At 30.9% G+C, this 72,089-nt stretch overlaps 3 protein-coding genes across 3 annotated transcripts in view; all 3 read right to left on the bottom strand.

The window, feature by feature from the left end:
* The window catches only part of LOC124819570 (homeobox-leucine zipper protein HAT14-like), a 2,221-nt gene extending 464 nt beyond the window's left edge, over positions 1-1,757 (bottom strand). Inside the window, exons 1-4 of the mRNA XM_047291122.2 lie at positions 1,185-1,757; positions 517-803; positions 290-369; positions 1-188 (exon numbers count right to left, since the gene is read on the bottom strand). The exon at positions 1-188 is cut by the window's left edge and continues 464 nt beyond it. Coding sequence (XP_047147078.1) covers positions 1-188; positions 290-369; positions 517-803; positions 1,185-1,434 — 805 coding nt within the window. The 5' untranslated portion in view covers positions 1,435-1,757. The remainder of the gene's footprint in view (positions 189-289; positions 370-516; positions 804-1,184) is intronic.
* A 38,160-nt stretch (positions 1,758-39,917) lies between these two features.
* On the bottom strand, positions 39,918-42,421 carry LOC124846404 (peroxidase A2-like). Its single transcript, XM_047323651.2, has 4 exons — positions 42,158-42,421; positions 41,877-42,071; positions 41,505-41,670; positions 39,918-40,690 (listed from the first exon to the last, which is right to left on the bottom strand). Exons 1-4 carry the CDS (start codon positions 42,380-42,382, stop codon positions 40,272-40,274), a joined length of 1,005 nt encoding a protein of 334 aa, XP_047179607.1. The 5' UTR covers positions 42,383-42,421; the 3' UTR covers positions 39,918-40,271.
* Positions 42,422-54,423: 12,002 nt separating this feature from the next.
* LOC124846405 (peroxidase A2-like) lies at positions 54,424-56,175 on the bottom strand. Its single transcript, XM_047323652.2, has 4 exons — positions 55,904-56,175; positions 55,623-55,817; positions 55,241-55,406; positions 54,424-55,009 (listed from the first exon to the last, which is right to left on the bottom strand). Exons 1-4 carry the CDS (start codon positions 56,123-56,125, stop codon positions 54,591-54,593), a joined length of 1,002 nt encoding a protein of 333 aa, XP_047179608.1. The 5' UTR covers positions 56,126-56,175; the 3' UTR covers positions 54,424-54,590.
* Positions 56,176-72,089: the final 15,914 nt, after the last annotated feature.

Here is a 72,089-nt window from a genome sequence, read left to right as displayed (position 1 = left end):
TGGCAACCCTTTCACAAGAGGGACACATGGTGAGAGTGGTGGCTGGAAGCTGCATGTAGAAAGGTTGAGAAGTTTTCAAGGCTCTAAGTTCTTGAAGCTCCTTCTGTAACCTTCTATTCTCTTCTGTTAGAGTCTCACAGCATCTCTTCAAATACTCACAATCCACTTCTGTTTGCTTCAACTTTGTCCTGAAATCACATTCACAAATCAAACACAACACAACACAATGTTTAACATTAACTTGAACAAAATGTTAACGAAGGTTGTTGTTCGCTACAGATTCAGTTACCTTGCCCTTCTGTTCTGAAACCACACCTCCACTTGACGAGGAAGGAGATTCAACTGTTTAGCCAAAGCAAGTTTCTGCTTCTGCAAGTTATGGTCAAAATTAGAGATTAATAAATAACTTAACAAAATATTTAGGACCCATTTACAGAATTTAAAAGGTAGAACTAACAAACTAATCTAGTTTATCCAAAGAAGGAACAAAATGGTGTTGTTGTGTGTAGACTTTACCGGATTGAGAGTGGTGTGTTCTTTGAAGCTTTCTTCGAGAAAAGCTGATTGTTCTTTGGAGAGTCTGAGTTTCTTCCTGGTTGAGCCATTTTCTTCGTCATCACTGGCTCTGGTACCTTCACCCTCTTGTTGTTCCCTCTTGTTTCTTCCTCCAAACTCAGCATTACCGTTTCTCATGCTGAAATCCATCTGAAACGGCGACACCGCACTGCTCGGCGACGACAGCGACGTCCCGTCATCCCCGTCCTCCGGAAAAAGGTTCACGTCCAGCACCCTCGCCGCTCCACCTACAGTCAAGAACCACAACACACCAAACCTTAGCTACACATCACAACACAACACAGCTCTCATCATCATAACAAACAATAAGATAAAATAAAAGCAAGAAATTTTTCAGCGTCCATTCATCCTAAACAACAAAACATACATCTTTTTATACCTATTGATATACCAAACATAAAGAAAACATCAGTTTTACTATGGTCTAATCTCGTACAAAGAAACCCGACTCACAATTTCTAGTAAAATGTTCTCTTTTAACTGATACTCAAACGAGGTAAATTGTTAATGTAAACTAAAAATGCAACGATAAGATGTTGTTTGTGTGAAAAGGGATGAGATTGAATGAGTGAACCACTGAAAGAAACTTAAAAGGGAGAGAGCATTACATGGTTCAGTGAGCCAAGGGATTCGTAGCTGGGAAGGAGGTTGGGATCTGAGAACGGGAGTGAAAGGAAGAAGATCAAGCTGAACCGGTGGATCTGAAGAACCCCTTTTCTCAGCATCACTTCTTTTGTCATCAAACCCTTTCCCCGGTCCTATGCAGAACCCAGGAGGGTCCTTGGAGGGTAAATTAGCAGGCTTGTCGAGAAAAGTAAAGGGTTTGGAAGTGTCGCCTAAGCTCAAAGCCAGTTCCATGGTAAAGGGGTGGATAAAAGGTGTGTAATTTGAAGATACTGATGTTGTTGTTGTTATATATGTACCGACAGAGAGTAGTTGTAGTTTGTTGAATGGAGAAGAGGGTTAGAAAGGGCACATTGGGTTGGTTGGTTGGTTTTGTGTTGCAGAAAACCTCTTCTACTTCAACCTGTTCTTCTTCTTCTCCTCAGAAGCAACAAGAACAGCAACAACACTGCCTTTTTATGTTGGTTTCTTCCCTTGCCTTTGTGGGAATAAAGATTGACCGACAAACACAGGTTGACAAAGGCACGTGAATCTATTTAAATATTCAACCGTTGTCATGCCTTTCCCCACCACCACACTGCCATAAAATACACCACCACCATGTAGACAAAGATTTTATTTTATATATATGGTAGCTTTGTACACACTTCTCATGCATTAAGATAAGAGAGATAATGACTTATATATATTTGTTATATATATTAAAAAAATATCCTTTACCGAGTAGGAGTCACCACCAATATATTCATTTTAGCAAATTAAAATGAATTAGTAAATACTTTTAATCAATCCATTATATTCCGGTTCAAATTTTATAGATAGATAAAGATATTTAATGATACAAGTAAGTTGTAAAATAATTATTAGTGTAAGATTAAAATATAGTATTCATATGAGTAAAAAATAATTGTACAAAACCGAACATGTAATCAATTTTTTAAAAATTGGAAAAGTATTTGTACCGATTCAGCATTTATTTCAATAAACTAGGCTTAATGAAGCAAATGGAATTAAGAAATGATAGGATAAAGTTTGGAGAATCTAGAAGGAAGGAAAATTATAATTAGTGGTCAGAAAAGCCGCCTGAGATTCTATTAGTTATTTGCCAGTTTATACCGTTTTAAGTGAATCAAGTTAGCCCTATTTTGGTGTTTTAATTTCATGGGTAGGTGAAGCTAACTTGTGTAATAAATTTTAAGAACGAAGCACCACACCACACCATAACCCTCTTGGCATTTGTCATCTTTTTATTCCTCTTTTTTATCTATCTTCCAACAACAAGAGAATTTTTCTATGGTCTTTCTGTTAAGAGTTTTTGCTGGCAGAGTTGTCATGATCAAAAATTTAATAAGACGATATAAAATGCTTAAGCAAAAAGTGGTATAAAGAAAAGGGGTACAAAGAAATTCCATTTTAGTGTAATGTTGTGGTGCGTACTGAAGCAGGAAAAAGTGGTACAAAGAAAATGTGTAGTCAATTTTCAACTGAGTTTAAGCAAAGAGTAATTAAATGTAGTTTTCTTTTTACTGAACCAACCCCATTAAATGGAGTGAAATTTAAGAGGGTACACCAAACAAGCTAAAGAAAGAAGAAGAAGGAAAAAGAAAATAGCGTCATGATGACAAGAAGAAAATGATATATCATCTGAGAGACATGTCTGGGATTATAAACCTGCTCCTGTTGTCTTATTGATTAGCCAGTATATATGTTGGCCTTTCATCTATCGTCACCATCATGCTTATTCTCATTCTCATTATGCATGACAGTATGATAAGAATGATCATTTGTCTTTGGTACCCAATACAGAATCATGTGGGCTATGTCTATTAAGGCATGTATAAACAGTTCAACTGTACTCTTTCACCCTTTCATTTTCCTCAACCCTTTGCTAATTAATTAACCCTCCTATTACATTTCTGCACTTCCCCACTTAAATAATATTAACCAAACTTAAATTACCACATTTTTTACAACTCTTCCATTGAACTGAAATGACCTGCTTCTAGCTTCCAGGTTATCTATGAAATATGTTAGGGTTTGTTTCTATTGTCACTTTTTAATAAAAATATAATATTTTTTTTGTACCTACTTTAATTTTTTAACACAACGAATGTTTTTTATAATAAAAACAATTCCATCGTAATGAAATGTATTATAAAGGACAAAATTCAATTATTTGAGTCTTTACTTGATATTGGAATAATAAGAACTATAATTTCCCATGCATTTCTCTGCTGATTTATATTATAAAATATTGTCACGAGTTAATTAGAGTCTGAAAATTTATGATAAAATATTGTTCGTTTGCTGTTTTTTAGGTAAACATCTTTAATCTATTGTTACTTAAAAGACCAAACCTGTGAACTTATTTATTGGTTTATATTTTTTCAAAAAGAGCAAATCTTTATTATATAAAATAATAATATTTTTTGGTATTGTAAAGATGGACCACTTTAGGTTTTAAATTTGTAAACTTTTCACTTTTTTTTTAAATTGTTATATATGTATATATCTTGATGTTGTTTGTTCGTTAAGGTGTCTGTACGAATGAGCATCTAGTTGGCCGCAAAAGCACGTTTGAAATAAACAAATAAGGAATGATTTAATATAGTTTTATGTTATTGAACGAAAACCAGTTGATTTGTTTTGAGAAATAAGCGTGATGTGTGGGAAGAAAAACATTGGAAAAAAGGTGGATGAGATGATTAGCACGAGATTTGAATTTGACCTAATTGGGATTATTATAATGCATTGATTAGAGAGACAAACCGACCGGGTTTTACTATTCCAATAAAAGTTTTCTGCTTTCGATATTGGTTTATGTAAGCAAATGAGTTTGTGGTTCATGAAAAGGGGAAGCCAAGCTTCTTTAATAATCTCTACCATCTTTTCAACCATTACCATCTTCAAAATAGACATGCAAAAACCGATTGTTAAAAGTTTGTAAACAAAAAAGAACAAGATTGGTATCCAATGACAAGAATTCCTTAAAACGAGGGTCGGCCGAGATGTGTACAATCAATCAACCTTCTTTTCTTCTAAATTTCAAATATTCCTTTTATTACTAATAACATTATTAAAATAAGTTAATCTTTTATGTTTGAAAGTATATAAAGTATTAGAATATATATAATATGAATTTGTAAGATAAAAATATGAAGAGAAATAGATTAGTGAGAAAGAAAGGGTTTGGGTGGTGAGATGGAAAGAGAAAAGCGAGTGGTGGTCCCATGCGCGTGGGAGGGATAGGTTTGGAAAGAAGTGGTAATTAAAAATAGGCACACAGAGGAAATGAGAAGGGTAAGATATGTCATGCTTTTGGGATCATTGCAATAATTGAAGTGATGCAGGCTTTAATGATAAGCTGCAGAGAGAGATGCGTGAATTATTGGATGGGTCCCTCTTCTCTCTCTTAACCATCCATGCCATAAAGTCACACTCATCTAATAACCCTCCATTTCCATTTCCAAATAAATACCTTTTTTATATCTTCAAATTATTTCAAAAAACATTTATTTATTTATCCCATCTATCCTGCTAATTAATTTCTCAATCATGCAAAAAGATTACTCCTCCCTTCAAAAACACCATCATTGTTTCATGAAATTTTATTTACAGTTTGACTGCCAACAACATGGTCAAACAATGAAACAACCACCAAGGAATCAAACTGTCACGTTTCGTGAATCTTGGAGTATAATATTTCTTCAATGACTTCAAAATCACGCTGCATCACCCTATCTAGATTAGTGCCTTCATTATCCAAATCTCAACCTAAACACGTAATAACGCAATATTCAATGACTATATAAAATGAGATTCTTTTAATCATTTTAGGTCTAAGATTTGTGATTTGATCACACATCAGTTTAGGTTTTGAAGTGCAGACTATTTTGAATGTTTTTGTTCTAATCTTACCAAAACAAAAATTAACAAAATCCAATCTTATTATAATGTGAAAGAAAACTAAGCTACTTGTTGTTGGTGAATCAGTGAACATGCCATTTCAACATTAAATAAAGCCACCACCCACCATATTAACGTAACTATATCCTTTTTTTTTAAACAAGTTATCATTATAGGTCATATTCTTTTTCATTGACTTTGAAATGAAACTAGTATGGATAATTCAAAATAATGCTGCTGCATGAATACGTATGCTACCACATGAGACCAAGTTGCTGTTGTTTTTGTAACACAGTCCAACGTTGGGTTGATATAAACTAAAAATGTGAACTATAACATGACTTTAATCCATTGATTAGGTTATATAATGCAGTACAAATATATCACGGTCTAATATAGATTGATTCAACGCACAAAAATAGATTAGTACAGAAACTAAGCATTAGAAAATTTAGATTATTCTGTAAGTGGAAAGAATAGAAACACAGAGATATTTAAAGTCAAGTGGGCATTTGATTTTTTTTTAAAATAAATATAATTAAATATATCATAAATGAATTTTAAATTTATTTCTGTCTTATAAAATTAATAAGATTTATATTAATTTATATATTGTAAATTAGTTTTATAAAAAACTTTCATAAGTGGTTTAGTTATATATAAAAAATATATAATGATATTTAGACCAAACAATTAAGACAACAGTTTCCCAATCAAATTATAAAAAAGAAAAAAAAATCATCATGCACATAGCCATAGAGAAACAGTCATGCATAAGGTTTAAGAATGTTTTTTGTTCTTTTATGTAATGGTGAAAAAAAAAACCCTAGTTGAATACGTTATCATTATTTATAAATTTATTTTAACTGCAAGTTTTCAATTTGATCGATGAAGGTGTAATTTGGAGGGATGAAAGTGTAAAAGAAAAGAAAGAATATAAAAGGAATGAAAATTGAATGGGAGTCACAAGAGTGAGTGATTGAGAATGAATAATGGAATTTGAAGGCACGTGAGAAGGGGGAAGTAGTCACGTGAGAAGGGGGTGAGTGAGTAATGATGAGGTTTGGTGTCAGAAAGAGAGGAATGACGTGATAGAGGAGAGACAAGTCATGGAAAAACAATAATAATTATAGCTCACTGCACTTTCTCTCTCTTTTTCTCTCTCTCTCTCTCTCTGCTTCTGCATGCTTGTAGTTACCTCTACTGTACTCTCTCCACTGCTCCCCACTGACCACAACCATTAATCATCTCCACCTAATTAATCTTCTTTAATATTTCCTTTTCACTTTCCTTCTTTCCATTTATTTCACAGGATAATTTTGAAATAATTTTAAACCAGAATAATCACAAAATAATCACGTAATAATGATATTAAAATGTTATAAAAAAAATATTATCAAAAAATATTATCAAAAAATATTATTATCCTATTTCATATATCTCATCAAATTTTCAATTTCTTCGATACAATCATCAAACTTCAAATTCTTCACCTACATATATACTTATTTTCTCTTCACCCCTTTTCTTATTTTCTCTACCTGTTTTGCAAAAGAATAAATTTAGCTGATGTACAATTAATATTCGGAGATTTTTAGTAGTTGGATAAGATCTTTATTAAAAGACAAAAAAAAAACATAAGTATTCATGGATAGTACTATGAGTATTAAAGTGAATTAATACGACTCGTCAAGATTCAGTACCGTATAAACATAATTCAGCTTAATTTGAACTTTTTTTTATAAATAACCAATTTTTGTAATTTAGTTTAATTATAGGTAAAATGAGTTGATTCACTTCAAAATATTTTATTTTTTAATTTATTTTATATATTTATTTTATTATAATCAAAATAAATGAATTCATCGAAAGATAATAATTAAAAATTAGAGTGTTAACCAACATAATGATAAATAAATTAATTAAATATTTCAATTATTCATATATTATTAAATAACATTCACTTCAAGAATATGCTAGATTATAGTTGAAACAAAAATTCGTCAACCAGAAGTAATTTAACGATGAAAAAAACTTTCAATAAAAAGGATTTTATTGGTGAAAAGAAAAATCCATCAATCAAACAAACTTTAACAGCAAATTTTATCAAAGATTCATTATTAATAAATTTCTTTTGTTAGTAATAGATCTGTCTCCAAAATTCACCAACAATATGTGTTAATAAAATATAATTTTTAACCAATAGAAATATCCATTTCTAATAGATTTGTCATTAAAATTAATAAGTAAAAATTGTTGGTAATTTATAATATTTTTTATTCATGAATATTTTTATTGAAAAATTTTGTCCGAAATTTATAGTGTTGATTTTTTTATGGATATATTTGTTAATAAATTTTATTCGTAAAATAAGTATTAATATTTCTACTTTGAGCATTGTTCATGGTAAAATTTTATGCGAATAACTTAATTTATTAAAAAGAATTAGTAAATATGTTTGTAATTGTATTTCTTATAAATTCATTGATAAAATGAAAATTAATTTTCTCGCTAAATCTGAAAAAATATTTATTATAAAATAATTAGAGATTGGTGAGAAGTAGAAAAGAAGAAAAAGGAGGGGAGAAAGAGGAAGATATAATGGTGATGGCAAACACGACCAAAAGGAATAAGAAGAAAATAACTCAAACCACAATATTTGTTTATAGATAATTATTGACGATTAAAACTCATCAGTAATTATTGACAGATATTTACTCACAAAATTTGGTCATACGTAATTGTTGACATATTTTAAGTATTAATTATTACAAACTGACGATAGGTCATTAGTAATTTTGATTTACTAAAAGATTTTTATGATTATCAACGAATTTTATATATAAGAAAAATTGTATTCTCTAGTAATTCTAATATTAAAAATGACCCAATGAGCTTGTTTAAGCAACACTCAACTCATAGTGAGGATGATATTTGTATTTACATACGACAATGTTAATTATATAAATATATGTGTGTGTGATAAGTTATTTTTTTTTACAATGTTGATATTATGTATGCATTTGGTATAATATACACAATTTTGTATATTATATGTGTTATGTGTTTGATATGTTGTTTTTCAATTGGTATTATATTTGTGTGTTATCTTTTATTGGGTAGGGGAAACAATTGGCCTACCCCAGGCTACAATACAATTTTAGTCTGTTAACTAACGTCTGGTTGAGTTTATTGAGGAGGAGGTTCACTAGAGAGATAGAAATACCAATGAGATCTGAGCCCATCCATAAAAAGGAATTGACACAAATCTCTACCCAAAACCTTAAGGTAATGGGTTAATGGGTCTTTCACTTTTATATAGTGCTCTACTTTCTCATTTCTATCTAATGTGAGACTTGGACTCACACTTGGATTCCCAACAATCTCCACCTCAAGGGCGAGTCCTTTCCACATTGGTACACTCCCCCTCCAGCGAAAGCATTCCCAACCAACCATAACCACGAGTAGTCCTTCATACCTCCATTCATCTTAACGGGACAAGCTTACCTGGAACCCTTCGCCAAGAAGACTTTCAATATAGAGACCATTGTACTCGTTTGAGCCGGTCACCAAGACGACCTATTGGCTTTGATACCACTGTTGGGTCTATCGAGGAGGAGGTTCACTGGGGAGATACAAATACTAATGAGATTTAAGCTCAACCATACAAGGGATTGACACCACTTTATACCCAAAACCTTAAGGCAATGGGTTAATGAGTCTTTCACATTTATATAGTGTTTTACTTTCTCATTTCTATCAAATGTGGCACTTAGATCATACTTGGGTTTCCAACACATCTTAGGTCAAGGTAAAGTTCCTATACTAGGACCTCCTACTACTTTCACCACATGTCTCACCCCTCTCTATTTGAGAATGAATTACTATTAGAGTGTGAGGATGAATCCCAAGACTGGCTCCCTACATTCATACTTACAATTCCTGAAATCACCAATAAGAAGTTCCTCCTTGTAACTCTTTTTCACAATTTTTCACTCACATATAAAGCCTCCTATGAGCGTTGCAAACCATCACATGAAATCACTAAGTATCCATTAATAAACCATAATAATCCATCAAGAAATCATAGCACAACATAAAACACCTAAAACAAAAACCTAGAAGTTGGCGCTCGGGCGGGATTGGCGCTTAGCACCTTAGCTCTTGTTTTCTGGTGCTCAACGCCCAAAATGGGGCGATCAATGCTGGAGCCAGTGGAAACTGGCGCCCAAGCGCCTTGATAGAGGTGTTCGGCGCCATATCAGAATTTAATACACTTCTAGCCTAACCTTGGACATTTCTCACACATGTTAAACTGATTCTTAGGACCTTCTATGTACTATGAAACATTGGAAAACACATTTCTAACTTAAATTAACTATCATAAACCAACTTAACTACTCTAAAGCACCCAAACTTAATTATACACCTTTCAACACCAAATTCTGCAAAGTAAAGGTTTGAACAAGTCATAAATGACTCAACAATAGACCTCTAACAATCCTTTTTAGCACAAACCTTCTAATATAAAATCTCTCCATTCAAAACCCCTAAATTAAACCTTCTTAAACCACCATATTGACTAATACACATTTCCTTATCAGATTTTCATCAACTTAAGATGTTAACAAGTCTTAAATGACATATAACTAGACTTGAATCATCAAAACACTATCTCAAAAGCTTGCCTATTAGAACCTCAATTTTAACTACAAAATCCATAGTTTTGACAACTCAATACTCCATAAACCTTGCAATCAATTTTAAACATTAAAATAACTTTATAACATACATTTCATGATAGCAATAACTTCCTTCACATCATACATCGATGCTCAGATAACCAAACATATCCATTTAGATGAACTAACGCTAACACAAATATTGAATTTATAACTAAAACATTTTAACATACATACAAGCACCAAACTTACATAACAAACATAAATTAAAGTTAGACATCTAGCTTCCTTAACCTTACACCAAAGTTACAGAGTTCTAAGAACGCACACTCTTTGCTTTCCGTACAAGAAACTCTAGAAACACATACGAATCATCAAATTGTGATAGAAAAGAGTCCTTATGATCTTAAATTAAATAAGAATTAGGAAAATAGGTCATGAAACACATGCGATGAAGGATCACTACGCATAACCTTAAACTAAGAACAAAAGAGAAAAAGAAGTCGAAACTTACTTGCTCTATACCAGAAATGGATGGGTAGAAATAAAAATTATTTAGTCCTGATCTCCTATGAACTTCCTAATCGTCAAACAAATGATAAAGGTGTGAGATATCTTAGAGAGAAGTGAGAGAAAACTAAAAGGAAGAGTTTTAGAAAAATAATTTGTGTTTTAAGTAATAAAACAAGTTTAAAAATTTTATTTATATTATTGAATTATTTTAAATTTAAAATACTTGGTATCATTATTTTAAAACAACCTATCAACTCTAATATTCTATTTCCTAGATTCTTACACATTACAATTATTAAAATTAATATATATTAAATCATCTTAATCATTAATACAGTTTAAAAAAGTTGCAAAATTAAAATTATTGTGATAAAATTATAAACTTTTTATTCACTAAAACTGAAAAGTACTCATCTTATTGTTGTAAAAATATTATTGACTCTAAAACTATATATATATATATATATATATATATATATATATATAGTATAGTATTTTAAAAAGGTGAATATGTATTTAAAATAAGTTTGTATAACTTAAAAATATATATTGTATATACATTATTATTATTACTCTCATCTCTTAATTTATGAAATAGAAAAAGAAAATATATATAACATTAAATTTTACAAGACAATACTATTAGGATGCTGTAATATTTTTAATTTAAAATTTAACTAATATATATTATATTTAAAAATGTTCTTCTTAGTTAGCAAATAACATGTTATATGAATTAGTATTAGTTCCATCTCTTAAATTATACGAAACTTTTAGATAAATACAAAGGTGAAATAAAATATTTAGAGAATAGTATAAAAGATTTATAGTGAGTATGTTAAAAACATTTGTTGATAAATTAAAAGGAATATTAGAAAGAGGGGGAGAGAAGAGTGAGAAGAGAATGAAAAGAGTTAACAAGAATGATTGATGAGTGCATAAAATATTAGGGTTAGTGATTGGGACGTGCTGCAACGGCTCAAGGGGACAATCTATGGAGCAGCAATCATTTGTACGTCGGATCTTTTGTGCCCTTACCCTAAGCTATCACTCTATTCTTTTCCCTTCATTATTTTTTTTCCTTTCCTTTTATCATCAATCATATCATTATATTCCTACACTTGTTTCTTTTCTTCATTTTAAAATATATATAATAATATGTTTCACGCTTAAAGAAAAATTATTATTTAAATATAACTTCATTTTTATGATATAAAATTACATTTATTTATAGATTATATTATATTATATTTTTTAATTAATATAAGATCTTCAATGTAATTCTTTTACGGTAAGTCATATACTTATTAAATATGAAACTAAAATTAATTATGATTCGGTAATAATTTAAAAATAAATTAAATAATAGGTCAAGTAAATAATCATTTTTTATATCAGAATGCTAGAATAAATTTTAAAAAACAAATTTTACTCAGATAAATTTTAGTTCATGATTTTAATATTATATTAAAAAATACACTTTAAAGGTAAGTTAGAAAATTAATTTAAATTTTACACTCCATTTATAATTATATAAGATATCCAATTATAACTAATGGGGATTAAACTTTGTATTAGATTGGCTTTGGAAGTGTGGGGATATTAAGAAAACTTATGAATCTTTTAAACTCATTTAACATTTTTTTCATTTTGATCAATTTTCAATTTTAAAAAAAAGTTGATCTCTGATTTAAAAAGGTTTATAATTTGTAAAAGAAAAAGAAAATAAAAATGGTACTTGCAGGGGAGGGACCCATTGTCCTCACTGGACAATTATTGGAAGTTGATTGATTTAAAATTCATTGAATCGTCTGAAACTTGTACGTTAGTTTCTACTGTACTATGCCTTTTTCAAACTCACTTCAATTCCATTGGTGTAATTTTAGTCAAGCTTCATGCTTCATAATTAATATATATATATATATATATATATATATATATATATATATATATATATAAGAATCTTATTTTTAATAATCCGATTCTAAAATCTAGTTACGATTCACATTTGAAACTTTTTATTAACTATGAAGTGAAAAAACTAGTATAACTACTTAAAAAACATGTTTTAGAAAGTTAACAGGTGATATGTTCCTTTCTATAGATGGAAAATCTTCATGAACACCCAATGGTTATCTAAAAATCATCTTTGGGCAAGAAAAAATAAATAAAAAGTGGTAAGTTTATAGATATATGATATAAGGCGAGATATAGAAAAAAAAAAGTTATAAGAAACAGTTTTAGAAAAAAGTGAATGGTATGATTGTAACTATTATTTTCATGCATTTGATGTTATTTTAGATTTTTTTTTACCATGAATTAAGTTATGTTCTTTTTTTTTTGTGAATTTATGAAACAATTTGGGTAAATTTCTCTTGTAAAGTTTTGTTATAATGTTATATTTATTTTCTGATGGAAATTACATAAGAATTAGTTTATTCAATAGTCAAGACCCACATTATAGAAATGCAACGCCTTTTACATGAAAACAAAAATGAAGATGTTGTAATTGTTTAAGTAGAACATAATTCAAATCAATAATAATGATGTAATTTCCTAGTAAAAAAACGAATTGCTTTGAAAAATGTGAAGAATTTTACTAATTTTAAGTAAAAGAGAAGTTTCGTGAAGTAAAAAAAAGTAAAAATAATACTACTTTTAACAAACAAAATTGTTGTTATTGTTAAAATATTTCGAATGAGTTATTTAATCAAATGTTTTATATGATTTACTATATTATTGTTTGATATGTTCCAACCTTATATCTATTGAAATAATATAGTTATGATCAATCGATATATTTAAAATATTGTTTGTTTTAAAGTTTGATAAATATAAAAAGACGTTTTAATAGATAAAAATTGAAGATTATCAATGTAACATTCCAGATTATATAAAAGCATATAACATAGTAAGTTCACATTTAAGTAAAAGAGAACAGTTAGAGTAGACTGTAAACAAAGTAGTTAAGCTTACCGTCATCCCAGAATGAGGCATAATTTAAAACTTAAACGCAAGTAGAGTCTTTCAAAAGGATAGGGATCACCGGGAAATTCCTTAACAACTAAATAGTAATTCAAAATAAGAGAAATACTAAGAAAGTCCTAAGGAGACTAAGTCGTAGCATCGCCTTCCTCTAAAGCCTGCTCTAGAGGCACCTCATCCATCTCTGCTCACATCCAAGTGGATGATCATTGCAAAAGAAAGCATACCCAAGCAAACACAAACACACAAGCAAGGGTGAGCTAGATATAAAAATCATGTTATAACAGTCATAGGCAACATGCAAGTAAAGGCGAATATACTATACTATACAAACATGACTTGTTGCACTTAAACTTGACTCGTCCGGACTTAGAATGATTGCCGAGCTATGGCGGGTTATGCACTCGTGGTGGCTTCTACTGCTTTGCAAAGCCATTGTCAATGGGTTTCACCCTACCACACTCACGAGGTTAATCCGTTATCACTCACCTTGGGCCATACTGGAAGCACCCAAGACTAGGACCTCCTGCTACTCCTCACCACATGGTTCAATCCTCTCTACTTGAGAATGAAGGACCATTGGAGCGTCAGGAAAACCCCCAAGACTGAGCTACCATGCAAATCATTCTAAACACACTGAAAGGGCACCACCATGTATCCCCCTTGAGGATCATGGAATTACGTCCAATACTAATATTTTTCACTTTAACACCAACATGTTAACGCATACATAAACACTTAAAGCAACTAGAACAATTAAGTAACATGGCATACTGGGATAAATAGGAATATAGGCCAAACAGAAAACAGCAACCCATAATGGGCAAGATCGAACACCCTGTGAATGGTGGAGACCGAACGGTATCTCACTTCCCAGAGGACAGGATCGAACAGTCCATAAATGGTAAGACTGAGGAGTGACCGAACACTATTCAGGACCGCTCACTAAGAGAGACCGAACGCTACTTAAGAGACCATCCACTAAGACCGAACGCTACCAAGACCACCCACTAAGACCGTACGCTACTTAAGAGACCAAACTCTCTTTAAGAGACCGAACGCTACCTGAGACCAAACGCTACTTAAGAGACCATCCACTAAGACCGAACGCTACCAAGACCACCCACTAAGACCGTACGCTACTTAAGAGACCAAACTCTCTTTAAGAAACTGAACGCTACCTGAGACCATCCATTAATACCGAACGCTCAACAAGACAGAGCACTAAGGTCGAACTTCACTTAAGACCGAACGCTAAGACCGAACGCTCAACAAGGCAGATCACTAAGGCGAACTCCACTTAAGACCGAACGCTCAACAAGGCAGATCACTAAAGCCGAACTCCACCTCAGACCGAACGCTAAGATAGACGCTAAGGCCAAACTCTCAACAAGACGGAGTACTAAGACCGAACGCTATTTCAACCGAACGCTAATACCGAACGCTCAGCAAGACAGATCACTAAGGCCGAACTCCACCTCAGACTAAACGCTAAGAGATACGCTAAGACCAAACGCTCAGCAAGACATATCACTAAGGCCGAACTCCACCTCAGACCGAACGCTAAGACAGACGCTAAGACCGAACGCTCAACAAGACAGAGCACTAAGGCCGAACTCCTCCTCGGACCGAACGCTAAGACAGACGCTAAGAACGAACGCTCAGCAAGACAAATCACTAAGGCCGAACTCCACCTCAGACCAAACGCTAAGACAGACGCTAAGACCGAACACTCAACAAGACAGAGCGCTAAAGCCGAACTCCACCTCGGATCGAACGCAAAGACAGACGCTAAGACCAAACGCTCAACAAGACAGAGCACTAAGGCCGAACTCCACCTCGGACCGAACGCTCAGACCGAATGCTATTACGACCGAACACTAAGACTGAACGATTATCAATTGCGAAACTGCATAATTCTACAGGATTTCTTCAGAATTATGAACAGCACCTAACCCAATTTTTCCTAACCATTTTTACTAACTTCTAACACCCTTAATTCTTGTTTTATACTTGACTAAACTCATCTAAATGGTTATGAACATTCCTACTACCATTCTAAAGCGATTAAGATCAAGTTTTATCTTTTCAACATCAATTTCCACAACTTAAGGACCCAATTTCGATTTTTACCACTTCTAACATGTTCTAGTCCAGTTTTATGATCCTAACAGGTCACAAGTTTCCAGCATACAGTTCATACAGCAAATCTCAGAAACACAATTTCAACCCAAACAACATAATTGCACAGAGATAAGCACATTTGCACATTTCATAATAATAAACTTTAAGAAAACCTAGCTCCCCTTACCTTGAAATTTCTTTGCTTAGCTCTAAGACCCGCAGCTCCAATACCCCACACGCAAATAATCTAGACAGCACCCTACAACCCGCAATGCGGTGATCAAGAACAGCTCTTAGAGCTAGAATGAACGGAGGAAAACGTAAAGGGGGGTACACTAGGCACATGCAACTTGCCCTATGTCCCAAACAGCGGAGAACAGTGAAGAGCTACTTACCCACTAAAGACTGAAAAATCTATTCGGATGGTTACGAAGGCCTCTACGCCGCGGTCACTCCAGCACCACCTAAACCAACATACAGCCACTAAACGTGAGGGAAAGGTAGAGAGAAGGCAGAGAGAAATGGAGGAACAAGCTTTTTAGAGAGAGAATGGGAAGCTGAGATAATGAACTCATATCTGAAAAATCTCTCCTAAGGTCATAGTGCCCTTAGTGCTATGGGCCTGACTGCTTCAACATAAGGCCATGTGCCATATATTTTTAGGCCCTTACAATCAAAATATTCTTAGTAGTAAAAATAATATAAAATTATATTATTAATAATATATTTATTGGAAAAAAATTAAGTAATAAAAAATTAAAATTAATTAAAAATGGAATAAAATTTTATTTAAATAGTCAAATTAAAATTAAGCAAGAAAATGAAATAAAAATGGCCGTTGACCGATGGAGCCTGCAAAGTAGAAAAAAAAAACAATTAGACAACACAATCATTATTCTACAGCCAAAAGAAAACAAAATGTGTCAATCCTCTTCATGAAACTTGAATGAAATAATTTTATTAACTTGCCGGAATGTACATCTATTTCACTCACCTTTCTTCCGAAAACAATTTGATTAATGGAAGTTTAATGAATAAACCAGTCAAACAAGCAAATCAGTATGTACAAAGAAGTTAAAAAAAATGCATAACCAACGGCCAAAGAGAACAAAATTTATAAGATAATCATACAGTCTTGTTTATGTATTCAATGTTGAAATAATACGAAGTAAGTGAACTTGAATCTCGTGTATGATAGTAGAAATTGGGTTATCTGATAACGGCCGATAGCGGGTGAAATAAAAGAATAGAATACTCACTTATAACTCGGTAGGATAAGTTCTAACTATAGCTCTGATACCATATTAGTAGGTGTGTTTTAAGTCTAACTCAATCCCAGAAAACCGATTTATAGAAAGAAGTTTGCATCCATTTATAAACTATAAATTTGTCTTATCTCTAATTTACGTGGACTTCCAACAAACTAAACATCATTGTTAACATTCAACAACAAAAATAAAATTATTTGTTGTATAGCTTGTCTAAATTGATCATATATAAATGTGCCCGTGACACCAAAAGGGTTCATCATAGAACTTGATGGAGGTCAAAACACAACGCACATAATCGATTCCAAAGTCATGAAATCGGTTACAAAAAGCGTGAAATTTATTCTGAAATTTATGTACATCCTCTTTCTTAAATGATCTGCGTGGCCTGAATGCCCTAGGTAAGGTAAGTAAGGGTAGGTTTAGTGTCTCATTAATTATCCCAATTTGTAGGTGTTGTGTCCTTGCAATGTAAATAAATAAATAAAAAAAATAGATATAGTGTTAGGCATTAGGCTCAGATCTAGCTACTATACTGTATAGAATCTACATGCAGGGAACTCAATGAAGATATGGTCAATCTCTTATTTCTAATCTTTTTGTAATGATGACTACCCATGTTCCTGTCAATATGATCCAACCCATAATTTCCATATACGCCAACCCTAATAGACAAAACTGCTCAGAAATTCCACTGGACCCTACCATCATCACAAACCAAAATACTTTCTTCATTTCCTTTTCTCCACACAAATATCTTAAATTCTTTTTATAATTCATTTAATAAACTCAACATTTTGTATTAATTCGGATAATAATAAATAAATAAATAAAAATCTTAAAATGGATATTGATCAGATACAGATTTAAAAAAAAAAATCACCAAGATCTTACTCAGAAAGTAAAGTAAAAAAGTTAACTTTTAAACTAAATCTCAGTCGTGTTGATGCTCTTTCATTCTTCGAACAGTCAGCGATTTCTCTTCTTCACTTTTCAAACACAAAAAAAACCCTAGAACCGTTCTTCCATTTCACAAATTTCTCTGCTGTGAAGATTCTTGTTGTAAAATTGTTGGTTATGGTAATCACAGTAGATTTAATAAAATTGAAGTCTTGATCATTTTCAAGTTAGGCAAATGTTTATGTGATGGGTGTTGTAAATTTTTTTTCCAATTCTTTCACATTTTTATTACCACCATTGTTACCAATACACGTCTTATTTCCTCAATTAGACCATTTTATTGTAAATGCAGTTTATTATTGTTTTTGTTTGAAAAAATATAAAAAATTTATTTAAAATTATAGAAATATAGGAATTTTGTTTAAAAAAGGTTTTATTTAGAATAAAAAATATAAAAATACAAAATAAAAAATATAACCAAATATTAAATTTTTAATTGAAATTTATCAAATTTTTAAAATATAAAAAGTATTAAAATTTATTAAATACTTAGAAAATATATAAAAAAATTAAAAATATAGCAACATATAGAATTTTTAATTGAAATTCAAAAATTTTGAAAATAGAAAAAATATAGAAAATTATTTGAGAAATTTTATTTTAGAAGAAATATAAAATTATAAATTTAAAATATAGAAATTTAAGGTATTTAAAATAAATTTGATTATTTTTATTGTATTTATATATATAAATGTAAAGAAATATTTTTAAGAATTTAATGTTTTATATTTAATTATTTAAATGTGAAGATTCTTATTTTTTTAATTTTTTTTCTACAGATTTTTTAATATCTTTTGACATAAAATAGTTGGACTTTTTTTTTTAACATAGCGTATTGTGTACAATATTTAGTAAGATAACATAACTTTATTTTTACATCAGAGAAATCGGTCTTTCTTTCTAATTTTTTTTATTACGTTTAATGTGATCATTTTGTAAAGGAAAACTATTTTAAATTTAGTTCTATTTGAGATAACACGCCGTCCCTTTCTTTTAGCAATCAGAACATGAGGATTTTTAAAGTTAAAAAAAAAAACTCCACTTTAATGTTTTTTTTATGCTGTTTTATTTTATTTATTTTCATCGGAGTCTTTTGCGTTAAATATAAATAATTTTTATCAATTATACTGTTATTGGCATATTCTAGTTATTCTTGATAATTTTTTCAAGAAATATTATTATGTTAATAAAATAAATTTCTCAAATGGACTTTTACAAGCTGAATTCTCATAGGCTATTATGAAAAATAAACTTGCAATGAGTCAATTTGATTTTTTTAATTAAAATAGTATTATTGATGGACAAAATATTCTTATCATCATAAAAAAATTACAACTTAATTAAAAGATTATATTAGAAAATATAAAAAATAATTAAAAGAAATAAGTAGTAGATTATGCCACGGTTTAAATATTATTTTTTGTTATGCTGGAAATACTAAAGAAGTCTGTAAATCATAATATTGATATTGAAATTAACACGAATTAGTAAGATCAACTAAGATAAGGAAAACGTTATTTTTATTGATATTTTAAAAAGAAAATAATAAAATTAACATTTCTTGTTGTAAGAAAAATTTAAAGTCTACTATTTTATATTTATTATATTGATTTTATTTTATATGGATCTAGATGACAATGTTTAGTAGCACTAAATTCAGTTTCTTTGCTAATTGTGAATTTAATCATCATAAATAAGACAAAGATGGAATTCAAAATTATATATTTTTTTCTATTTTTAATGTCAAGGGTATTGTGTATTATAAAGGTTAAAGCTATATTTATATTGATCCGAAATTTAACCATAAATGATGATATTGAAACTTGAAACAAGTTTCTAAGATGGATTTGATTTTTCCAACCATATTGACAATAATGATACAATTTAAAATTTTTAAAGATTTTGAATTTCTCTAAACTTTTTAAGTTTAGGTAGGATTCTTATTTTATTTGAGTCCTTGGTTCAAGAAATACATGTTTAAGATAACTTACGTAATAATAAATTAGGAAAGTAACATATTGTAAATTATGAACATGATCATAAAATAGATTATAAATATTAAATTGTAGATAATATAAGAAAGAGTATTACAAAAGTTCGTAGCTCCCCCACAAGTAATTATGAGACATGTTTTTTTTTTCTTTAGTTAATTACGATGGTCATAATGATTTCCATCATAATCTTAAACTTCTCCAACCTGGGATGCTGCATGTTGTTGGCAAAGCATGGGACAACTTACCCTAAAATATTTGCACTTGCCTCTCTATTTCATCACATTCTTCATTATTATTCTTATTCCCTACTCTCACCAAATTAACCCTTTTCAAATCTTTACTTTCTCATCATACATAATTATTACTACAATTCAGAAGGTGGTGGCCCAACACTACTTCAATCAAACACAAATTATGTGGGAGTTTCGAGATTGCGATTTAGATTTGCACTTAATAATAATAATAATACTTCTTAATTAAAATATAGGGAGGATCTTCGTCCAAAGTTATTGGCTTGCAACTGTTCATCATTCAAAACCCAATTTAATTAAGGAAAAAAAAAGCTTTCAAAATCACATTAGCAATTTATTTTTTTCCATTTTTCAATTTTGATAACATTCTCTCTCTCTCTCTCTCTCTCTCTCTCTCTATATATATATATATATATATATATATATATATATATATATATATAGATATTATTTAAACCAAATAATCAGTTTTATTGTTGCCTGATTTTGGGGAATAAGAAAGTGAATAAATGAAATAGATGAAATTGAATTTGGTGGTTACTAATGAGAGGAAATTGGAGCATGCATGGGTGAGATTGAGAGGGATGAGTGTATAATTATTATAATAATTATGGAAGTTATGATAAAGAATAATGAAAGTTTGTCGAAAAGAGTAATGATTAGGGGAGAAAATGGAATATTGGGTTTCATGATGGAAGCATAAAAAGAAGGGTGAAGCTTGGAATGATGATGATGATGGTGCCAAGTTTTGTTGACCATAGACAACGGAAATAGGAGAGAAGATGCCTTCACATACACTCACTCGTGTGTCCAATCATGCCCTTTTCACACTTTCTCTTCTTTATTAAAATCCCCACTTCTATTCAAAATTTTAAAAAATTATTACTATGTCTTCGATATGCCTCGTCTATGTAAAGCTGCTCCTAAATTTGTAAATCTTTTTTCCAGTTTTTATTATATTTTTTTATGATTATAGAATATGAAAAATAATTATACTTTTTAATTGAATCACTCTCTCTTTACTAATATAATGGTTGATTAGATTATGTAAATGTTATTTTATTTCATCACTTCATTGTTACGTGTTGAAGCTCTAATGTATTCACATATATTTGGAAGAATATATTTGATTTGAACAAAATGTTTAAGTTGTGTAAAACTAAACTGAAACAAATTTCAAAATAAAAGAAAGTTGATTTTAATATGATAAAGACGTATTGATATTAGATTTCTCCTGTTTTTCTTCTCTTTTGTACTAATACAATTTTAATTAATTTAGATTTATTTTCACTTAATTCTTGATATCTAGAGCGTGTTCTTAAATGTAACTCAAAATCTATTCTTATATCTAAAACATAATATCATCAAATTTAACATGATTTCTTAGTGATTATTTAAATGAATAACTTGTTTTAAGTTCAAGACTTTTTATCAACTAGAAGTTTATAGATTTTTTTTAACATCTAAAAGTAAGAGAGGAATTAGTTGGACCACAACTTAAAATAGTTTTTACTTAATCCCAAACTAGTAAAATAAAAGAGTGATACTCTTTCAATAACAAGAATAAACTAATTCATAAATATGTAAATAAAAACATATTTACATAAGTAAAACAATACTAATACATGATCCAGTCAACATAACTCTTATGCTTTCTAAAGAGATACAAAGAAAGAACTTTACAAATCCCATAGGCTAGCCAAATTTTCTCTCTTAGAGTCTCTCTAAAAGGCTCCCTGAAATAAAGGTACAAATATGTTTTTATAAAATGTCTAAGATGGTGCTTCCAAAACCTTAGGCCACCATCTTCGCGCATCATCTTCCTTGCGCTTCCAAAACCTTAGGCCACCACCACCGCTGCGCAGCAAAGCCCATTTCAGGTCGTCACCGCCGTAAGAATCGTTCCACTCAACGCGAGAATTTGCAACCACCACATCTCCATCCGTGACGCCATCAAACCTGCACCAATCTATTCGCAAGTTTGGTACAACATTCATAGCCAACAGCAGAATCTCCATGACCATTGATACTACTACCACTCTCCCTTCTTCAATGCGCCGCTGCGGCACACACCTCCATCATCCTCGCCAACCCCAAACCTGCAAACCACAAGAACCATAAATCTGTAGGACCACGAGCTTAAATCGCAAATCCCTCTGGCGAACCGATCGGCTCCCGTGCTTCCACCGTTCGATAGCCTCACCCCTTCAGCCGTTCGGTTCCCTTCTTCTTCTCCCTCACTGCTTGGCCTCTTCCCGCCTTCCACCTCACTGTGCCTGAAGGGAATCCATGTGGATAGTTAAATGCCATCTCATTTGGATTTTGCACAGCTGAACAGTGCACCGTTAACGATTTAAATGTCGTCTGCAAAAAGGACTAAATTGAACATAAATTATATTCTTTAGGACAACATTGAACAAAAAAAATAGGACCATTTCGAATATTCCCAAATCAAAATTGGGACCAAAAAAGGTGTTAAACCTAAAATGAAGTTATCAAAAGTTTTAAGTTTTTGAGACCACAAAAAAGAAAAAGACAATAAATTGATAAAATTAAAAAGTTATAAAATAACATGTAACAATAACTTAAAAAATTATTATACAAGACCATAATAATTTAATAAAAATTCAATTGAAGTGTTTTTTTTTGAATTTATTAATATCTGAAAACTTAATAAACTTATTATAAGTTTTCAACATTCAATATCTTTTGGAAGATGTGAAGTCTTAGGAGAGTTAGTAAATTGGCATAATTTGCCACGTGTTTCAAATTCAATAAATTACTTAGATATAGATAGATAAAAGGTAGAATTGGAAAAATATATTATAGTGTTATCTTAGATATAAAGAAAATATAATTTTGAAATCAGACTAAATTTTTAAAACAACAATTCTTTTAAACCAATGGACTAACATTTTATTCATCAACAACATCTTTTCCGTTTTAAAAATTTTACTCAAATATGTGTATAACTCTTTGTTGATATTTGTCAATATTTTTACAATATTGAAACTAAAGTTAGATGTATCCTATATTAAGTGTTGTTTTCATGATTTCTCGTTTTATAGTAAAAAATAATACATAATACATATTTTATTAAGTTGAATTTATATTAATCTTAAAGAGGCTAGAGTACATATTTTTAAAAAAATGAAGTGACCAAATAAAGATTTATTTTAAATTTTAGACTAAACATTTATTTTAATATATTTAAAAAATAAGATGTGAATATTAATTAGGTTGCAATAAAAATCAATTAGTGAATCAATTGATATTTGATTGGATTTACAAACACCACTTTTTGTGTTGAAATATATACAAAATTACGTTGTTCATTTTGTATACGGGAAGAATGGGCCTATACTTGGTATGAGGCCCGCTAATCATTTGTTTGAAATAAAAAGACTAAACTGTGTAGTATTCGGCCTTTCGGGCTTGTCTATTCGGAACTTTTGATCTTTAAATGAGAAAATTGTAGCAACGGGCTTGATTTGTTCTCGACCATCGTGAGGAGCTCTCTACTTACACCTTTAATTTTAATTTTATTGTAATGTCAAATATGTCCCTTCCAATATATATATATATATATATATATATATATATATATATATATATATATATATATATATATATATATATATATATATATATATATATATATATATATATATATATATATAATATTAAATTAGTTATTGTTTATCAAACATATTTATTATAGAAAATGTTATATTTATTGAAGTGAGAAGATAGGGATTAATTTTGATAACTCTAAAATAATCCCTATAACTTTAATACCTTATATTTTAATAATCATGACAATAGAATCTATACATCAAAGTTATACTTTAAATTACATGAACCAATTCTTAAATTAATATAATTTAACATTCTCCCACTTGGTTCATGTGATGACTTGAAGATCTAAAACTAAACTTTAAGTGCGTACCATTCATTAGAATTATCAAGTCATCATCCTTATATAAATTGAAATGATTGGATCATGGCAGACAAAAGTCATGAATGACAATATTCCATGTATCATATAATCAAACCAACTCAACATAACTTTAATCAATCTTATAACTTTCATGTCTCTAAAAGAGATATAACATGTTACCACAATCAATAATACATATATATAACTTAATGTGGATAACAATAGAATAAAGAGAAACATAACTTTAATTGAATTCACAAGTGTCATGACAAAACAAGCATATAACTATACATATCCATATAGATAGATAACATCATCATGTTAATATTGACTTATCCATAATGCCTATACTTTCAATATGGCCAATAAAAGTTTTGGGTGGTAGTCCTTTAGTTAACGAATCTGCTATCATCAATCAATACCAATATGCTCAATCAACACTTTATGTTTCTGCACTTCTTCTTTGACCGACAAGTACTTAAAGTCCATGTGTTTAGCAACCTTTGAGTACTTGTCATTTTTAGAGAAGAAGATGGCTGCGGAATTATCACAATAAATCCTTATTGGCCTAACAATACTGTCAATAATACTAAGCCTCGATACAAAGTTCCGCAACCACAAAGCATGAACCGTGGCCTCAAAGCATGCCACGAATTCAGCCTCCATGGTGGAAGTAGCAATGACTGATTGTTTTGCACTTTTCCAAGAAATTGCTCCTCCAGCTAATAGATAAACATACCCAAATGTGGATTTTCTTGAATCCACACATCCAACTTAGTTTGAATCTGAGTAGCCAATCACCTCAAGATGATCTGACCTTCTGTAGGTGAGCATGTATTCTTTGGTACCTTGTAAGTACCTAAGAACTTTCTTTAAAGCTTTCCAATGATCTATTCCGGGATTACTTTGATATTAGCCCAACATTCCAACAACAAAACTGATATATGGCCGAGTACAAGTTTGAGCATACATCAAACTCCCAACGACTAATGCATAAGGAATGGACTCCATGGCCTTTCGTTCTAAATCATTCTTGGGACATTGGATTTGACTAAACTTGTCCCCCTTTTGAATTGAACTACTTCAGGAGAACATTTTTCCATTCTGAATCTCTCTAACACTTTGTTAATATAGCCTTTTCGAGACAAACTTAACAATCCTTGTGATTTATCACGAAATATTTCTATTCCTATCACATAAGATGCCTAATTCATATCTTTTAGAGAAACTTCTTTACATCATGTAACATACCAATATTATTAGCAACAAGAAAAATGTCGTCAACATATAGAACCAATATAAAAAACTTACTCCCACTGATCTTTATATATATATATACACCAGTCAACGGTGTTCTCTACAAAACCATATGAAATTATGGTATCATTAAATTTTAGATACCATTGTCAGGAAGCTTGTTTCAGTCCATATATTGATTTCTTCAATTTACACACCAAATTTTCTTTTCCTGTTATTGTGAAACCTTCTGGTTGGTCCATATAAACTTCCTCTTTTAAGTCACCATTCAGAAAAGCGGTTTTTACATCCATTTGGTGAAACTCTAAATCATAATGAGCCACCAAAGCCAAAACAATTCTCAAAGAGTCCTTCTTAGGAACAAGAGAGAATGTCTCTTTGTAGTCAATGTCATCCTTTTGAGTGAAACCTTTGACGACTAATCTAGCTTTATACCTTTCAATATTGCCTTTTGTGTAATGTTTATTCTTAAAGACCCATTTACAACCGACTCTTTTTGAACCCTTAGGCAATTCAACTAGATCCCATACTTTATTGTCATCCATTGATTTCAATTCTTCTTTCATATCATTCAACCAATTATCTGAATTATTACTTCCATGGCTTGTCTGAAAGAGATTGGATCCTCATCAATGCTTAAGTCACATTCATGTTCAACACAGTAAACCACATAATCATTCGAAATAGCAGGTCTTTTCTGCCTTACAGACCTTCTTAATGTTGCTTCTTGTGGTTCCTCTATCAATTGCTCATTTATTACTTGCTCATTTGTGACTTGCTCATTATCAATTGGCTCAACATTTATATGTTCATTTTGTGGGATTGGATCATTAACTTGTTGTCTCTGCTTGTTGTCAGACTGTGATACAACAAGAGGGATAACAACTTCAGAAGAGACATTAGGTGTAGAAACACTATCAATATGCTCTTGAATGTCCACTATTCGTGATTCCTCACTCCCACTAAATTGTCCATTTTCAATGAACCGAGCATTTCCAGACTCAACTATTCTTATATTGTGGTTAGGGCAATAAAATATGTATCCCTTTGATTTTTTAGAATAACCGATGAAGTAACCACTAATGGTTCTTGCATCAAGCTTCTTTTCATGTGGATTGTATAATCTTACCTATGTCAGACAACCTCAAACATGAAGATGTCTTAAACTAGGTTTCCTTGCATTCATAGTTCATAAGGAGTTTTAGAAACTACTTTGCTAGGAACCCTGTTAAACAGATATACAATAATATTTAATGAATACATCCACAAAGATAAAGGAATATTGTTTATGACTCAACATACTCCTAACCATATCCATAAGAGTACGATGCCGCCTTTCTACTACACCATTTTGTTGTGGTGTACTGGGAATTGTGTATTGTGCACATATACCCCGACTTTTAAGAAACTTTGCAAATGGACCTGGACATTGTCCACTCTCATCATTTTTACCATAATATTCACCACCTCTACCAGATCTCACCACTTTTACTTTTCTATCTAATTGTCTTTCCACCTTATTCATGAACACCTCAAGGACGTTCACTGATTGAGATTTTTCGTGTAATATATATATATATATATATATATATATATATATATATATATATATATATAACAATAATGTGAGAAGTCATCAATAAAGGAGATAAAATATTTTTCACCACTCCAAGATTTAATGTCAAAAGAACCACAAATATCAGTGTGTATAACTCAAGAAGTTGACTGCTTCTTGTGGCGAGATATTTTGATATGTGTTTTGTTTGTTTACCCTTAATACAATCAATACATACATCCCAGTCATCAAAATCCAATTGAGGTAAAATTTCATTTTTCACTAACCTCAATATCCTTTCTTTGGATATGTGACCCAATCTTTTATGCCATAAGAAAGCATAACATTCATTTCCTGCACTACATTTTCTATCAACAACATGTTCAACATTAAATAGGGATTTAGAAAAATTAGCATCAAGATTTAAACGATATAAACCATCCAACAATGTACCAGAACCATAATAGTACGAAAGTTTATACAAATCAAAAATACTATTTTCAATCCTAAAATTAAAACCTAAATAATCCAACTTTGCAACAAAAATTAAATTCCTAGCACAACCAGGAACATAAAGACACTTTTCAAGATTCAGACAAGAACCAATGTTTAGAATCAATTTGTAAGTCCCAATTGCTTCTATCTGTGCCTTTATTATGTTCCACATATATACATATTTTTCAGTTCCTTTTATGGGCTGGATTGAAAGGAATCCCTGCATAATATTAGAAACATGAGTGGTAGCTCCAAAATCCAACCACCAGGTATTATTAGGCACTTCAATTATATTTGCTTCAAAACTTATAGAAACATAAAATGTACCTTTCTTTTCGAACCAAGATTTTCTTTTCGGACAATCTTTCTTGAAGTGACCCACTTTCTTGCAAAAGAAACATTTCTGTTCCTTCTGGATGCTGCCCTTATTCACTTTCATTGGGGCTTTGTCCTTCTTGTTCTTCTTTCCTGATTTGGCTTTACTGAAGCTAGCACCTTCATGAGTTGTGAGATGGATAAAATGATCTTTCATTTTCTTCAATCTCCCTTCCTCTTGCACCAACATGACTTTGATTTCTTGAAAGTTCCATTTATCCTTAAGAGTGTTATAGTTCACTTGGAACTGGCTAAATTCAGGAGGAAGAGAGTTCATAATAAACTGTACTAGAAAAGACTCATTCACCTCCATTTCCATTGAGTTCAATCTTGCTGCTATATTAGCCATTCCAGTTACATGGTCATGTATGGGCTGTGACTAGTCAAACTTTTTGGTAGTCAGCTCACTCATAAGTGTTCCCACAATAGACTTGTCAGTTATGTCTAATTGTGAGTACTCCTTGATCATTTTCATGAATTCTTTTTCGTTTTCCGTTTTAGGCATATAAGGCTTTACATTCTCTGTCATAGACATGCGCATCAAGTTTAGTGAGAACCTGTTAGACCTATGCCAAGACTCATAAAGAGACTTCTCATCACTTGTTCTGGTCTCTGTAATGGTTGCGAGCATTTCATCCATCATAATTGCCATATCCAAGTCTAACACACCCAGTTGGAACTGAATTTGTTCTGACCAATCAACATAATTTAGCCCATTAAACTTGACCACATTGTTGCTCAAACCTAATAAACTCATGGAAACTGCAAATAATATACAAGTTCATACATTAATGCTTTGATAAAATTAATGGATTCAAACAGAATAATTACACTAGTCATGCATTTAAGTTCACCTTTGGATGACACTTAAACTAATAGGTAACCATATAAATCATTCATTTAAAGTTCACCTTTGGGTGATTCTTAAACTGACAAATTCCATACAATTAAGAAACTAAAATGAATATACTTTAATAAACAATTAATCATACTTAAGCTATATGTGCTATCTTTGGATATACAAACATATTTACTAAGTATATGAAATGTCTCACTTTAATGTCATGAATTATAAACAATGGTTCACCTTTGGATAATCCATAACATCCTTATAATAATGACTAATTACTATATATTCATAATTTAACATCCTTTATATTATGAATAATTTTCATAATACTTCTTCAGAAATTGACCACATAATGGTACACACGGTAAATACACACTCCAATAGAATTTCAAAATAATACATCTACATTCTCCTAACAGTGTTTTTGGATTCAAAACATCATAATATGAGCAATTTAAAAAAACAACGAAATTACTAAAACTTTTAATTTTGATTAGAATTATAACTCACCCGAAATTCAACTTAATTGAATTTCCTTTGTCCAAGTTTAATTAACAATTACATATAATTTATAAAACAAAATGTTATGTCATGCACATCAGTAGATGCACTTTTCAAATTAAAAGCATTTGTAACCTTGAAACTTTGAATTCACATTTGATTTCATTCAATGTAGTGACAGTAACCATGTGAATGATTGTAATATAAGCCGTAACATGCAGGATTTTAATTTTGGCATATTCACATTGCAGTCGTGCAACAATAAAGTTGCTTTAATGCCGTAATCAAATAAAACCCTACGATTGGGATCAAATTCACATTACATTGAATTTAATTTTCTTTCATGCTAATAAAAAAAATTAAACATCTGAAAATTTAAAATCCCTAAATTTTATAATTCAAAAATTAGGGTTTCAAAAAATTGAGAAAATTACCATTCATGGAGAATCATAAAATCCAGAACCGGGCTCTAATACCACTTGTAAGCAAATTCTATGATTTCAATTAAATGAAAACATACAGGATCTTGAATTTCATGTTTCTTACTATTCTCACACACATAGTAGAAAAGAACTTACTTGGATCCATAGTATAGTTATTTACTGTCAATTGTTCTACCTTCTCTTACTCCTCTTTGATGCTTTCTTGATGATATAGAAATTGCCAATGATGTTTTTCTCTATCAAAGTCACATTTTCTTTTTCTATCTCGAAAACGTTACTTTTTCTCTTTCACTTTGCAGAAACTTTAACTTGTCAACAAAAGTAAATAATTTTTCCTCTTTTATGATATTAACCAACTTTAATAAAATACCAAAGTGCCCTTTATTGAAGTTAGAAGAGAGGGATTAATTTTAATAACTCTAAAAATATCCCTATAACTTTAATACCTTATATTCTAATAATCATCACATTAGAATCTTTACATCAAAGTTATACTTTAAATTACATGAACCAATTCTTAAATTAATATAATTTAACACTTATCGGTTTTCGAAATTCGTTTTAGTAATGCACTGGATTTAAAAATTAGGTTTAGAACACAAGATTTCGAAATTCGGTTTAGAAACTCACTGGATTTTGATATCTAATTAAGTAACTCGCTAGATTTAGAAATGCACCAAATTTTAAAATCTGATCATGTAACTCAGTGAATTTTGAAATCCGATTTAAGAACTCAAAGAATTTGGAAATTCGATTTAAGAACTCATCAGATTTCGAAATTTGATTCAGTAACTCATCAAAGCACATCAAATTTTAAAATTTGATTAACTAGCGAGCATAACTAGCCACCAATTACTTCATTCCTGTCCTAAGGACGTGTTCATATATCCAGCTCTTCAAAAATGTAAAAATATATTTCAATAACGAAACAATAAAGAAAATTGAAATGCAAGATATATGTATAGTTGTAAAAGAGTCAGATATCTAACTAATTACTTTGACTCCACAAAGCTAGCATCTTCAAGCTGCTCGCACAAGTGGGCAAATGCAATAACTCTCTCTATGATTGTATATCGCTAAAAAGCATCAAGTATGATACACGAATATACATGACATACACAAAAATTATATATACAAATAAAATACATTAAATAGAACCATACAACATAGTGTCATTGTGTCATTGATTCTCATAATAGTCATTATATAGTGACAAGATTGCAATAATTTCAATATCTTCAAGAAACTTTAATATTTGCAAACTCGGGGACTTTATTATACTTTGTTGGTATGTGATTTTTCATAGCAATTAGTATGACAAACAAAAATGGTATAGTGCAATGCAAGTTAAAAAGGTTGAATTATTGATGATTTCCCGGATTCTATGCATGTTTTCCCTCACGATTTGCTACTAAAGAAGTGCTTATACACATGCACAAAATGACTTTTGTGAAACATTTTATAATAATGTTTTGATGACCCAAAGAAGGTCATTCTGAATATAAATTCAGCATTTTCAAATTCCGTAACCTAAAATGTAGGAATGGATATAATAAAGAGACACGAGATTTACAATTCTTAACACAATAAATTCAAGTAAAGCTAGGTCCATTAGGAGATGGTTGAATAAAACTTCTATCATTATCATAAGATTGACTAACGTAATGGGGTTGAATTTTGTTTAGTTCATCTTGTCACTAATATCAGTTAAAAAATGGCCGGAATAATTTGTTCAGCTTTGAGATGAGTTGACATCTGGAGTTTCTTACTTTCATAAAATTATTCTAAATAAGAAATTTTATAATTAAAAAACAAAACTTTAGGTTTTGAGAAAGTTAACTAATAAGTTATTTCTAATGGATAAAGTACAGCTTATTAACTTATGTTTAGGAAGACTAAAATGAATTGATAAATGTAAAATAATATAGACAATGATAGACAGTGATTACATAAGTTATATATATGTGTGTGTGTGTTTCATATATAATCATGTAATGAAATATCATAATGTTTTGTCAAAACGGAAATAAAAATACGTAATATAATAGGTAAGAAATTGAAAATGATAAGCAAATATATTAAAAAAATAAAACATAACAATAGAGAAAAATTAAATAAATTATAAGTTATAATTTATAAATTAATGAAAATTATTTATAAGTTATAAGTTAAAAGTTCTTAAAATAAATTACTTTTAACATTTCATCAAATACTTTTAAGTTAATAATTAGTAGATATTTTATTTGTATTGCCAAATACACTCTTATTTTAATTTACCATGAAACATGCAAAATAACTTAAGGAAATATGGTGTGATTTTCTGAGATATTGGTTTATCACGTACAACATGAATTGTGGTCCCTTGATTTAATTTAGTGGATTAAATCTTATGAATAATTTATTGAAGTCAAACTATATATACCCCGTCTTAATTTATTAAATGATTTATAGTAACTAAAAGACAATCATTGTAATCAAGCAAATCCCTTATCTTTTGGTCACAGATAAACAACTATGAATACTACTAATTTTATTATATTTAACTTATAAGTGAGGTTAGGTGAGTGATGGCGTGACAAACATAAGAGAAGTATTCAAAGTCATATATTTGATTAACATTTAGTTTAATACATCTTTATAATAATTATTTAAAATTCAACAAGTTATTTTGAATTTTCAAAAGCATTGAAATACGTATATAACTAAAACATTTAATAATTTTTATATACACTAGTGCAAAATTCCCGTTAGAACCGATATAATATGCGTTGATGTAGTAAGTAAAAATGTAAAAAATATATTAGATTGATTCTAAAATAATATGTATCGTATGACTGTTCGGTTAGCTATTGACTGGGCGGTCGACATCTTCAAACCAAACGGTCAACATTTCATCTTGTTTACCCTACTGACTAATGATTCTCACTAGAGAGCGATTATCAATCGGTCGAACACTTGTTAGTTGATCATGTTGCAAATTAAAGACGTTTACAGGTAAAATATACTTATAATCTTTTGTATCATAATTAAGCCAAACTTTATTAAAAGCTCATTTCGAAAACCTATATAAATACAGATAAGGTAAAATGGTAGATAATGACATTTATTGCATTATTAGGAATTGGCTCCGATAATCCAATGATCACATACTGACTTAAACACTGGAATATCTTTTGCAGGTAACCCCTTTACGGTATAAAGATGATTGAAGAGAAGGGCTTGGGTAATTGAAGTTTGTTTGGAGCTTTGTGTTGGATATAGTTAACCTCGATCCCACACCCGAAACACAATCCATCTAAAATCTTTAATTTGAAAACCAAGAATCACACCAATATAGAGATCATTATTTAACAAAAGATCTCCAAAATTCAATTAAAGAGAAACCAAACATTCTTAGCAACATCCACCCTAACATTCTAATAAACGAACAAAAACTCTAATTACCGTTGAAGTGAAAAATAAAATATGCATGGAATCAATCACATTCAAGAAAATTATAGAAAAAAAATTGTGAAACAAAACCCTACCTTCATAAAACTATCAAATTGAAATCAAGGTCGTGGAATTTGATAGACATATAGAGGAAAATTGAGAAATTGGAATTGAAATTGGACGAAAAAGAGAACGTAACCCATTGGATGGAACTACAAAGATGAAATTTGAAGGTAAATAAATAATTAAGTCTTTTAAATAAAAATAAAGGGAAGAAGAAGCTTGCTGAAACACGACATGACAAGAATGACAATAGTGGTGAGTGGCCTAAATGAGAAGAGAGCTTCATTATTTTTACATAGGAAAGAGAGGGAGAGTCACCAGAAAGAAAAGGAAGTTTAAAAGGTGAAATGAGTTTTGTGCTTTGTAGTGAAGAAGATATATGATATTTATTACTTCCTTAATCAATCTAATATATTTACATATTATATCGGTTCTTTTGATAAACCGATCTATATATTAGATCGGTGCTCACTATAATCAATTTAAAATGCTTTTCAAAGTGAAATTGTTACCGCATTTTAAATTAAACTTGTTTTACTATAACCGATCTTATATCTTATTATAATATTACCATTTTTCACTAGTGATAAAAACTTATAATTTAAAAAGTAATCTTCTAAAATTGCTAGAAATTCCATGTGAAATTATTTCTTTTGTAAGAATTAACTTTTCTAATCTATATAAAAACTTTTATATAAAAGATGTAAATGAAAATTTCTTAGTGATAACTTCAAGTGAGTGCTAGAACACTTAATGTAAAAAAAAAATGCAAAATTAGACGTTAATTTTATAAATTTCTAAAAAATTTGTGATTAGTACAACATAAATGTCAAATTGAGGGTTAATATGAGAACATATGTGGAATTTAGGGTTTAATAGAAGAATTGATGTCAAATTTAAGGTTTAATAAAAAAACTTGTCAAATTTAGGGTTTTAGAAAATAACTACAGGAAAAGTGTAAATCTATATACTAAGTACGTCCTCTATAATATGTAGATTATTTTTTTAAATAAAAACATTTTGTATTAAGGAGAGGAATCTGTCAAATACACGGGCATTGCATTAATTTATTCAATAAAATTTGTGAATTTCAGAAACACTTATTTTCGCAAGTCTAATTTCACCGTTCACAAAGAACGAAAACTAAAATTTTTATTTCTTTATTTAAATAATTTAAAAGTAAGAAAAACATAAAAAAAAACTTAAATAAAAGTATATATGACTTCGAAATGATATTTATCTCCATTGAATTCAAATATATAAAAAATATTTTTTTTCCAATGCAAACCCAAAAGACTTCACTTTCATACGTAAAAATCAACATCTACATTAACATTTATTTCCATATATATATATATATATATATATATATATATATATATATATAATTTATATATACATATATAATCTTTGCACGTAGAAATCATATCAACATCATGTAAATGTGAACTAACAAAAACATATTTACAATTATACTGTTTATTCAGAAGATCATAAAATAAATGTTTGACCATTATACTACACAAACTATAAACTAATAAAACAAAATCAATTAGTCATTTAAGAATTTCACAAAGATAGCTTTACAGTAGTGTTTGACAGTATATGTGCACACTTCGTGAAAGTATTCATGATATATCCAGAAAAGAAAAGAGAGAGGCAACAAGAAGGAGAAGAAGAAATCTGATATATGAAAAAGTATTGTGTTATACAGTAAAGTGATAAAAGGGTACATATATAGGAGATAAAAACAGAAAGCAATAAATGGGAAGCGGTGCGGTGCATAGGATTAGTTGAAACTGTATTTCTGACAGTCCCCCTCAAGCTTGGCATATATATCAATTGTGCCAAGCTTGGAATTTAGGTGGTGAAAGGTGGAAGGAGGAAGCGGCTTTGTGAGAATATCGGCAAGTTGGAGAGCTGAATGCACAGGGAGAAGTTTGACAATTCCTTGCTGAACTTTCTCACGTATAAGATGGCAGTCGATTTGAATATGTTTGGTGCGTTCGTGGAAGACTTGATTGGTAGCTATTTTAATGGCAGAATGATTGTCGCAAAAGACGATGGCAGGGTGGGATAGAGAAATATGAAGTTCGTTGAGGAGTTGAGTAAGCCATTGGATCTCACAAACAGTTTGAGCAAGGGCGCGATATTCGGCTTCAGAGGAACTACGAGAAACAGTGGGTTGCTTCTTTGACCTCCATGAAATTGGTGAGTCTCCAAGATAAACAATGTAGCCAGTGGTAGACTTTCTGGAATCAGGGCACCCAGCCCAATCAGAATCGCTGTAAGCCTTCAAGGTGATGTTGCTTGTGGCTTTGAAAAAAAATGCCCTGACCAGGGGTATTTTTGATGTAGCGGAGGATGCGAAAAGCAGCTTGATGATGAGCTTGAGTAGGGGAAGCAACGTACTGACTGAGGCGATGAACAACGTAGGTTATATCCGGGCGGGTGTTAGTAAGGTATATGAGACGCCCGATCAGACGACGAAAAACAGTGGGGTCAGCAAGTTGTTCACCTTCAGAGGAAACTTTAGCAGAGAAATTCATGGGAGTACTGACAGGAGCAGCAGCAAGCATCCCAGTTTCGTGAAGGAGATCCAAGGCATATTTGCGCTGGGAGAGGTGGATACCTGCAGAGTTACGAGCAACCTCGAAACCCAAAAAGTAAGACAAGTTACCCATATTTTTTATTTTGAATTTTGCATTGAGTATATTGGTGATGTGTTCAATGTCATGCATATCATTACCAGTAAGGATGATATCATCAACATAAATTAGTAAGATAGTGATTGTATTACCATGACATTTGATAAAGAGGGAATGATCACCAGAAGTTTGAGTAAACATGTGAGAGAAAAGGAGAGAGGATAGTTTGTCATACCGTTGGCGGCTGGCTTGCTTCAAGCCATAGAGAGATTTATGTAAAAGACATACTTTGTTGTGGTGAGAATCATGAAATCCCGGTGGGGGTTGCATGTAGACTTCCTCTTTTAAGTCTCCATGTAAGAAAGCGTTGTTGACATCAAGTTGCCTTAGAGGCCAATTCTTTGCAGCAGCCAAGGAGAGAACTAATCGGACAGTAGTGAGTTTGACAACTGGTGAGAAGGTGTCAAAATAATCAATGCCTTCCAATTGTGTATACCCTTTTGCAACAAGGCGAGCCTTGAACCTGTCAACAGTGCCATCAGGTTTATGTTTTGTTTTATAAACCCATTTACAACCTATGGCTTTCTTGTTGGGAGGTAGGTCGGTTAGAGTCCATGTCTGATTCTGTTCAAGAGCAATAATTTCTGCCTTCATAGCAGCAAGCCAGTGTTCATGTTGAATGGCTTCTTTGTAGTCAGTAGGATCATGTGTTGAATCAATAGAGGATATAAAACTTCTATATGTGGGAGACAATCTGTCAAAACTTAGAACATTTTCAATAGGGTATTTAGTAGTAATGGTACTATAGGAAGCTATTTGAAAATCTTTTAAATATGAAGGTGTTTTCCTAGGTCTAGTAGATCTCCTAGGGGAGGCAATGTTGTTGTCAGTATGAGGGGCAGTAGTAGTAGGAGGAATAACTACTGGATGGTTGGTTTGATATAGATCATGAGAAGTATCAGGATAATGGAGAGGCAAGGGTAAAGTGCAGTTTGGAGAGGAAGAAGAGGGGATATTGGGAAATTCATTTTCACAAAAAATAACATTGCGATAAATTTGTATGTCATGGGTGTCAAGTCTATAGGTGATGTATCCTTTCGTAGTAGGATGTAGACCAAGAAAGATGCTTGGGGTAGCCCTTGGGTCGAGTTTTTTTCGATGAGCTTGGAGGGTGCTAGTATAACAAAGGCATCCGAACACCCTAAGTCTAGAAATATCAAAATCTTTATGAAAAAGTTTGTCATATGGGGAATTGTTATGAAGAAGAGGAGTGGGCATAATGTTGATAAGAAGAGTGGCATAATTAAGAGCATATGTCCAAAATTGATTAGAAAGTTTGAGTGAAAAAGCAAGGCCCTTGTAACATTTAACAGGTGTTGATGTTTTCTTTCAACAATTCCATTTTGTTGAGGTGTTTCATTACATGAGGTTTGGTGAATAATCCCTTGAGATTTAAAATAATCATGCATGGCAAACTCTGGTTCGTTATCAGACCGAATGACTTTAATGTTGATTTGGAATTGGTTCTTGATATGTGATATGAAATGCAAAAGATGGTTGCGAGTTTCAGATTTAGCATGCATCAAATGAACCCATGTATATCTAGTATGGTCATCAACAATAGTGAGAAAGTACTTATGAGAATGTAGGGATGCAGTGGGACAAGGTCCCCAAATGTCAACATGTATGATATCAAAGGCATGAGAAGCAACAAAATTGTTTGAAGTAAAGGGCAATTTCTTTTGTTTAGCAATATGACATGCATTACAATTGTCTAATCGAGAATTTATGCAAGGATACTTCTGTTTAAGAACATCTAAACATTTATCAGATAGGTGGCCTAAACGGTTGTGCCAAATATTATTTCTATCAACAGTGTGTGTATTTGCAGGATGTACAGAGATAGCAGCAGTGATGTTAGGTCCATGAAAAGCATATAAACCAGCGTAAGATTCAACTGAACCAATCTTCTGATGTGTTATTGAGTCCTGGATAAAACATGCAGAATTAGTGAAGATAACATGAACACTATTATGCAGAATCAGTTTAGATATAGAGATCAAATTATAACAAAAATCTGGAATGTAAAGAACATCTTTAAGGAAAATTTTATCACAGAGTTTAATAGTTCCTCTATGTGTAGCTTGGGTAGTGATGCCATTAGGAAGATTAATTGTCACAGGTTTAATTTGATCATAAGAATGGAGATTTTTAAGAGAGGAAACAACATGGTCAGTGGCACCAGAGTCCAATATCCATGTTGTGGTACCTGAGTCACCAGCAAAATTAAAATGTAGAAGCGTTTTACCTGTATCTGAGGAATTGGAAATTAAGGAGCCAATTTGAGGATTGGAAACGGCAGCAACATCATTATTTGAATTGAGGAGAGCTAGAAGAGCCTGGTATTGTTGTTTTGTGAGGTGCATCTCATTGTCAGGTGTGTCTCCTTGGTTATCACTAACAGATTCTTGATTTCTTGAAAGAAGGCTTTTACCATTGTAGAACTTGTGACCAGGTGGGAACCCGTGCTTCTTGTAACACACATCAACAGTATGACCAGTTTTTTTTACAGTGGGAACAAGATTTCTTATTGGGTGAAGGTTTTGCAGGAAAACCATGCTTCTTAAAACAAACATTATCAGTGTGGCCAGTCTTACCACAAAAGGAACAGGTGACAGTGCTTATAGCGGCAGTAATATTGTTAGATTCCAAGTGATTGAGAAAGTTATTATTCATTAATTGTCTTTCTTGTTGCATAACATAGGAGAAGATTTTAGAAACAGGAGGTATAGGATCCATTAGGAGGACATGAGATTAAATGTTACCATATTGTTCATTCAGGCCTCTGAGAAATTGCAAGGCTCGGTCCTCATGCTTTCTTTGTGAAATGATGGAGAGCATTTTGCAGGAACATTTGATATTGCACGTGCAAATCGGGTCAGGTCTGAAATTATCTAATTCATCCCATATGATACGTAATTTTGTGTAGAATTCACTAATATTTTGGCTGCCTTGTTTGAGAGAAGAAGCTTCTTTCTGCAGTTCTGAGATGCGCAGCAGATCCCCTTGGAAAAACCTTGATTTGAGATCATTCCAAATGGCTTGGGCTTCATCCATCCAGAGAATGCTGTGCCTGATATCTGGAGAAACGGAGTGGACCAACCAAGAGACCACCATGTTGTTGCATCTCTTCCAAGCATTGTGCGAAGGGTCTTCTTTGGGTGGTTCTTCAGTAGTTCCATCAATAAATTGGGCTTTATTCTTGGCACTTAATGCAGTGGTTACAGATTTACTCCATGCATGATAATTGTTGGAGTCTAGAAGAGGAGAAACCAGAGATGTGGCTGGACTTTCACTGGGATGAAGATATAGAAAACTTGAAGGATGATTGTTCTCGTCACTCATGATGCAAGAACCGAAAAAGAAAGGGAAAGATCAGTCAAGAACCTCAGAGAGGAAGACAGAGTGTTTAGGCGCAGCAGAGCTCTTCAAATGAAGAGCTCTGATACCATCACAAAGATAGCTTTACAGTAGTGTTTGACAGTATATGTGCACACTTCGTGAAAGTATTCATGATATATCCAGAAAAGAAAAGAGAGAGGCAGCAAGAAGGAGAAGAAGAAATCTGATATATGAAAAAGTATTGTGTTATACAGTAAAGTGATAAAAGCGTACATATATAGGAGATAAAAACAGAAAGCAATAAATGGGAAGCGGTGCGGTGCATAGGATTAGTTGAAACTGTATTTCTGACAGAATTCAAAACATAGTTACATAGCTTTCATAATTTATACAACTAAACATCTAAACTTCAAGATTTCTCATAATTTCATTCATATTCTAGATAATCCTACCCAAACTTTTTCATATCCTAAATAATCAGAGACAAACTTATTCATATTCCAATAAATCATAAACATAACTTTTAGAGAATCGATCCATAAACTAATACCAAGAGATTGTGCAGCAACCGTTTATAAATCTCTTTAATTAATACACTGAGTCTAAATATATACACAACAATTTATATTTCAATAATTTTGCATCCATAATTCATAACCAAAATATATATGAACTGATCCACGTTATAATTACTTCTACGTTATAATTACTTCTACATTTAAAAGCCATAATCAAAATATGTATGTGCAGTTCACATTAAATGATAGGATAAATTCAAATATTTCTGAGAGTATTGTTGTTACCAACCCATTAGATATGAACCTCATTAACTCATTGGTCACATGATCTCAAGCACACTTTTACTCTCATTTATACATGATATTGTGATTGTACATTAAAAAAAATGAAAAAAGAGGATTGGGGAATATATGGGAGGTTTCACGGGTTTTACAATTTAGGTACTTATAGTTATTTTGTTTGCATTTATTCTTTATAAGATTTAAGACACGTCAATGTTCCTTATTATCAAATCTTTTCCTAAAATATTCACATCCAAACTGTGAAACAACACAAAAACAATAATTCTATGATTTGGGATTTATGTCATCAAATCAAACACACCAGTACTGGTGTAAATCAAGAAAAAACACCAAAATATATACGGGAAATATTTATTCATTCCGGCATATACTTTAAAACTTAACAACATCATAAGGAAACATGAGAATGGTACAACATAATAATTTATCAAACATTTCGCAGTGACCCACCCAGAAAGGAAAAAAGAAACCACATTTTATGCACTATCAGACACACAAATGCAGACATTAAACTTTACCAATTTCTCAGCCACACACACAAATGCAGAATGAAAACTGCAGATAATGAGAGAATTTACAAGTTGTTGAAGATAGTGTTAATGGTGTTTAACTTCCGTTAACTTTCTTGCAGTCACTTCTGATTTCTCCTTGAGTTCCAGTCAAAGGGTTAATGTTGCCCATGTTGATCATGGACTGAGCAAAGGCTTCAAAGAAAGCAGTTTGGTTGTTGGCAAAGTTGTTAACAATGGGGATTGTGGAAGCACCATCAGTGGAGAAGAGTTCTTGGTCTGTTTGGAGAAGACCTTTGTGGATGAGAAGATTGGTGAAATAGTCGTTGTCAAAAGTGTCAGGGGTTGAAAGATCAAGGTCGTTCAATGTAGCACCATTCCCATTCTGGGGACAATTTTGTTGCAGAGTGCTCAAATATGTTGTGTTCAAGGTAGAGTCAGGGTTTCCTGTGCCATTGAAGTCGAACAATCTTTGCGAGAAAAATTGACATTGCGAACGACCAAAGGTGTGTGCTCCTAATCAAACTTCAATTTCAGTCAAACACTTCGTGTGCATTATAAAACATCAATTTTTACTCCCTTCGTTATGTTAATTTGTTTTGTAAAAAACTAAAAACATCAATCAACTTTCTTAATCCAAAATTTTCTATTTTATCCTTTTAACTTCTTCATTACAAACTATATATAATAATAACATTTTCTTTAAGGTTTCAAACATAAGGATTATATATAGAAATTATACTTTTAGGATGAAATTTTAACTATTTTTTTTAATTTTTTTTATAATTCTATTTGAAATTAGTAAAAATATATTTACATAATAAATATTTAGATTTTTTTTTAAACATAAGGAGACAAATTCTTTTAAGGGAATGATCAATTGGTAACTGTTATTCATGTGCATCTCAACCCTATGGTATTCCCAGTATAGAACACAATATTATATGTTTGCACTATTCTTCATGTGACAAGCTAGTTTTTTAAATTATGAAAAAGATATTACGAAATAATTTTAGGGAAACTGTCTCACTATTTTCGACGAATATATCAATTTGATTGAAAAATAGAATACTTGATTGAATGATTGAGAAAATATTAATTTTTAAATATCCGTCAAATCAAATTTTTGTTATGGTATAAAAAGTGTCATAAAAGGGAGCAATAGAATAACAAGTTAATTAATCAGATAATCACCACTATGCATATGTGGAATTTTATAATCATATTTTTTTTTTGTAAAATTCTATAAATTATTTATAAGATAAGTCTCACTTGTATGAAGAAAAAATAAATGATATTATGTAAAGAAATATATATACTGGGTGATTACCAGACAATGCAACAAGATCTGTTGTGTCTAAGCCAACAGCAGAGAATTTGGATGTGATGTTGGCCAGGCTCTCAAATGGAGATGGAAGGGAGGTGTTGGCACCACCTTGGTTTGCAGTTAAACTGTCTCTTCTTCCAAGTAATACAGTCCATGAAGGACCTTCTGACTGCAAATATTTACAACCTTATAAACACATTATTATTTTCAACTTTATGATATACTATCATTTATCTTCAAGAATACATTGTAAAGATTCTCTTATTTAATATTATCTTGCTCTAATTAATTAGAATAAGGAAAAAGAGATATTATTTTCATATTCAGGTGGCTACACTACACTCCAAAGACCAGAGATTGTTATCAGAAAATTACCAGAGACACAGAAGATTCTGCAGCAAGTGCAAGAATATCAGCACAAGATACAACACCAGGGCATGAACTTTCGACGGTGCTCTTGATGCTGTCAATCACATCATACCCCCGAACGGAATTGGCGTTCGGAGCTGCATCTTTCTCACTTTGTGTGATGTTACCACCAACATCGAGCAAAATGGACCCATCACAGCCCTAATCACAGAAACAAATAGCAGCTATCAGTGATGAATAATCTGTGATAGAATGAAGGGAAAAAGAAATGGAAGATGGAAGTTTACATCGACAAAGCAATCATGAAAGTGGAGACGAGTGAGGCTTGCAGCAATACGTGAATCAGATGTCAAAGCCTGCTGCACAGAATTCCTCACAATGGTTGAGACATTGGAGCATGTACTGGAATAGAAGGTTGCACTCAATTGTCCTTCTGAAGGGAAAACCAATGTTAGCACTAAGAAAATGGTGGCCAGAAGGGAATAATAATAAGTATTATTAGTCCAAAACATGGTTGATAAATTGATGTATTGATTCCCAAATATTGATGGGTTTTGTGATTCATAATATATAGGTGATTTGTGTCTATATATAGAAATGAAAAACGCGTCATGCATAATAGTTTGGTGTGGGAAAAACTCTTTAACTGATTTTAATGATAAATATTAAATCATGATATTTAATTAAATTATTGAATAAAATATTATTATAGATAGTTTTAAGAAGGTAATTAAAGTTTATAAGTGTTGTTAATATATCAACGCCTATTTTGTTTTTTAAGATGAAGTTGTCCTTGCCTATTAGTCAGAATTGTCAACTAGACATAGTTTAAGATATCGTGAATTTTGAATGTGTAGTGGGCCACTTGGAGACAACGAAAGGAGAAAATTAAAACAACAATGATTGAAACTTAACTAACATGAAGTACTAATTAAGTCATATATGCATTAATCAAAGTATTTAGGTTCCTCCGAATTTGTACTATTTTGCATGCCCTCAGTCATGCAAAAAGTTGATTTTGTTTTACTATTTCCATGGACGAGCTAAGTTCATTAACGTGTGGATTGTAAAAAGAAAAAAATATCTGCATGTTTCTTAATCAATCATCCTAGTATGCTGTTTATTTCGCTTTACATTACACAACTAAAAGATAAATTATTTAATGAAAAGTTTTGGATTATACTAATAATATGACCTTATTGGATAAATTTGTCAAAATAAAAATAAACATATATGTTTAACAGTTAAAACACATTAAAGAGTTAAACATATATATATATATATATATATATATATATATATATATATATATATATATATATATATATATATATATGTATGTATCGAATTTAACTTGATGGCATGTATAATTTATTTGATATTATTTTAGTAAGTGTTCACCAATACATTTTTTTAACTTGATATCAGTCAATGCCAATTATTTTCATATATGGCTGATTCTAAATGATAAATTATATATTTTGTGGCTAGACAAATTTCGGTAGAAATAATTTTTTTTATTTTAGCAGATGTACCTATGTTTGATTATAATTTTGGGAAAGATAAATAAGTGAATCATTTCTTTGGGAAATTATTTATTAATTTCACTCAATTTTATATTTTTAATTAAATAAGTATGTTTGTATTATAAATAATGTATATATGAAGCAAAATTTTTAACATTAAGAGATTAGAAATAACTCAATCTATTATTCATAACTTCATTTAAAATATTTTTCTTTAAGTATTCTCCCAACATACTTCAATATTATTTTAAAGTATTTCCTTATCAGTAAAGACTAAAAATATTTATTAAATATGAATCCATCATCTTTAATAAATATTTTAACATTAAGTTAAGATCCATAAATAATAAATATTTTTTTCAGTCAAATAAAAATAAATATTATGATAAATTTTAATACACTAACTAATTTTAATCTTAACCAAACCTAATTCTAAGAATTACTTGATTGGTATCTCCTTTTAGTATTGTAAACGCATACGCTCCGTAGACTAATTTTAATAGAAAATAAATCAATATAATATAAACTATTCTTAAAAATTTAATAAATATTAGGTTTAATTTTAAAGATTACTTTTCATATGTTTTTCCAAAATCAAGTGTTAAAAATATATTACATCACCAATATTAAATCGAAGAAAATGCTAATCTATAATCAAGAACTTAAAAGAGTAAGTTCAATACCAAAATTGTGACATGTTAATTTGTATACAAAATAAAAATCTTTAGAGTAATAATAGAATTATTTTTGCCGTCCATCGTTAACTCTTATTTTTATGAAGTGTTTTTTTTCATCAAAAAAATATTTATAAATAAGGAATCATTTATGATGTTTCAATTTATACTTATATAAATGAACAAATCGATGTACATGAAGCAATTTTAGAAGGCAGGGTCATGACCCTCAAACTCTACATAATATTAATTTAAGCCATGATATGAAATGAATATACATAATGCAGGATATGAAAATTTTGTCTTTGAATATCTGTTGCATCTACCCTAGCATTTTTTAAGATGATTTTCTTCTTACCCAAACCACTACCAACCGCATGCATTTCAAAGATAAACTTTGTTTGACCACTGTAAGTTGTTAGTGCTAACTAGTCACTCAAGTGACTACTTCTTTCATTCTAAAGGTCTTTCGTGACTACGTAGCTAGGTTGAATATAGAAAGATTTTGTTGTCATATTCATTTCAAAAATTTATTTGAGAGAGTGAGTAGACGAGATCAAGACGATTCGAAGTTAAAATTTGTATTATTTATTTTTTAGATTTAAAAGTAAATTTTGTTTATGATTTAATGGATATGATAGATAAAAATAAGTTTTAATAAATAAAAATTAAAGATTATAAATTTTCCCTTATAATTATTATTATAATTAATAATAATAATTTATTATTAATATTATCACTATGTAAAACTTTTTGCACTAGTTATTTTAGAAATTATTCTTCAATTTTTAAACTAAACATATTTTGATAAAGTAAAAAATGTAGAACTTTAAGCTTCGGTCCAAACCCAAGCTTATTTTTTAGTTTATGTTTTAATTTCTTTTTGAACCAAAACATATTCCTATATTTTATTAAAAAAATTATTGTTTTAATGTCTTCCCATCTTCACCTATTTTTCATCCTAGAATCATAGTAGAATCATTGTTCTCCCCACCAACAATATAGCCACCGCCACCTTTTCCATTCCCACATTGAATAAAAGACATTAAAAAAATATACTTGCATTAAAAAGAAAAGATTATGAAAAAGAAAATTAAATATAAGAGAACGAACATTGTTTTTGAAATGGGAAGGAAAGAGAGGCTCGTAGTGGTGACGCATCTACACAATTCGCATTGACTACCAGAAGAAAAGAGATGTGAGTGAAGGAGTGACAGCAAAAGCGACAACATGGTTCGCATTTGACGACGATAAAGGAAGCAAAATAACTCTGGAAAAGTGATTCAAGAATGTAAATAAAAAAGCTTTAATGAAAATATAATTTTAATTCTATCAAACAAAAAGATCTCGGTTATTTAAACAACTGAAACCTATAATTTTACAAATATTTTTAAAAATGTTAAAAATTATTTTAAAAAACTATAGGCTTTGTTTATTTAAATAGTCAAAACCTATAATTGTGCGCAAGTATTTTAAAAAGTATCACCAGTAACATTTTTACAATTATTTGTAATTTTTTCTTGAACTTAAAACATATAATAGGATTTTGAAAGTTTTTTTTTACAACAGTATATTGTTATTATTACAAGAGCTTTTTCTTTTGTCACCGAGTTACTTCTTTTGCATTGTTTTTTATTTTTGAGAGACACTCAAGGAAAATCTCGTCTTTCCACATTCGTAAAACAGTAAATCAACGCTTATCTCTTCACACAAGCGAGATGTGAATTCCAATTCTTCCCGCAAATCCACACACTCATTCGCCTTCAAATACATTGAAATAACATCCGCTGGCATTGTAAATTGGTAAAAATGAACAACATTAAACTTCGATTGATAATTTGTTGTATAAACTAACTGAGTTCTCAAAAGTTTAATGGAACTCACTATACTAACTTGCTCAAATTCAAGGCATCTTTTTTTTCTTGACCTAATTTAGACTTAGTTCTCAAAAGTCATGCAAAATTGTGTTTTCACGATATTTTAGAAGTCTAAATTAGTAAGTGTTACAATTTAAAATCTGTATGAATTAACCTGATGCTGTGATTAGTGACACTGAAAGAGTAAGCGTGCATTAGAAATTTTGAAGAACTCAGTTTTCATGAACACTATAGCTACGTGCCTAGAATTTATTTCTTTGAAATGACATGCTTAGAAAATAATTAACTGAGATAGTAACAGCATTGGCAATTATATTTGCTCATACCGACACAGTGTTTCCTTTAGTCAAATCTATTATCTTATTGCCCATATTTTAATATTGATTCTGCACTCCAGCAATTAATAGTATGCATTCACCTTGCCATCTTAGAAAACGTCATTTTCTTTCTCTTAAACACAATTTCTGTATAGACACAAGAAAGATTCTCTGGACCTAACCACCATATTTTTATTTCTTCAGTTACTGATATATTACACAAAAGTCTCAGTAAATGACAAAATTTGTAGTGCTTGGTCTGATCTTATACCCTCTGTTCCACCTTCCACTTAATCTTAAGAAAGATTGTTATATAAACAAATAGTCTTAACTGTCTGTAGTGCTGACTGATTTATTAAACATTTGATAGAAAATGAATTTTCTCAACTTATAATTCAGCTGTTCTAACTTCTAAACAAACTTAAGTATAGTTCTCTTTTTAACTGAAGCAATCGAATAAGTTGCCTTGGCCTAATAATTAGCATAAAATATCCCGAGGAATGAATCAAGAATTGGTTAAACCAGATAAAGTTTTAAAACCAGATTTAAATACTGCTCTTGTTTTAAAAGCATTGTTGCATGTTTATTTAGGCACTAAAGGTGTGTTGGATTGATTTGGAGAGAGTGAAGGGATGAATTTGATTGAATTTGAAGGTGAATTGATTGTTGTTTGTTCGAAGGAATTTGAAGATGAATGAGAGTGGATTTGGAATTAAAGTTTATGAAAATTAGTATACAATTTGACCGATGTGACAAATAAAAAAAATTATTTAATTGGTAAAAATTGAATATTATCAAAATACCTTTAGTAGTAAAAGTAATATAAAATTGTAATTGTCAATATTATATATAATTGTAAAAATTATTTTAAGAAGAGAAAAATATAAAAATTAATTTTTAACATGAAAAATTGTATTATTATTTATTATTATTATCATTATATATTATTATCATTATATATTATTATTATTATTATCATCCCTCAAATCTCTCATTTGAGGAGGGATTGATTTTAATCCTCATCCCTCAAATTCTCACTCACAAATCCACACAAATCACATGAAGTGAACATCCTCGATATCTTATTTCCTTTCTTAGAAATAGTAAATCCCCCAAGTAAAACACAACATCACTAGTAAAAAAAGTGGAATTTAACACGCCATATACGCTTCGGTTATGCAAAACCTGAAACATAAAAGACTATATACCTCGGTTACATCTTAACCCGAGGCAGAATAATGATATTGCCTCGGTTAGAAGAACACCCGAGACCTATACTCTGCTTTTTTTGTCTGACAACTTTATGAAAAGGTTCTATGGTCTCAGGTTGCCAAACAACCGATGCCTATACACATGTGCGAAAGGTTCTATGGTCTCGGGTTGCCAAATTACCGATGCCTATACACCCCTTCATTTCTTTGATCTTCTTCATTTCTACGGCCCAACATCTTCTTCTTCCCTCGTGCTCTCACTTCTTCTCCCTCCGTGCTCTCCCATTCTTCCCCTCCGTTCTCTCCCATTCTTCCCCTCTGTCACAGTTGTAGCCTCCGCCGCTGTAGCCTCCTCCGCTGCTGCCTCCGTCACTGCTGCATCCGCCGGTCTAGATCCACTGCTCTAGATCGCCATCGCCAAGCCGCTCCAAATTGGCGAGCCCTCCGTCGTTGCTGCCTCCGCCGCTGCTGGCTCCGTCGCTCTCGATCCACCGGTCCAGATCGCCATCGCCAAGCCGCTCCAGATCGGCGAGCCCTCCGTCGTTGCTGCCTCTGCCATTCTTCCCCTCTATATCTTCATCTTCATCCACCATTCCAGATCCACCGCGAGCCGCCGCCCTAGACCGACAATCCATCCACCGCTCCAGATCCACCGCCGTTCATCTACTCTTGTTCGTCTGCCTCTTCTTCATATCTTGTTCGTTGCAGAAGTTTAACCATGTTAGATCTGTGAAATTTTGTACATTTTGGCATTGTTCTTGAGGCCAGCCCAATGAAGAAATTTTGTAGATTTTGGCATATGTTAGGTCTGTTTTGATCTTGGATTGGGATTGAGATTTTTCAGTTGTTTGAAAAACAATGACTTCCACCACTGAAACAATTTCTGGTTGCTGAGGTTGCTGAGAACTGAACAATTTATGGTTGCTGAGAACTGAACAATTTCTGGTTGCTGAGAACTGAACAATTTCTGGTTGTTGAGGACTGAAACAATTTCTGGATGCTGGTTGCGTACTGAAACGGGTTGCATCTGAAAAAAAAAACGATACTGCCTCGGTTATCTAAGAACCGAGACATATTCATATATGATTTTATCTCAGTCCATGACCGAGGCATAAAATCTGGCCTTTTTACCTCGCCCACATATGTCTCGGTTGCAGAACCGATGCCAATAATAAAAAATAACTAGTGCCTTTTCTTCTTATTGTACTAGTGCATAAAACATTATTACTATCTATAATAGCAACGATAAAAGTTAATTGAAGAAGAAAAAAACGAGGTAATTTCACATACATAACCTTTGTCATATAAGAAAATGTAACTTGACGACTAGACTATAGGTAATTCTAACGGAAAAAGCTTTTGATATGGAAGCATTTTTCATCATATTACTTACCATTAAAAAAAATAACCTCTAAAGTACATGTTGAATATATGAAAAAGTTGAATAATATATAAAGATGAAAATACTTAAACTCATTGCATTAATATTTCGGGTTAGTGGTAGTGATTTTTATATGAATTAAGCTACCTTTCATTGTTTTTGAATCTTCTAGGCATCAAAATCGATGATGTTTCTCTTGATTAAAGACTCATATAAGTACAATATAATCTTTATATTGAAAATGTTCTTGGCGAAAGATTATACAATTGTGTCCTGTTATATATAAATAACGATATAAGTAAAGGTTGCTACTGTGGTACTCGTGTTTAGTTTGAGAGGATGTTCGAATCACTACTACAAAATTATATATAAACAACACGAGACAACACTTATTTAAATAAGCTCTACCTATCAATCCATGGAACCAATAGACCGTGCTTATTTAATTAAGCGCGGTTTATTGGTATCCAATAGACAATTTTTTTCAAAAAAATGTTATATAATTTATGTTATTTTTTTAATTAATAATTTCAAATGGAGCAATCTCAACACTTATTTGAAAAACGTTATCTATTAGGATATCAAGAGACGATACTTTTTAAAATAAGTGTTGTTTATGTTTTATTAAAAAAATTAAAAAACTTTTCATCCATGTTCCCTCGTTCCCTCTTTCTCTTCTATGTTTCTCCTTATTGTTTTCCATACCTTCGTGTTCACTCACTTGTTTGACATCGTGCTCATGTGAGAGATCTTTGTTCAGTAGGTAAGTTCTTTTTATTATTCTCCCAAAGTTTTTTCTATGCTCATCCCCTAAATCCTTATATCCATAAATTCCTTTCTTCTTTGTTGAGATTGACCCATAACGGTCTGTAGTGGGGTTTGTCATGTGCAAAGGTTCCCCGAATAGATTCATTTGTTCATGGGCCAAGCCATGGAAGAGAGAGTGTAGAAGAAGAAGAAAGAGACCGGAGAATAGCTCGTAGCTATTGCCGAGACTAAAACCCTCTTCAAGCTCTAAACGAGGTTAAATTTCTGACTTTCCTCTCTCTCACTCACTCTCACAAATGCCCTCCTTGTTCCCTGAATCACACTCATTGTCCCAACGACTTCCCTTCACTCTCGCTCACAATTGCTTCTCCTCCCTCTCACTTGTAACTACCTTCCCCTACTCTCGCTCACTCTCACTTACAACTACAACATGGTTTCAAAATTCTTTCACCATCCCCCATTCCACAATTCACTCCATCATCCAAGACCGTAACGTAGAAAGAAAATCATAACCTTAGCACATTTACATCTACCTTGTGAGCCTCCCTTCCCTTTCGAATCTCTAACCTAACAACGTCTACCTTTACCTTGTCAACTTTTTTCAAATAAGCATTGTCTCACTAGTGCAGAAAAGGTCTTTAACATCACTCTTTAGACGTTTGACTCTCGAATATCCAACGTAAAAACTGACCGGTGGCATTTCCGTAAATAAAATAACTATTTGGACGTCGGCTATGGGGGGCCAGACGTCTAAATACTCATATACGTCGGTCTCCCCCGAATGGACGCAAAAACTAAACGAAAAAGTAAGAAAATAATAATTTTTTATTCTATTTAGACGTTGGCTATGGGGGGACTAGACGTCTAAATACTCATATACGTTGGTTCTCCCGAATGGACGCCAAAACTAAACGAAAAAGTAAAAAGAAAAACTTTTTATTCTATTTAGATGTCGGCTATGGGGGGCCAGACGTCTAAATACTCATATACGCCGGCTCCCACGAATGGACGCCAAAACTAAACGAAAAAGTAAAAAAAAAATTTTTTTTATTGTATTTAGACATCGGCTATAGGGGCCAGACGTCTAAATACTCAGCCCAAAATCTAAAAAGTCACATTTTGACTCCATTTAGACCTCCAGTAGTCATTTAAACGTCGGTCACCCCCATCCCGGACATCTAAAGTGTGCGTCAAAATAAATTTTTAAATGCTTTAAACATCAGCTAGGCAGGGGAGCTGACGTCTAATGGTCTGCTATTATCAAACCCACGTGCGTGGCAGCAGTTACGAACACTCACTATTCATCATCTTCATCGCGTTTTCTCTCTGCGGGCTACAATTTTAAGGTTCGATTTCTCACTTTTGCAACGTTTAAAATTAATTTCACTTCGATTACATTACTCTTTGATGAATTATCTTTCATTTGAACCGATTAAAATGCGTTTTCATTGCGTTTTGGTGCAGTTTTGCTTGTGTGCTTGGTCTTCATGACGAATTTGGCCCTATACAAAAAAACACTCAATTCGTGAGCCACGAGGCATTGAGGAAGATGGATCTTTAGTGGGAGGAAAGACTCAACCAAAGCATGAGATCAATGGAGCAACGATTCATGGAGCAGCTACATGAACAAAAGGAAATACAAAGAGCGCTTGAAGAGAAGCTGCATTCCATGATGCAGGTTGCCCACTGAAGCTCCCACAGCAGATGTCTGACCTGTGTAGTCCGACATCTATATAGACGTCTGACCTGTGTAGTCCAACGTCTATATAGACGTCTTACCTGTGTGGTCCGACGTCTATATAGACGTCTGACTATGGGGTTCGACGTCCCATTAACGTCTCTCAAAAAGACGTCGGGTCGGGATCAGACGTAAAAAGCCCAATTTAACAGACATTAAAAGTCTTTTATGCACTAGTGTCTATTGGTGGCTCTTAATAGGCGATGCTTTTTCAAATAAACACTATCTATGAGTTGCTCTTAATAGACAATGTTTTTTCTAGAAACGCTGTCTTTTAATAAATTATGCTCAAATAGACAATGCCTAAAATGTCTTGTTTATGAGAAAAATTTTGTAATAATGTAAAAGAACTCCATTTGGGGAAATATTGGTATAGTCTAAGTATGAGCTTAGATTAAATATATAGATGAGAAAGTTGAAGAACGAAGAAAATCTATAAACTCATTATTTGAATATTTTGGGATGAAACTAATATCAATTACTTAGGATTAAGTTTATATGCATCACCCTTATTTGATAAAGCTACACGAGATATTTCCTAAGCATACACAATTCCATATATAATTGGAAACACTGTATAACGACTTGGTCAGATTTTAATCATTAGACCCTCCTACATCTCCTTCTAAAGTTGGAATCATGTGCCACCAAACATTTCATAATATCGAACAACTCCTCTTACTTTTATCTAACCTCCAAAATTCCAAACATTTAATGATAAAACAGAATTGTGAACATTAGTACTAGGATGAACAATAGAGAATCGGCTTATCATGAAAAGAAATACAAGAGAACCAAAGAAATAATGTGTACAAAAGAAATTCCTATTATAGCAGAATGGTGTAATGGTACAAACCTACCACTAGACAAGACTGGAAGATAAATTTGCAGAAAATCAGTCATGAAAGACGGGAACAAAAATAGAATTAAGACTGGTAAAGTTTTGTACAATGAAGGTTTTTTGCTGTGCTTTAGTTAGAAATTTAATGCATGTTTTAAGTTGTATCGATCAAATCACATATGGACTCATGAAACTTTATTTTTTTATCAGCAACAATGACATTTCTATATATACCGAACACTTACGTAACCCATATACAAACAAAATTGTAGAGAGTATTATCAAGGTTTTCTAATACTAAATATTTACTAACCTTCATAATACTATCTACAAGTTCAAATGTATACCACAACTATAATGTTGTCTATGCTAGCTACAGGTTTTCCCAAACCATTGTTTCTTTAGTTTCATTTTCAATCTGCATTTTTCCTCCCATCATCGAGTGTTTTGTTTCTAGATAGCAGCACAGATCCTCTGTTCTCTATCTTCCATTCTTTACATTATTATTGTCCCATAAGCCATGCCGTTGGTATCTTCTAACTGTGAGCAATTGCTTTTTACTGTCCTCAAGTTGTTATTCTGTTAGAATCTTCTGCATCTTATCGATATTGTGGCGCAAAGTTTTATATTTTTCAGCAGCTTTCTCTATATTCCTTGTTCATATCTCACAGTCAATGCATACGTGGTCATATTTGTTACTGGGTATATCTTATCAGTTAAACATAACATATTCCAATCTAGACTGTTTGCAGACAAACTTTGGTTACCAATCATACCAGAATTTCCTAGCTACCTTTAGTGTATAAAGCACGTAAAATCTCACTGTGGTGCAATACATGCATGGTTATACAAACAGTTTGTGTTTTACAGTTCAGACCATTATCTCAAAATTAGCATATTTTAATTAGTTTTATGTATAAACAACCATTGTTTTTGCATCGTCCAAGAGTTGGTAATTACATCAGCATGCATCCTACTTTCGCTCTCATAATAAAGCCCCAAAAACAGTGATAAAGGAAGTTGGAAAAACTCAGACAATTTCTATAGAGATGAGGAGCAGAAGAAACAAAATAACGTGAAATGGTGAACAATATGTAATTCCAAAGAATTAGGAGGATTATATATACATAAAAGATATACACAATTTTATCGAGGCATTACTTGCAAACTGGAAATGGAGGCATGCAAGAAAAAAAATACACATGTTTGTGGAGGAATGTATTAGAATCTGAACCAACATAATCAACCCAATCATGGATTTGTGTTGTTGAAGGATTTGAAGAAAATATGCGTGGTAGAAAATGGGCAAACATAAAAAGATTAGCGGACAAATAGAGAGCAACATAAGACAGATAATGTCCCAATCTCTGTCCATATTTGTCTTAGCCCAAATTTCAAAGAATTATTAGTGTGTTGTTTAGATTGAAGTAGATATTTATTTCTACACAACAACAGTAATCTGATAGTATCTTCATTTATTTATTTTATAATTTTGATGGCTTACAAGATGGTTTTTTTATTGGGTTATTTTGGATAAAAAAATTACTTTTTGTTGGGATATTGTGGATTTCTTTATGCGATTTCTTTAAACTGTTCGTATATACTATATTTTGCTTGTAAATAGGTTGATGTACCAAAGTACATTCACATTTATAAATTCTTTTGACTGGTAAAACAAGTCACATGTTTAACTAAACGAATCAATTTAGTTCAATTTATTTTTAGCGATTTAAAAATTTTATAATCAAATTTAACTTCTCGTGACTTAACTCACTTAAAAATATTTTTATTTTCTTAATTTATATTATATATTTGTCGCATTAAAGTGGTTTGTTTCCACTCATTCTACTCATTTATTAATAACAGTATGATCACACTGAATTTCTATTTTTCCAAAAATTATTATAAATTAAAAATTAAAATATTAATCTATATAATTAGAAAAACAAATTAATTAAATATTCAAAAATATTATTGATAATATTATAATATTTTAAAAAATCATATCAAATTATCAATTAATATAATTAAAAATAATAAATAATTATAATAAAAATGTGATGAAAAATGATTAAAAGAGTATAAAAAGTTGTTAGTAAATTACATATAATCGTTCCAATCCAATTCAAATACATATATTTAACTAGCAAGGAGAATAAGTCGAGTTTAGTTTTACTAATTGATTTGAATCTATTTGGACACCTAATTGAAGTTAAAAAGTTTATTTGAAAAAGATCTCAATCATATATATATAAAAGCAAAAACTTGATCTATTTCAATTTCTTAACCATTTGTTAGCCACACTCATACCCAGATACAAAACAAAAAATTACATTGGACATCAACATTCTACAATATTGGTAGATTTTGTGTTATGCTCTCTTTCTTCAACTTCCATTGACTTTCTTGCAATCAGTTCTGATTTCGCCTTGAGTACCTGTCAAAGGACTGATGTTACCCATGTTGATCATTGATTGAGCAAAAGTTTCGAAGAAAGCCGATTGGTTGTTGGCAAAGTTGTTAACAATGGAGATTGTGGAAGAGCCATTGGTGGAGAAGAGCTCTTGGTCTGTTTGGAGAAGACCCATGTTGATGAGAAGATTGGTGAAATAGTTGTTGTCAAAAGTGTCAGCGGTTGAAGGATCAAGGTTGTTCAATGTAGACCCACTCCCATTTTGGGGACAGTTTTGCTGTAGAGTGGCCAAATAGGTTGAGTTCAGGGTTGGATCAGGACTTCCTGTGCCACTGAAGTTGAATAACCTTTGGGAGAAAAACTGGCATTGTGCACGTCCAAAAGTGTGCGCACCTGATACAAAAGTCCACCAATCAATCATTTTATAAGATTTCCATGCATGGAGAGAAATTTTCATGCATTTCAACATTATTATATATTATTCATTTTCTGAAGAAAATAAACAGCTAAAAAACTACATGTGCAATTATTCTTTTACTCGTTTTATGAAAAAAGTATTAGTCACGATCATATATTTCTATATAATAATTCATCTATATTATGATAGAAACATTGTAGTTATACCAGATAGTGCAACAAGATCTGTTGTGTCTAAGCCAACGGCAGAAAATTTGGATGTGATGTTGGCTAGGCTCTCAAATGGAGACGGAATGGAAGTGTTGGCACCAGCTTGGTTTGCAGTTAAACTGTCTCTTCTTCCAAGTAATACAGTCCATGAAGGACCTCCAGACTGCAGAATTTTACGTTAAATGTAACTAGCAGAAGAAAAATATTGGTTTCTTATCAAAGAAAGTAGAAAACATGATAAACTATGTTATGAAAAAGTTGTGACATGGTTGTTTGAAATTAATTCTTCTGAGGGACTTAAAAAATGTTCTTATACAGTAAAGGTCTTGGAAGATTTCAATAACATGTAGAATGATACTGAATTGTACTATGAAGTTACCAGGGACACAGAGGATTCTGCAGCAAGGGCAAGAATATCAGCACAAGATACAACACCAGGGCATGAACTTTCGAGGGAACTCTTGATGCTGTCAACCACGTCAAATCCCCGAACGGAATTGGCGTTGGGAGCTGCAGTTTTCTCACTTTGTGTGATGTTACCACCAACATCGAGCAAAATGGACCCATCACAGCCCTAATCACAGAAACAAATAACAGCTATCAGTGATGAATAATCTGTGATAGAATGAAGGGAAAAAGAAATGGAAGATGGAAGTTTACATCGACAAAGCAATCATGAAAGTGGAGACGAGTGAGGCTTGCAGCAATACGTGAATCAGATGTCAAAGCCTGCTGCACAGAATTCCTCACAATGGTTGAGACATTGGAGCATGTACTGGAATAGAAGGTTGCACTCAATTGCCCTTCTGAAGGAAGAACAAATGTTAGCACTGAGAAAATGGTGGCCAGAAGGAAATAATAAGTATTATTAGTAGAAAACATGGTTGATAATTTGATGTATATATCTTCTTTCCCTATGTTTGATTGATATATAGGTGATATGTTAGAGTATATATAGAGAAAGAAACCGCGTTATGCATTCATTGCTTTATAGTTCTCTTTAAGATAAAGTTTTCTTTGGAAGTGTCAACCAGACATAGTTTTAACATTAATCAAAATTTGTGAAGGTAGTGGGGACCTGGGGAGGAAAACCGAAACCTTAATGATTGACACTTAACCAACTTGTAATACTAGGTCATATACTCATTAGATACTGCCTACAAAAATGAAGAGAAATAATATTTTAATACACATAAATATGTTTTATATTTGACAGTATTTCTTATTTTCTTTTTCTTTTACATTTCTCCAAAAATCATTAAGAAAAAAATCCTCAAAATATTTCCTTTTTTTATTGATTTCCATCCAAGAATCAACATAATCTATGATAACCCTATTATTACGCAAATAAATTAAATCTAAAAGCACTTCCAATTAAAAAGAAAAAAAAAATGAAGAAGATAGAATGAACAAACTTTCTTTACAAATTAAAATATAAATTTAAACATTTCAAATCTATAAAAATTAGAAAATAAAACTTCTCTGGATTTTGAAGTGAACAAAATTAATATTTTTTATTTTACTTCTTCACTTATAATTATTATATGAATAAATAGCATATTACTAATTCTAAATGACAAATACTAAACTCTATGTACATGTTGTTTAGTCTTAGGTTTTCGGTATGGAGAATTCAATTTAAAATCAAGCACTAATATCAAGTCCAATAAAATGTGTTTAAAACTTATTCAAAAAGACAAAAAATCTACTCAGTGAAAGGTATTTTATAAAAGTCAAACTTGATGTATCTGTATACTATTTTTCATTTTGAAAACATTAGCAACCAAATATTTTGGCAATTAAAAAGTCCTTACAACTTAAAGTGTACATAAATTAATCTGAAAACTTATTCTTTAAACAAGTATACATACATGCTTACAGATTAAGAAAGAGAGTAAAAACATAAGCAATCATTAGTCCACCGACACGGTTTTTTCTTGGTTTGGTCAATTCTATTATCTTATTATTGCCACCTTTTCTTTACCATGCATATATTAATCATTCAGCTGTCCAGCAAATAAGAAAAGTATTCACATTTAGCAGGCCATTCTAGAAAAGTCTTCTTTTCCTGAATAAAATTTTTCTATTTCAAAAGACAAGAAAGATTCTCTCACGACCTGTTGAAAGTAACAAAAATTATAAATGAGCTACGTTCTTAATTGTTTCATGTGTTTATTCCTTTCTCACTATACAATAAATTGTTGGCAAATAAATCACAGAAAATCATTAAAGAAAAAAACTAATAAATCAATTACAGCAAAAATATATTAGATAATTTAACTAATGTTAAATGATTTCTAGTAATCTACTACTAAACATGATTTAGAACGAATAATCATAACATATATACACATTACACGAAAGGTCGAAAGTCTTTGGTAAGAGAAGAGAATCTTAAAGTATACTACTCAGTGTTAACTTATAATCGTTACAGCTTAATTGCAAGAATTTTTGGCTCTCCAATCGAGGGAGACAATGCAATATATATACCGAGTCATCTGCCATGAATTTCTACCCTAAAATTTCCAGTCACTATCAAGATTTTGTAAACGAATCAAGTCATGCCATAAAATTTATTGTTTTTCAAATTCAAGTTTAGTATTACCAGTAATATATATTAATATACATGTTTACATGCATATAAGATCCTTACGCAGTTATCCCAACAACATATACAGATAGTAAATTTTTCACATATTTGTATTAACCTTTTTCAAAGGCTATATATAGTAAAGTGTTTGTTTTCTCAACCATCATTAATTTACTTTAATTAATTAAATTTAAATGAAAATAAATAATAATACATAATTGAACTAGAAAAAGTCTAAGCACTATTTTGATATACAGTGAAAGATGCAGTGGCAATTCCATTGAATTTGAATGTTAACATAAAAGGAACGCGTGACTCCAAAACTTGCTTCCACATGGAGTTGGTGAGAGTGGTTGCTGACTTTGCTACCAATCTTAAATTAGAATGCTATAATATGACTCATTACTCGTTAATCAACCTTTCATCAATATCGTTTATAAGTCATTGTCAAAAACATATCAAACCTGCTGTAACATCCTGTTATTTTCTAAAATACGATACTTAATTTAGTTTTATTTAATTATTTAATAAATTAAAAAACACAAAAATAAAAATGTTTCTAAAATTAAAATAGAATTGTTAGAAAGAGAAAGTTATGAATAAAATGAGTTTAGTCTTAAAAGATCAACTTTAGATTTTTTTATTAGACATTTGTGTAATCGTTAGAGAAACTTTATTGCAGAGATATCTCTTAAATTAGAGATTTACATCCTGGATTCTTATGCATTGTCCTTCATGATGAGATAAGTTGTGTTTCGTGTGTAAATGTTTATGATTGTGAGTGGATAAGAATTCTTAAGTCTCACTATGTTATATCTATTTTAAGGGTTATGAACATATAAAACCACTGTTGTTAGATGAACTTATTTTGATTTGGATTAAATTTAAATTGACATCAGTAAAATTTTGAAGGTTGATTTATATTAAATATTATGAGAATATTTGAATCTCAATTACACATGTTTAATATTATAAATCTTTCGTTTATTAGGTTTTTTTTTTTTGTTTCCTTTGAATTTTTTTTTGTATTTTTAGAACAATTTTTATTATCTCTCTGCGTTTAGACTCGTTTATATATGAAACGTTTTTTTTTTCAAGGTCTTTTACCCTTGATTTTATATTTGTTTTTGTTTTTATAATTTCATTATTAAATTATTTCTAAGACACAGATTTGATTATGTTTACTTTTTTTAACATTTTTACTTGATGTTTATTTTTATCATGTAAAATATTGTTTTGATATTTCTATATAATTATTTTCATTTACTATAACTCATTATCATAAATATAATTTTATCATCATAATTATATAAAGGCATTTCATTTAATATTCTGTAATATTTAATTTCAATGTGATGAATCTTGTTTATCAACCTCCAACAAAAATTGAAGTTCAAAAGATAAAATATTAATATTAAATTTCAATTATTATTAGTTTAATATTTGTTCTTTGTGAAATTTCTTTTAGGTGGCTTATTATAATTTTTATTTGTGTATAAAACAGACATTTTATTAGAATTTAGAGAAAGAAAATAAAGAGACATTTACAATATTTTTAAAATTTGAATATTTATTTTCTTTTTATAACTTTTTAAAAATACTTTTTAATTTTATTAACTTTGTTTCATTAACATTTGCAAAATTAATAAATTTTTTGGTTGATATTTAATTTAGTACTCTAATTTCAAATATATACAATTATAAATATTTGATATTAAAGAAACAAGAATATGTTATTTTGATATTATGTTTTCTTTTATCATGATTTTTATTTTTTACAAAAAGTTATATAATTTATATTAAAATATTAAAAAAGCGTGTAGCAAGATTATTCTATACTCCATGGAAATACGGATGAAATTTTTTGTATGAGAATATGTGTTGAGTAATAAAACTCATGTGTTCCTCTTTCGTTATTATCCCTAATTAAAATTGATTTATTTACTTACCTCAAACACATGTGTTTTTTATTTTATAGTTTTCTAAAAAGAATTTTAGAACATTGTGAAGAGCGGATTATATTTACACTACAAAAATTTCATTTTCTAGATTACATACTTATTTTATAGTTTTAAAAATAATTTTGCAACCTTTTGAATAGAGTTTTCTATAGGAATATTTCACACTAGAAAGACTTGAGAAAGATTTATTGAATATCATTCATTACTTTTAATCATGTTATAGGTTTTGGATTATAATCCTTGTACAAATATATGCCGTGATTCCTTTTCTTTTAGTTTTCTTTTACTTGTAATGAAGAACAATGACATGTATTTGACAATAGATTGTAATGTTCTTTGGAAAATGTATGGTACGAAAGATAGGCCGAACGGTCAACAGTAATAACAGTTCGATCTATTTCTTTTGTAAATGGTCAAACAAATTCAAATATTAGGTCATCGCTTAAGTTATTGATGTTAGATCGTAAATGGGCCAGCATTCAAGACATGAGGGCTATTCCCTACAGCATCGAGATTGCTCCCTGCACCACCACATTTTTTTAAAATTCCAAAACTAACCTTTATATTTTAAAAAATTCTACACCTTCACTTATTTTCCTCAACGGATGTCGACATTCGTTGAAGAAAAATTGTTCAACGGATATGCTACATCCGTTAACGGATGTGTCCACATTCGTTTAAGCTTAATATTTTTTTTTTAGTTTTTAGTTTATTAATTTATTGTATTAATAATAATGATTTAATTACATAAAATAAAATTAATTTACATAATATATTATAAAAAAAGAAAAAATTTAAATAATGTATAAGATAAATAAAATATGATATTTAAATAAACTAAAAAAAACATAAACAAATGTGGCACATCCATTGAATATAATTAATTAAAAAATATTAGAATTTAATTAAATTAATAATAATTATTTAATTAAATAAAATAAAATTAATTTTCGTAATATATTATAGAAAAATAAAAAAATTAAGTAATTTATAAATTAATTAAAATATAATATTTAAATAAACTAAAAGTTAAAAAAAACACTTAAACGGATGTGGTACATCCGTTGATAGATGAAACGGATGTCGCACATCCGTTGATTTTAATTAATTAAAAAAATTTATAATGTAATTAAATTAATAATAATTATTTAATTAAATAAAATAAATTAATTTATTACGTAATTATTGTAACATCCCAAAAATACAGTACAAAACTATATAATAGAATAATCACATTAATTAATAATTCAGATCAGTCTTTACTCTATGAAAACGCACGGTTACGGCCGAACGACCTTACATAAGCTTTTCAGCTAAACTATACAAGATAAGAGAAAACTTGACCGAACGGTTTACAAAAGCCAAATACCGAACGGTCAGATAACAAGAAAAGAGAGGAGGTGACCGAACGATCACCTCATACTAAACTACTATCTACTAACCGAACATCCTACGGTTCGGCCTTCACTTCCACTTCGACCAAGTTTTCTTCTTCCAGCGCCTCTTCCAGCAGCGCATCTCCTTCTGCTCACATCCACACGGATGATCATTGCAACGACAAGACAAACGCACAAGACGAGACAACACAAGGAAAACACAGGGTAAGCTTATGTAATTTAATTCATACATACACATACATTTCAACCAATCCAACACCCAAGATAAAACTTCAACGTACGCAACATACAAAGCCTATCACTAGACTGACTGTCCAGACTGTATGAAATCTGTGTAGCTACACGCGTTCGTGCACCCGGGTGATGTAGTAACTGGGATACACTCAACAGCTGCCACCCGAGGTTAGCCCTATCTGTCCAAAGTACCCCTAAGGACTAGGACTTCCTGCCGTTCCCACACATGACCTACCCTCCTCTACGTGAAGATGAGTACTCACAGAACATCAGGATGAACGGCCAGCTTAGCATGCCCATCCGTTGAAATAATGTATAAGATAAATAAAATATGATATTTAAATAAACTAAAAAAAACATAAACAAATGTGGCACATCCGTTGAATATAATTAATTAAAAAATATTAGAATTTAATTAAATTAATAATAATTATTTAATTAAATAAAATAAAATTAATTTTCGTAATATATTATAGAAAAATAAAAAAATTAAGTAATTTATAAATTAATTAAAATATAATATTTAAATAAACTAAAAGTTAAAAAAACATTTAAACGGATGTGGTACATCCGTTGATAGATGATACGGAGCACATCGTTGATTCTAATTAATTAAAAAAATTTATAATGTAATTAAATTAATAATAATTATTTAATTAAATAAAATAAATTAATTTATTACGTAATTATTTATAAATTAATTTTATTTTATTTAATAAAATAATTATTATTAATTTAATTTATGTATTATTATTTAATTAATTATTTAAATATTTTTTATATAATTACTTAATTGAATGTACCACATCCGTTAAGTTTTTTTTTTAGTTTATTAATTTATTGTATTTTAAATTAATATATAAATATTATTTAAATTTTTTTATATTTTAAATTAATTTATAAAATATTTAACTTTTTTTGTTTTTTATAATATATTACATAAATAAAAAATATTATTAAAATAAAATTTAAAATAAAAATAATAAACTAAAATAAAAACAAGTTAAAATATGTAAACGGATGTTAACATCTGTTCACGAATGTCAACAGATGTTGACATTCGTTTTATAGCAATGGTAAATTGGGTATGGGGTGGTGTAGGGAGCATTTGGTGATGGTGGAGGGGGCAACACTCTCAAGATATTGTTATTGGGTCAATGACTTGAGCAAATAAACTCTTAATAAATTAATAACAAGATAATTAAAGATATTGATTAAAGATATTCATAACTGATTGCAAGTTAAGGAAGTTATTTATAAGTAACAGACTGAAATTAAAGGTAAGTTCGTTTTATTGGATCTATGTCATTTTAGCATCCATGAATAACTTATAAATAGAAGGTTAAGCTATTAGAAAGTGGGTTTAAAGCCTAACTCAACCCCACAAAACCGATCCATGAATAACTTATAAATAGAAGGTTAAGCTATTAGAAAGTGGGTTTAAAGCCTAACTCAACCCCACAAAACCGGCGTGTAAGGTGAGGTTTACCTCACTTATATATTATATTTTGGCCTTATCTCTAGTCGATGTGGGACTTCCAACACACCCCGTTCACGCAGAGGTATAGACATCTCGTGCGTGATAGTAGAAATTGGGTGGTCCGATAACGGCCCGATAGCGGGTGGAATAGAAGAATAGAATGCCCACTTAGAACTCGCTAGGATAGGCTCTAACCTGGCTCTGATACCATATTAGAAAGTGGGCTTAAAGCCTAACTCAACCCCACAAAACCGGCTTGTAAGGTGAGGTTTGCACCTCACTTATATATTATATTTTGGCCTTATCTCTAGTCGATGTGGGACTTCCAACATAATCCATAAAGGTAAGTAAGTCTAACAAAGGTTATCAAACTCGAGAGTTTACGTAAACTCGTAAGAGTTTACTTTGCATGAAAAAAAATATAAATAAAATCTTAATTCAAATAAGATAACAAAATTATATAAATTCAATAAGCTTTTTCGCTACAAACATAAAAAAATAAAATGCCCAGGAGCTTAAAATATTGTGGAGCACAGTTTTTTTAACCATGCAGTGTATTTTATTTTTGAAAAATAAAATGAATGGTGCAATGACATACATAAGATTATTAAAATATATGTTGCCGTAAAACATAAATTATTAAAATATATGTTGTAGTTCTGTAAAGTTTACTCATTAAAGTACTTGCTCTTAAAACATAAAACCAAGTTAACCATTGAGGGTTTACACTTACGCAACTCGGAAGTTCAAAGACGATACAACAAGGTTGACGGCAAGGTCGACGGCGAGATCGACAGCGAGGTCGATGGCGAGATCGATGGCAAGATCGATAGACGACGCGAATGGCAGGAACAAAGGTGAGATTGAACGACCTGAATAAAGGCGGTGCAACGGAAGGCGAGATCGACGGCGCGACGGACGATGAGTTCGAACGTTGCGATGGACGGCGCAACAGAGGGCGAGCCTGATGAACGAGGACGCGGTTGAGGGCGTGATCGAACACGAGATCGAAGGCGAGAGCTCGAGAATGAAGATGAACAGTGAACGAAGATGAATAGTGAAAACAAAGATCCCAAACTCGCAAAATCCGAACCACACTCGCGATTTCAACCGAGTTTAGCGAGTCTACCACTGATTCCACCGATTCTACACCAAAAGCGAGTTTGCTTACGAGTTAACTCGAAAGCACTGTTTGAACTCGTAAACTCGACCGAGTTAACGAGTTAACGAGTTAACTCGTGAGTTCGATAAGCCTGAGTCTAACTGAGTTTTTATATTTCATAGTGAGAAAAAGATCATTGATCAACGTCTGACTTGAGCGTCAGAGTGCCTTTTGCAGGTAACCTTCACCCAGTCTGGACTTGAAGTGCTTGGAGTAGGAGATTCAGGGGTTAGAGGATAGGAAAACTACAGTAGAAAAGGTGTCGGTCCTATTAATTTTATACAAAAACATTTGTTACTCATAAACAACTTCATTAACCTACAAACAATTATCAATATCTTTAATCAATATGTTTAATCAATATCTTTAATTATTCTGTTTCTAATTTATTAACTGTTTATTTGCTTAAACCATTGGTCCAATAACAATATATTGAATGCTGACCTAATTATGACCCAACATCACACTAGTACATTTAAGGGATATGGCCTCGGTTATTTTCGGTTATAGACACCGGTTCTATAACCGAGGCATATACAAACGAGGTAAAAAGAGCACGCATTTTGCCTCGGTTTTAGACAGAGTCAAAAGGTTTTGAATTCTGCTTCGGTTTCACAGATAACCGAGTTAGTAAAGTTTTTTAATTTTTTTTAATCTGAACCGAGATCAATTGTTTGTTTCTCATTTTTATGGTTTCTCATTTTTATGGTTTCTCGTTGTTGCAACACAGGTCAAGATCTCTGCCAACACAGGTCAAGATCTCTGCCAGAGTCCAAGAAATTTCTAACAATCCTTTCATAAATATTTGCATCTCCAATGTCACCATCCAATTCAATGAAAAACCAAAAAAGCATCAATGGAATGGCACTGGAAATGGCACTGATGTTTCTGGAGTCACAAACAAGGTCACTCCTCCTCCTTGCGAATCGTTGTCAGAGAAAGAGCAACTCCAATGTCCTCTTCCAACCAAAAACAAAAAATCAGAGAAACGGAGAAAGCAGATGGAGGAGACGAGAAACACTATCTAAACGAAAAACAAAAAATCAGAGACCAATAACGCAGATCCATTTCGCCACACCTGCAGAGAAACTGAACTAAAAACCAAAAACGCAGATCCAACTCCTAAACGCCACCACGCCGCTGCCGCCGCATCCTCGCCGCCGCCGCATCCTCGCCGCTCTGTCATCGCAGCCGCCATCGCAGTACCGTCGCTGCTCTCTCGCCGCCTCGTCGCGGGCTCTCTCGCCGCACCGTCGCGAGCTCTCTCTTCTTCATGGCCGTGGGCACCGTCTTGGGGTACATCGCAGGGTCTACAGCGGCCTCCACCTCTAAGCGCCAAAACCCTAAGAGCCAATGTCGTTTTGGGGGATGCGGAGGGAGAAGAGGGTGGTGAGGGAATGGTGGAGTTGAGGGAGATGAGAGTGGAGAAAGGAAGGGTTGTAGGAGAGGAAGGGAGGGAGACGGGAGTGGAGAAAAGAAGGGTTGCAGGAGAGGAAGGGAGGGAGACGGGAGTGGAGAAACGAAGGGTTGCAGGAGAGGAGAGGAAGAGAAGTGGGAAAGTTTACTTCTGAAATTGGGGAAATGAATTGGGGAAGTGAAGAAAAATACGAAAGGCTATATGCCTCGGTCCCCGCCTCAACCGAGGCATAAATGTGGTTTCGCCCCAGCTCTGACTGAACCGAGGTCATTGGCTCTGATTGGACTTCAAATTTCTGCCTTGTCAGACGAAAAAGTAGACTTTTAGGCATCGGTTTTATAATCAACCGAGTTAAAATTCTTTATACGTTTCGGGTCCCCTTGAACCGAGGCATATAAATTCGCCTAAACTACAAAAATGCCACCGTGTTTTAATAGGCTTCGGTTCCTTCTAAACCGAGACCTATAAGACGAGTTAAAAAACAGTTTTTTTACTAGTGTCAATATTTTAAGTGATGACCCAACATTTGAATCCACTCTACCATTTACAAAAGGAAGAAACCAAATAATTACTATTGTTGACCGTTTGTCCTATCCTTCGCGTATCATAGAAACATTTAAGTGTTTGGTACGGTTTTCAAAAGAACTTTAACCGAAAAAAGGTAAACAAAAATAAAGCAAAAGAACACATCATAAAAAAAAAGTAAAAAAGTATATTTTCATTTTTAGAGTAAATCAGTGTAAAAATAAAATAAATTAATAAAAGAATAAAATAACTTCTATGCATGTGGCACTAAAATAAATATAAATAAAAAAATAAATGATTAAAAACTTAACTTTTAAACACGTGTCAACAAAATAAACTTTTCAATAAAACAAATTAGTAAAATAAAATAACAAATTTAGAATGTCAAATGACTTAAAACCAACGTTTGGACACTGATCAATAAAATAAACATGGATTGTAAAATAATTTTTTAATATCTTTTTTATATTATATTAATAAAAAATAACAATAAAAATAAAAGATAATATAAAAAAATTAATGTTATTCTTTAATACTTAAAATGATTAAGTAATTAAAAATTATAAAAGAATAAAATTAAGAATGAAAAAATAGTAAAAAAATATATTTCCATTTTTAGAAAAATTAATTGAAAAATAAAATAAATAAATAAAAGAATAAAAATTACTTTTATGAATGTGGCAGGAAATAAGTATAAAAAATACTAAAAAACTAACTTTTTGACACTTATTAGCGAAATAAACAGATAAAATAAAATAAATAAAAATAAAAAATAAATTAAGAATGTCAGATGTAAAAATTAACTTTTAAAACATTTATCAACAAAATAAACATGGGTAATAAAATAAACTTTTAGTATCTTCTTTTCTTATATTATAATAGATATTAATAAATTTTCTAAAAAAATAAATTTTGGATATTTTAAGAAAAATTAAAATAAAAATATTTCAATTTTTTAATACTGGTGGAAAAAATCTCTATTTGGCATTTTGTAATTGAGCAGGAGTGTCTTTTACTTTTATAATTGGAAAAATTTAGAAAATCCCAAAAGCTTTTAAAATTTTATTTTACACATTTTAAGAAATTTAATGACTTGAGATGTTTCAAACCTACATACTTCCTTTTAAAATTTATCTAATTATTATTTTTAAGGATTTAATTGTTGATTTTATTATTTGAGACCTGTTCGAAGAAGCTATTATAGTCTGTCATTCATATTCTTGAGTTGCTTGTTCGTTTAAATAATTTTTTTTTAATAAAAATGTATTTTTATCTTTTAAGATGAATAAAACTGTATAAAAACATAATAAAACCTTAAACTCAAAATTTTATAATTATTTTATTGGAAAACAATGAATTGGGCTGACCATGCTAATTACTGGTCCAATTGGTTGGCAGACTAGAAAGAATTAACTATGATGGGCTAACGGATTAAGATATCTAGACTTTATACATCTAATAATTACTAATTGCACCTCATACTAACATAAAGATTAAAATATCTTTTTTTTTTGCGGAAAGTTCTTTCCAAAACATTTAATATATTTTGGAAACCTTGTTTTCGAAAGTTTATTATGAAATTTTTTTTATGTAAGGTATTGTATTTGTTTTGGACTGCATTTCATGTGTTGTAGAACTTTCATTCCTTGATGCATTTCATGCATTCTAAAAGTTTATTCTGGAAATCCCATTCTAAAATTATGTTATGGAAATTTTAGAAAGTTCGTTCTAAAATAATTTCAAAACAATTAAGTTACGACTCACTTTATTGTAAAGTATAAAATGGTCATTTTGTAATGTATCAAGGTGTGCCAAGTAATTAAGGGTGTGTAGAAAGAATAAGTTGGATAACTAACCGTCTCATAGTTTATGGACAGTTGCTTGTACCCATGCTTACTTTGGATAATTGTTTTTAACACTTCCATAACTTCTTCATACACCCGTATAAATTTTAAAATTTCATTTTGTCGTTTAAATGACCATGAAAGTTCCATGAGTCTATTTTTTTTCTCTTTCTTCTACACCAAATGTTGGAGAAGCTGCTAGTTTGAGATTTTGTTCATTATCAGATATGAAGATCAACATATTGTGTGAAGTAGCATAGGGTAATTGCTCAGATAAGCATATTGACATTCATGTTTTAGTTTTAAAAAATGAAGTATATTCTAAGCAGTAGGTAATTCAAAATTTGAAAAATGATATTTTAGATTATATAATTTAAAATATTTATCCGTTATTTTTAAATATTTTCTAAACTTTGTACTTCATAACACAATTTCGAAGTCAATTTATAAAGTCAACAAAAAAGTCATTGTTAATATGATTTTTAAAAATATTATAAAAAGAAAAAAATTTATTACACTAACTTTTGTGATTGAATCACTGGTTATGCTTTGAGTATATAATCTAAATTTCTATTATTTATTATTATGAATATAAAACTATTCAGTACCAAGATTTGCTGCTTCGGCTGCTAAGAATGTTTCAACATTCTTCTAAATTTGTTTACCAAGTGTAAAACCTAGATATTACGACCTTGGACTTCACCTTGAAGCCATCCATGGAAAAAATTCAAACCAGAATGTGTGGAAACTGATATTTACCTAAGGCTTTGTGGGTTGAAGTTTTACTATTATTCACAATCAGCATGCATGTTCATGTATGTTATGTGAGTTGAGAGGAGAAGGTGGTGGTGGAAAGGGTGATGATGATATTGCAGACTAAAGTTTGTGTGAAAATGAAGGGGAAGGAGATATGGGGATTACAAGTGGGTGATGCTGTCACACCCTTTCACTTATTTTCCTTTCTAAATTATTGAGATTGATAGTCTATTGACTTTTCTCTCCTCAAATGTTAGGAAAACTGCCAACAGAAAAGACACATATCACACCAATGAACGTTTTCAAGAAACACCACTCTTCCCTTTTTAATGTTTTCGACACCTGCTTCAACAGGGTTGTTTCTTTAAGAAAAAAAAACATATACATTACAAGGTTGTAGCCATTGAAATAGCATATAGACATTGATAATCTCCTCATCAAATTGTCATCCTGTGTAGTATATTTGGTTTCACATCTGAAGATGAAAAATGAAAACTATTTGAAATAGTTTCATGAATTATGAACAAGAATGAACAAGATTAACTTTATCTGAAACCAGATCAAACATGTGCTAATTCTCTTCATCGTTCCATTAGTCTCCTTTGGGATAATCTTACCAACTACTGTTTCAAGGTTGTGCCATACATTAATTGAACTGTTCTTTAATCTTGTAATAATAGTTCTCTAGCCAGAGCCTAGGAGTTTTTGTCAATTTGCTAGATAGTGCAACTTGGTCAATTGGAACCGTTGGATATATAAGTTGACTTAAAATCATAATGTACTATGCTTCAGATATTTCTCTCTCAAGCTCTTGATAAAGTTCTTGCTCACTGTGCTAATCAACTTCTTTTTCTCATAGCCATAGTTCCATTCTACTTTAAGATGAGTAGAGTCATATAAAATAAGCTACTGAGTTTAGCATTATGCTACTACTTTTCTTTAACATCTGTATTCAAAATTTGCTCACAAACAGAAGCTAACTGAGCTTTATCAGATAATGTTGGTTAAGAAAAAGGTTGAACAAGGTAATCAAAGTCAAAAAAGTTGAACAAAAGAAGCTTTAAAATCAGATGCTTTATATTGGTTCACCCAACCATTTTCCTTTGTCTAATCATAAAGTATTCTATCACTGAGATCTTATATTTTCATAGGTGTTAATTACATTGTCTCATGCAAGCTGATCAATGTAAAATATACTTAAACTCAACTTGCTACATTAGCAAACATTATTTCTTGAATCATTTTAGAATAGATCAAACTAAAGTGCATAATTGGTGTATGGTATTTGCAGTTGGAAAAAAAACTGAGATGTGGAAATGATAAACAATACAAAGGTAAGCACAAGCCTGCACTAAATATTTTCTGAAAAGTAAAAGTTTAGAAAGAACATGGAAATTGTTTCTGTGAAGTAGGAATGCAACACATTCCAATGCTACTACTTAAATTTCTTTTCTTTTCAATTTTTGTTGCTTTGAATGTTTAGAAAGAAACTATTTTTAAATAAAGGGTAGGCATTTAAATGGAAACATGGTGTTTTTGTCTTGTCGTGTGATAGAGACATAAAGGAGATGCAAGAAGCAACTCTTTGCAGCCATTACTCGTAGAAACATCTTCCGCCACACTTCTCAATGATTAATGATAGTGCTTTTTTTAAATGCTTCATGAATGACTTTTCAAGCCTCATCTGCCATATCTAGTTCTTGTAGACCTGCAATCTTCAAACCTTGTTTTTTCTGTGAAACATTGGTATCATCGAGCTCTTGCAAGCTCTCTTACACCATTTCATGTTTCTTTCATAATAGCACATTTAAGAAGATTATAAATACTTATGTTTCAATGTATGTATATGTATGCTTTTTAGAGATTTTTTTATGACCTTTTTTTTTCTCATTAATATGGCAGGATTTAGCTATGCTACTTTTTTAGTTTATGAATAACCTAGTTTGTCTTCTTTTTAGAGAGATCATATGAAAAAAAATCATACATAAACTCTTACAAAGAAAATATTGACACAATTGAATTTGCTCAATGTCAAACTTTTGAACAAAGACACCTAAACTACTCTCACAATCTCAATTTAAGTTGTCTATGTTCAATCAATATGGTTGCTGAGTTTTCATTTGGTTTGGAACATATCTCATAAAAGAAATTATATAATATATAATAAAATCTTAGTTATTCAAATTTTTCTAAATTGAAAGCTTATAATTATAAAGTATTATTAAGACTGTAAACAGGTGGTCCTAAATTTTAATAGTTTTGTGTTGTCAATATAAAATACCAAAATGATGTTATATTGTCTTTTATTAGGAAACAGTGACAGTCCTTGTTCTGACCAACAAATGACATGTGTGGAATGTCAATTGATTATTACTATTAAACTTTCTAAAATATTAAAATTAAAGAAAAATAATAAAAAGAGAGATAATGGCAAAATAAGGAGAAAGGAAAAAAGAACAAATGTTTGTTGTGAAGGTAGCAGAACAGAAACAGAAGAAGTGTAAGAACATGCAAAGTAAAACTGCAAATGTCACGTTACTTTTATAAATAAATAAATAACTTTTTATTATACTTTCCCCTCATAAGAGTGACGTTTAGAGAAGTTTATGCAAATAAATCTAAACTAGATCGAAACTATATAATAATAATATGAAAATTCTTAGGTTAATTTGTAATTATTTGAAAAATAAAGCAAGTATCCTTAATAATAAGATAATGAACCTAATATTTCCTGAAAACGTTAAATATGAATACAAAACTCAAACATTAACTAAAAAGTTTTGAAAAGTACGAAGGTTTCAAGTTCATCACACACTCTCTCACCTGTTTATAGTGTTGTCATTTTTATTACATAAATATGACATGGTGAAATATTTCTTAAAATTAGACAGACTCTTAGGAGACGTTATCAATTCTTTATTGAAATGTAAAACAGTAGAGATTAAATAATAAAATACAGATGTAAGCATTTAAGAATATTGTAAAGAGTGCTATGGTGTAAATTGAAATCACATCTAACTCTATATATCAGGTGATTTCAATAGAATGTTAATTGTTAGACGCTGCTGTTTATATGATTATAGACGATTTGTACTTAAGAACGCTTAAAATTTTTTATAAAATATTTATAAAAAAAAACAAAGAAAAAGACCATTTTTATATTCATTCACTTCAATTATACTAGGTATACCCTTAAACACTTGTAAGAAGTTTTAGTAATTTTTTAAAAATTACAAAAAGTTTAATCACTTCTGATTTACAATAAGTATAATCACTAATGAGTTTGTTAAGATTGTTAGGGTTTTTAAAACCATTAAATTCGTTGGAATTACTAATTAAAAGTAATAACTAGTTAGATAGTTAGGGTTTTCATATTTTTCCCCTTTCCCTTTAACTATTTAAGGTTAGAATTTTTCTTCTCCATTGTAAGATAAACATTCAGAAGATATACTCAATAATAGAAGTGTGGTTTAGCTGTTT

Source organism: Vigna umbellata, chromosome 8 (assembly GCF_029865625.1).
Source record: "Vigna umbellata cultivar VRB3 chromosome 8, Vumbellata_1.0, whole genome shotgun sequence".
NCBI lineage: Eukaryota > Viridiplantae > Streptophyta > Magnoliopsida > Fabales > Fabaceae > Vigna > Vigna umbellata.
This window is presented reverse-complemented; position numbering and strand designations above follow the sequence as displayed.

Bases quoted from the DNA above. Each gene is read 5' to 3' on its own strand.
- LOC124846404 (XM_047323651.2), bottom strand. From the start codon at position 42,382: ATGTTTTGGACTAATAATACTTATTATTATTCCCTTCTGGCCACCATT. The intron at 41,671-41,876 runs GTAATTTTCTGA...AAATATTTGCAG, and splicing joins CAGAATCTTCTGTGTCTCTG to TCAGAAGGTCCTTCATGGAC. The intron at 40,691-41,504 runs GTAATCACCCAG...AAGTTTGATTAG, and splicing joins AGATCTTGTTGCATTGTCTG to GAGCACACACCTTTGGTCGT.
- LOC124846405 (XM_047323652.2), bottom strand. From the start codon at position 56,125: ATGTTTTCTACTAATAATACTTATTATTTCCTTCTGGCCACCATTTTC. The intron at 55,818-55,903 runs GTAAACTTCCAT...TTCTGTGATTAG, and splicing joins TTCATGATTGCTTTGTCGAT to GGCTGTGATGGGTCCATTTT. The intron at 55,010-55,240 runs GTATAACTACAA...CTTTTGTATCAG, and splicing joins AGATCTTGTTGCACTATCTG to GTGCGCACACTTTTGGACGT.